Source organism: Arvicola amphibius, chromosome 10 (genome assembly GCF_903992535.2).
Source record: "Arvicola amphibius chromosome 10, mArvAmp1.2, whole genome shotgun sequence".
NCBI lineage: Eukaryota > Metazoa > Chordata > Mammalia > Rodentia > Cricetidae > Arvicola > Arvicola amphibius.
Genome location: NC_052056.1, coordinates 121756159 through 121825501, shown reverse-complemented (window position 1 = coordinate 121825501; position 69343 = coordinate 121756159). Strand labels below are relative to the sequence as shown.

General features: G+C 49.3%; 3 protein-coding genes and 1 long non-coding RNA gene across 9 annotated transcripts; 2 read left to right on the top strand and 2 right to left on the bottom strand.

Annotated features, from left to right (window-relative positions):
- Positions 1 to 17412: 17412 nt before the first annotated feature.
- Positions 17413 to 24198, bottom strand: LOC119825412. 2 transcript variants are annotated; one of them, XR_005287213.1, is made up of 4 exons: positions 24057 to 24198; positions 20271 to 20501; positions 19881 to 19950; positions 17413 to 19350 (listed from the first exon to the last, which is right to left on the bottom strand). It is a non-coding gene; the product is annotated as an uncharacterized LOC119825412 (long non-coding RNA). The 2 variants fall into 2 exon arrangements; XR_005287214.1 differs by lacking the exon at positions 19881 to 19950.
- A 238-nt stretch (positions 24199 to 24436) lies between these two features.
- On the top strand, positions 24437 to 29148 carry Ficd (FIC domain protein adenylyltransferase). 4 transcript variants are annotated; one of them, XM_038345258.1, is made up of 3 exons: positions 24437 to 24603; positions 25418 to 25773; positions 26611 to 29148. In XM_038345258.1, exons 2-3 carry the CDS (start codon positions 25473 to 25475, stop codon positions 27684 to 27686), a joined length of 1377 nt encoding a protein of 458 aa, XP_038201186.1. In that variant the 5' UTR covers positions 24437 to 24603; positions 25418 to 25472; the 3' UTR covers positions 27687 to 29148. The 4 variants fall into 4 exon arrangements, with proteins under 4 accessions (XP_038201186.1, XP_038201185.1, XP_038201189.1 ...); XM_038345257.1 differs by having other exon boundaries at positions 24437 to 24656; XM_038345261.1 differs by having other exon boundaries at positions 24437 to 24673.
- Positions 29149 to 30762: 1614 nt separating this feature from the next.
- Positions 30763 to 57534, bottom strand: Sart3 (spliceosome associated factor 3, U4/U6 recycling protein). Of its 2 annotated transcripts, XM_038346172.1 has the most exons (19): positions 57190 to 57534; positions 53530 to 53656; positions 52344 to 52448; positions 51367 to 51551; positions 49899 to 49950; positions 48862 to 48986; positions 45680 to 45835; positions 43668 to 43806; positions 42960 to 43067; positions 41448 to 41525; positions 41249 to 41307; positions 40372 to 40481; positions 38275 to 38387; positions 37432 to 37508; positions 35934 to 36111; positions 34815 to 35266; positions 34262 to 34414; positions 33640 to 33830; positions 30763 to 31659 (listed from the first exon to the last, which is right to left on the bottom strand). In XM_038346172.1, exons 1-19 carry the CDS (start codon positions 57502 to 57504, stop codon positions 31485 to 31487), a joined length of 2898 nt encoding a protein of 965 aa, XP_038202100.1. In that variant the 5' UTR covers positions 57505 to 57534; the 3' UTR covers positions 30763 to 31484. The 2 variants fall into 2 exon arrangements, with proteins under 2 accessions (XP_038202100.1, XP_038202101.1); XM_038346173.1 differs by lacking the exons at positions 48862 to 48986; positions 49899 to 49950; positions 51367 to 51551; ... (1 more) ...; positions 53530 to 53656; positions 57190 to 57534 and having other exon boundaries at positions 45687 to 45830.
- A 1180-nt stretch (positions 57535 to 58714) lies between these two features.
- Iscu (iron-sulfur cluster assembly enzyme) lies at positions 58715 to 64713 on the top strand. The gene is made up of 5 exons (XM_038345462.2): positions 58715 to 58869; positions 60207 to 60320; positions 60974 to 61084; positions 62502 to 62580; positions 64236 to 64713. Exons 1-5 carry the CDS (start codon positions 58741 to 58743, stop codon positions 64319 to 64321), a joined length of 519 nt encoding a protein of 172 aa, XP_038201390.1. The 5' UTR covers positions 58715 to 58740; the 3' UTR covers positions 64322 to 64713.
- Positions 64714 to 69343: the final 4630 nt, after the last annotated feature.

The window sequence follows — 69343 nt, the reverse complement described above, 5'->3', positions numbered from 1 at the left end:
ACCTGTATTTACATCTTAAATCATTTTTAGATTCTCAAAGCTTATGAGCTTTTATATCCTCAGACCTTTATATATTTTAAAATATTTTTAAATTAAGAGACCTAGTAGCTTTAGAAAAAGCAAGACTTGATTTTTATAAATATAAAATGAGCTAACAAAGCCTGGCGGTGGTGGCACACGCCTTTAATCCCAGCACTCGGGAGGCAGAGGCAGACGGATCTCTGTAAGTTCGAGACCAGCCTGGTCTACGAAAGCTAGCTCCAGGATAGGCTCTAAAGCTGCAGAGAAACCCTGTCTCGAAAAACCAAAAAATAAAAATAAAAAAATATATAAAATATAAAAAAAATGAGCTAACTAGCTGGCTATAATACCTGCTGCTGTTAAGCTGACATCATTGTAATGGTCTGCACCCACTCCTCCTTCCCTCCCCCCCCCCACTGCCAAGGCAGGCAGATCTTCCTTCCTGCTAGTCTCTTCTTTCTGATCTCTCTCCCAAAGAGGTAGCTGCTCTCTGGCTCCTCTCCTCTCCTCCCCCTCTACTTCTCCCTTCTCCCCCTTCCTTTTTCCCTCCCCCCCCCATGAGGTCAGGTAACTTCACCACCATCCTAACTGAGAGCCAGGGTCAGGTAACCAAGTTCCACCATCTTTTATTCCTTGCTTAGGCTCCCTGTCTGGGACTGGCTGCCTCCAAGCTGCCACCCAGGGACCTGCAGGGTTTCTGCCTCTGTGCCCCTTGGGGGAACTGCAGCATTTTACTTAAACCATAACAGTTATAGCTAGTCTAGCCATCAATACCATCAGAGATCCCAGAAGGATAAATAAATTATACCTGAGTTTCCAAATCTATTAAAAATGACAGGGACCAGAGCCCATATACAGTAAGCCATGCCACGTCTCCACAGCATTGAAGGCAGAAGTATCCAGAACAGCAGTCTGACTGAGGTCTTAGCCAGGACCATAAGGTGAATTTTTTTTCCTGTGGAAGAGGGCCATGGAAAAGACTGACCTCGTTTTGTCTGGGCAAAAGTGGTGCAATCAATTCTCCAATGTCCTGCTGTTTGTTCACAGTCTGGACCAGGTCCTGGCAGCAGGTGTTGCACTGGGGTATCTTGCCCAGTGGTCAGCATCATCGTAATTCAGGTGGAGACATCATGGTGTCTCATAATTTTCTCTGGAGACCTTGGGTTACTGCTAGGATCTCGGAGTCTCTGTCTAATGTAATAAGCTTCATAATCATTATTTGAAATGCCATATTCTGCAGATCTCTGAAGTATGAGGGCTGCCTAGGTGTGTCTGTTTAGACAAACTTTGTTTCTAGGTACTTGTTTTAAGTTTGACTTTGAAGAAAACCTACAGGGAACTAAATAAGGCTTATTCCTGTAACTAATTAAATCAGTACTTTAAGGATTACTGACTAACTTGTATTTCCTAATAGTCTATAATAAGTTAGCAGCTTTCATAGGACTAAAACTTTACATTCTGTCAGGTTTAGATTTAGAAAAAAAATAATGATTTCAAATTGAAGCTAATAAAGAAATTGAATTAGTCATTCAGAGGGAAAAAACAGAACAGTTTGTATTCTGCTGTTAATGCTGTCTCCTGGGAAAGCAAGGAAAAGATCCCAGGGCAAAAAGAGAACAGGAGGGAGCCTAGGGGCTAGCATTGCCCTTGACAAGTTCTAAGGCAACTGCGGTGTTAGGGAAGGACCACAAGTTTCTTTTGCCAGAGATAAGGAGGGCGACACCCTTTTTAGGGAGTAAAAGCTTTCTCCAAGCCCTCTAAGGGACTGGGAGCTTTATCCTAATGCCTGACCTTGGGAAAGGACTTTGTAGTTTTATCTCTGTTAGTGTGAGCATTAGAAAACAACAATTTTTTAATTGTAATTTCTTTTAGCATCAATACAAAAAAATTTATGACTCAGTTTATCCAAATAGTTTGAGCCCAACAAAGTTAGCAAAGGCAAGGAAGCTAAACATATATTTTTAAGCCTGAATAAACCTTAAGCAAGGAGATACATTTTTTAAACCATTGGTTAATATTTTTAATGCTTTGATCTTTTAATATAGTTTTCCATGTTGTGGTGATCCTCCCATTACATATTTCTTCCATTGTTATTCTACAACTGCAGTTTTTCTAACGTTATGAATCTCAATGAAAACATCCGACATGCAGGTGGTCCCAGACTACCCCTGTACAACACCCAAAGGATTGAGACCCATAGACTTGGATGCTGTTCCAAGCCCTCTACCAAACTGCTTAGGTCATTGTCTTCTGCATCACAAGAAATAAACATCCAGTTTCTGGTTAGGATTTTGTGCTTATGGCTGTGACCCTAATTTTTAGGTATTTTTTTTATTTTAAGTCCAAAGATTAACAATATAAAACGTTTTATAAGCACAAATGTCCCATAGTCTTAACTGTTCCTTAAAAAAAATAAAATATCTTAAATGCCTTCCTGCAACATCAAAAATAAAGAACCTCTTTGCCCTATCTTTGATGGCATATACATAGCCTGTCTTTTAGATCTCAGCCTGCTCTATTTCACTGTAGCTGATACTTCTGGTGACGATCACCTGGCACTGGCATTTCTAAAACTGTTAAGGTTCATTCTTACAACTGCACACTCTTTGGGACTCTAGTCCTGCCTTACATTTGTAAACCTCAGCTGTTTCCTATGATCCCTTTATAACCATTATCACCTGGGTGACTCTTAAATTAACAAAGTCTAGCTGGCAGAGCAAGAAACATTTTTGAGTCTAAAAACATTGAGGTGCAGCATTAACAATTTAAATCCTATACATATTTTTTAAATCTTGTTTTCAGAATGGGACATTAGTCATCACAGAAGTCTATCCCAATCCAAATTACCTTAGAGGTCTGTTGTTGCCCTCCTAGTTAGGCCCACTCCATGTGTCATTATTAATCAAGATTGTGGTGAAATCATGTGGCATGTTTTTTTTAACTCTAGAGAAATGGCAATCTAAAGTTTAAAATGGAATTATGCCTTATTTTTTTTTAAAAAAAATTACCCATGCATAGCTTTTTGTTTATCAATTTCCATTGTTACTAATTAACTTTTAACTAGTTCTATTTTAATTTTAACAGATTTTTGAACATATCTTACAAAATAAACTTATAAATCTGAAGCTACAGAATGTTCACATAAACCAAGTCCAAAATATTTTTTTACTGTTCTGCTTTGTTTTCATCTCATTTTCATTGTGTCAGGAACTCAGACGGACAGAGTGGCAGAGGAAACTTTGAAATAAATATGGGTCTAACAAAGGAAGAGCCATAATCCAACTCTAGAGCCAGCTTTTCAATAAAAAAAAAAACATAAAACACTTTAACATTATCTATACCAAAAAGTCATCTAAATTTCTGCTAACCCAAATTCAGTAACCAGAGTTCAGAGATAAATTCTGAGGTCAGGCCCATAAATGTGGCCACAGCAGTGATGGTGGCTTCCATGCTTGCAAGAAACTAACATAGACAAATTTTTTAATAAAACAAGCATATTCAGTATTTGCAGGTATAGAGAGAACCACAGCAAACATAGTTCATATTCCCTTCTGGCCTTCTATAACTTTTATTACCTATAATCCATTTTTCCCTCTCTTCATTCTTTCAGTTTCCTGCTTCTCCCTCACTTCCCAGACAACATAAAAACTCTTACCAAAGTTTTTCTGGTGACTTCCCATGGAGCCAAATCTTGGTCAGGTTTGGGCAGAAGTTGAGGCACACAGCCCCCAGGGCAGGCTGAGGGAACCCATCCACCAGCATGGGAAGGGGGTAGGGTTGGCCGTGCAACATGGGGAAAAAGATTTTAAACTTCTCCAGCCATAGCAATTAACCCCAGCTTCTCTATTCAGTGTTTGAAATCCTATTGGGGCACATCTGCCCCCTACAACTGTGGCTGGCAGCCTTGCTACATTGTAACAACAAGGCTGTATAGCCCAGCCACCCATCCACACAAGCATGCTGCCCTGCAGTCTTGCACTTGTATGGGTAAACCTGTCTGTGTTGCCCCCACACCACAGCAAAGCTGAAAAATTTAAGGTGGGTGGAGGCTGTTTGTCTCATCCCTTTTAGGAAGATATGCATATAGTCAGAAAGAGGATGCACAAAAGACAAAGACAAAACAGGATAAGGAACAATACAGAGTCCCCTAGCACCTGGAGGCAAAACTGAATGACAGCCTCAAGCTGTTTTGCTTGTGCCTAACACCTGTCTATCTACAGAGATGAGGTGCTGGAAGCATCCCACACGTCTATCTACAGAAACCAGAGAGATCCACTCTCATACAAAAGGGCCCTGGGACGTCTCCCCAGGTACCCTGCCTGTGGTCTTTCCGTGCATCCACACAGACCATCTACAGGTTCTCACAGATTCTTGCAGAAGAATATCCAAAACAGAAAAACACAAAACGAAACTTACACACAGAAAACTTACGGGACAGCTGGGCGGTGGTGGCGCACGCCTTTAATCCCAGCACTCGGGAGGCAGAGGCAGGTGGATCTCTGTGAGTTCGAGACGAGCCTTGTCTACAAGAGCTAGTTCCAGGACAGGCTTCAAAGCTACAGAGAAACCCTGTCTCGAAAAACCAAAAAAAAAAGAAAAGAAAAGAAAAAGAAAGAGAAAAAGAAAAAGAAAAGAAAAGAAAACTTACGGGACAACTGAAGGCTCTACAGGGCAGTGGTCCTGGTGGGGTTGGGGAATCCCGGACAAGCCCCCAAATGTTATGCTCAAATCACAGAATACTCCCAATACCAACTAGGAGGTCAAGTTCTGTATGTAAAAGCAAAGAGTCTTTATTCTTACACAAGTTTGCAAACTCGAACTCTCCATGTGTCCAACATATTGAGGTGGTCAGAGAGCCCCAGCTCAGTTAAGGTTGGGGTTTTTATAGTAGCATAGGGTTGGGTGAGGGATTTCTAAGAGTTCAGAACCCCTGATTGGCTGACATTTGTCTAGGGGGTGCCCTGGGTGAAAAGGTGATGGGTGTGTGCTGGCAGGTGACCCTGTCTACATTAGAAATTTCCTTTGGATGGTCTGTTCCTGGGGTGCCTGTCCTCAGCTTGTGGTCGTTCTTGAACCAGGTATTGCCTTAGGGTAAACTACTGAGACTCAGGCCTCTGTTGAGTTTGTCGTGACTGGGTCTTACAGTTCTCTGTCCCGATGCACAGCTTTCAGGAGAAAGTTGCTCTAACCTGGGAGGCACATTCCCACTAGCTCAATCACTATGGCCAGTGAATGCACATGTCACTAAGCCTGCCACCCAGGACACTGTGACTCGGAACAGACACAAACCTGACAATCCTGGAAGCTCTCAGTGGCAATGACACATCCTGACCCAAACCAGGGAAAGAACGCGATCTACACAGAGAGAGATTGTCCGTCATGCATGAAAGCCATGGCTAAGTGGGGGAGCTGAGGCAAACCTGTGGCTGGATCAAAGCACCCCCACACTGAGCATCACTGAGATGGCCCTTGTGACGTTCTCAATACAAAGTGCTAAAGCAAAATTATAGTCATCAGTTTAATTGAGTGAAATTGGCTGCACATTAATATTCATGATTATTAGAGCAGCTAATTTGCCTCTTTATAGAAAGCAAATGGGGGCTTGTTTCAGCTGCAACATTTTCCTCCTTGGATTTCTGCAGGGGAGGAGGAGGAGAATAAATGACATGGCCCTTGGAATCAGTCATCCATTTCTGAATGCTCTTGCATGACTGTCAAGGACCTCTTAATGGCTTTGACCTCTTAGAAGGGGCTGGGTAGAAGGAACCTATGAATATTTTTAAAGAATGCACCCACAAGGCCTCTAAAACTGCCTCCTGGGGCAGGTCCACCTGAAAGGAGAGACAAATCATGTCCACTCTATTGTCCCCCAACTCCCAAGGGGACTGTCAGAACCAGAACAGTAACCACAACTGCAAATCCAAAGTTGGGAGGGGATGGGGTGCACACCATGAGCATCCTCGGGAGATGGAAGACTGGGATGGTCAATGGGGAGCTGAAACATGAAAATGCTTACTAAGCCAGGCCGTGGTGGCGCACGCCTTTAATCCCAACACTTAGGAGGCAGAGGCAGGCAGATCTCTGTGAGTTCAATGTCAGCCTGGCCTACACAGTGAGTTCCAGAACAACCAGACTTACATAGTAAGACCCTGTCTCAACAAAAGAAAAGATGTAGCCTCAAAGATACTTTTCACAAAACACTTCTTTTTTTTTAAAATTTTGTTTCATTTTTGCTTATTTCTTTGCTTTATGTGTATGAGTGTTTTTTCCATGTGTATGTTTGTGCACCACATTACTGTCTGGTGCCTGCAGAGACCAGAAGAGGGCATCAGATCCCTTAGAACTGGAGTCACGAAGCCCAAGTCCTCTGCAGGAGCAGCCCGTGCCCTTAACTGCTGAATCGTGACTCCAGCCCCCAAACCGTGTTCTAATAAAAGGTCCCTGTGCACTGCTGGTGAAAATGTGACTGGTAGAGCCACCGTGGGAATCAGTGGACCAGGTTTGCCACCTCACAACGAATCCAAGTCAGCATTCCACGTGAGTGGTCTGTGCTGCTCTATATCCACAGTCATGGAGACAGGGAAGGGATCGGGAATGAAGCCCACACGTGAGAAGATTCTACTCAGTTCTAAAGAGGAATAAAGCCGCCGTCTGTGAAGCAGGTGGATCTGGAGGTCACCTCAGCAAGGGGATACAACCAGTCTTGAAAAAGACAATAGTGCAGATTTCCAGGATTTGTGTATGCAGGGATGCATGGATGTGTGCAATATGTTTATGAATGCAAATGGTTCGTGTGTGTAATATGTACATGTATATGTGTGTGCATGAATATGTATGTATACATGTGAGTGTGTATATGTGTGCATGTTTGTATGTGTGTGCATGAGTATGTATGTGTGCATATGTATGAATGTGTATATGTGTGTATGTATATATGTTTGTGTGTGTGTGCTCATTGAGTGTGGTTGTGGGTTGTATATGTGTTGTGCAATGTGCAAAGGACATACAAATAGGAAAGGAGCTGTAAGAGGGAAAGGAGACAAAAGGAGAGCAGGGGTGGAGAAGAGAAGATGTGGAATGCATGTGCCCTCTTCTGGTCACTGTGGGTACTGCATGCATATGTGTACAAACATGAATGCGGGCATAAATTTTAAAACCACTTCCTATTGCAAAGAGAAAGAAATCCACACCATGATGCCCTCTGTATGCACACAGCTCTTAAGAGATCAAAGTGACCATTGCTAATGGCAGGACATATCAAAATCCCAGGCCACCCATCAGAACAAGAAGACATCTCTTTCCTCCATTCCCATCAGAGACGTGCAACCCGGACTGAATCACAAGGAGACACCAGACAGACACACACTGGGGGTGTCCCATAAAGTGACAGCCTTTCCCCTTTAAGACTGTTCAAGTCAAACAGTACAGTGATACATCCTTGTGATCCCAGCACTCAAGCTCAGGGTCATCCTCCGTTACAGTGAGTTCAAGGCCAGCCTAGGAAACATGAGACTCAGTCCTCAAAAAACCAAACAGTGGTCTAGGTCCAGGTCACAAGGGTCAAAGAAAGTCTGAGGGATGCTCTAGATGGGAGATACTCAAAAAGACAGGGCAGCTACACAGTGGTTGATGACGACTTGGTCACCAGGACAAATAGACTCTAGGTTCTTGGTGGTTGTGTGGCCCTGGGGTTAGTGTCCTAACCCTAAATGTTGGACTGATAGTCCGTGAACATGACCTTTGTCTGAGAAGAAGACTGCTATGCTCATGGGTGACAGGACATCATGTCCGCAGCTTCTTTCTCAGTTTCCTCAGGGATGAGTCAGGGGGACAACCAGAATTGAACTCTCCACCTATTGTTTCCTGTGCTGGGGGACTAAGCGGAGGGTCTCCCATGTGCTAGGCGTGTCCTTCTGCTGCTGAGCTACCTCCCCAGCCCTCTGCTTTCCATAACCATAGGAACTGCTTGGTGGCCTATTACAAGCTGTGCAATATTCATAATGTATCATGTGATGGACCCCCGTTTTACAGGGAAGAAGCTGTGGTTAAAGGAGGGTAAAGCCCCCCACACCAGCCGTTCCTTCTCTCTGATGTTTATTGTACATCTGAGGACTGTGCCAAGCCCTGGGCACAGAGTAAATAAACACGGCCTTCCTCACAAAGCAGACAGTCCGGAGGGGGTGGCAAGGACACAGCCAGGGCACAAAAGGGAGATAGTCCCCAACAGTGATGAAGGCCAGGAAGATACAACTCGGGCTTTGTTATAGGAGGCCCTCCTGTTTGTTTCCCTGGTGGCCCAGACTCCCCGAAATAATCACACAGAAACTATATTAATTAAACTATATTAATTAATTATGTGATTGCTTGGCCAATCACATAAGCGTATTTCTAGCTATCTCTTACATCTAGAATTAACCCATTTCTATTATTTTATATTTTACCATGAGGTTCCTGGCCTACCAGCAAGGTTCCAACTGGCAGCTTGTGTCTTTCTCCTCTGGTGGCTACATGGCATCTCTCTGACTCTGCCTTCTCCCAGCATTCAGTTTAGCTCCCTCCCCCACTCCCCTCATCCCACCTACCTCCATTCTGTCCTGCCAGGCCCAAGACAGATTCTTTATTAACCAATGGTATACACAGCATACAGAGGAGAATCCCACATCAGGGGCTGGGAAGGAAGCTAACACTGGTGGGGTGGGGGAGTGATGCATGAACGTGTGTGGGGGGTCTCATATTTTAGCTTCTTACTAAGAGCTAGCATAGCATGATGAGACCCAAGTTGTGCCTTCTAAAGAGCCCCCTTTCTCCTGAGCCCAGGCTACTCCACAAGACTGGGAGGAGGGATTCAGATCTGCTTCTCGCCAGTCTGGGGACAGTTAATAATCCACCTCCTACTGAGATGCAGAGCTGAGCTGAGCTCTGGAGTGGGCGGAGGACAGGCCTGCTGTGGGGCCTTTGAGTGCCGTGTGGCGGATCTGTTACAGTCAGCTACCAGCAGAAAGAGCCTCGGATGGGGAGGGGCAGGCTGTCCTATACCCTGAAAAAGTGAGGAGACTCGCTTTGTGAGAGTTGATAGAATTCATTCTCTAACATCAGACTGTGATAGTCCTTTAAACAGTGAGACCAGCAACCCTTACTTAGCCTAGACTGCTCTCTCCTTCACCTTCAGATCTGCCACCGAGCTCCCAGCATGAGTGAATTCGTCTTTTGCCCCTCCTGCTCCCTAGCCAATCCTACATCCTCTCTCACAGTAATGAACTGAGAGATCCTGGATTGCCTATATTACCCCAAACGCCAGCACTCCACAACCAACCCTGTCTTGAATAGGCCAGGTTCGGCTTAGGGTAAATGTATCAATCAATCCCCCAAAGCCAGAGACTTGGAAGAACAAGGCTCATGCACAGAGTCAAACCAGGAAATCTGTTCTGTGTCCCCACTCACAGGGTCAGCTGTTACCTCCCCAAGGGCAGCTGCTGTGACCCGTGAGGGATGTGTTCTACAACATCTTTCGGCGGCAGGTCTGAGCCCTGTGGGCTCTGGATGCAGAGAGAAAAGTTAGCCCAGGGACAGACCTGAGAGGGCTCTGCCCCTTCCCCAGATGGGGAAACTGAGGGCAGAAGCAGAGTTGATTTGGCGAGGTATCATCAACCCTTTGCTCATGTAACAGAGCACATGAGAAAAACAGCTCAGAGGAGGGAAGGTTCATTTCTGCTCACAGGCTGAGGGGCCGGGCAGAGGGGGGGGGAGAGGGGGGTGTCAGCCCATGCCCTTGACTCTGTCACTTGTGAAGAGCATCCAGGTGCAAACGCGGTGCAGGTGGTCAAAAGGCAGAGTTGGAGGAGTGAATTAGGGACAAGATAAACCCTTTACAGCCCACAGGACCCGGCTTCCTCAACCAAGCCCATCTCACCAGCAGGTCAGGAACAAACCCAACGAAGGATAGACCTAGTGAGCGCGAGCCAATCGCTTCTCAACAGCGCCACCTGCTGATCAAGAAGTGCCACGCACTGAAGACACCAGCTGGGGAATGAGCAGGGCTTGAGGGCTGCTCACCCACCCACCTCACTGCCTAACCAGGAGGCAACCACGGCGACTGGCAGTTACAGCCTGAATGGCAAGCACCCTAGACGAGGCATCAGAACACTATACAATTTTCTCAATGGCCCTCCAGGATCAAGGAGAAATTTCACAGGCTTAAACAGGGTCACTCATCAAAAGGTTCCTATGAACATCCCACCATCCCTGCAGGGGGCATGGAATGTGGGCACTGTGGATCCAGTGTCCTCGTGGGTACTGTGCTATCATGGGCAGTTTTAATGAGTCGCTCACCCCTTGCAGTGGACGTTGTGGGGACAGGCACAGCAGTCCACTGGTGAATAGAAGCAGAACTTCAGGGAGAGGTGAGATTTTAGGGTCTAATGAACTTCAGTGCTTTCAGGGTCTCTCTGTGTAACAGTCCTAGCTGTCCTGGAACTCACTCTGTAGATTAGGTTGACCTCAAACTCAGACCCGCCTGCCTCTGTCTCCCAAGTGCTGGGATTAAAGGTGTGCACCACCACTGCCTGGCTCCAAACTTTGTTTATCTTTGATGGTTTGTAGGTGCTATCAGATAGGCTGGAACATGTTGAAACACTTGGGGAATTATTATATATCCTACCCTGTCACCTTCTGTGAAATAAACCTCATACTCTCTGTGGGGTGTGGGTTTGAGGGCACAAACCTATCAGCTACCCCCATCTCAATTCACCATCCCCATCTGCCCCCAAAAGCATTGTTGTCAAGAGTGTGGGTGGTCTAGAGCTGGGCTCCACTCCCCACCTCTTACAACTATGTTCCCAAGTTGTCCACTCCTTAGTTTCCCCATCTAGGAAATTGGGAGTCAACTCCATACCACGACCTCTGTGTTAGCAGCTTCTGTCCACGACCTCTGTGTTAGCCTCTTCTGCCCACGACCACTGTGTTAGTAGCTTCTGCCCATGACCACTGTGTTAGTAGCTTCTGCCCATGACCACTGTGTTAGCCACTTCTGCCCACGACCACTGTGTTAGCCACTTTTGTCCACGACCACTGTGTTAGCCTCTTCTGCCCACGACCACTGTGTTAGTCTCTTCTGCCCACGACCACTGCATTATCTGCTTCTGTCTTCGCTGTAGCACAATAGCTGACAGAGCAGTGAGATGAGGGAGGGTCTGTTTGGCTCAGGGATTCAGAGGGAGCAGTCCACCATGGTGAGGAAGCCCATGTTGGCTGGAGCTTGAGGTACAGATGCCTAACCAGGAAGCAGAGAGCAGACTGGGAGTGGCACGGGGCTGTGAGGCTCAACCCTGATGCCCAAATCTAAAACCCAGGCTTCAGGTCCCAATGGTTCTACAACTTCCCCCCAACAAGGCCACCAGCCGAACACCAAGAGATCAGGACATGAGCCTGTGGGACTGTTTACGTTCAAACAGTGACAGTCATAAAGAATTTTTTAAGGGCTCTTAAAGTTGAGTGTGTGGTGTGTGCACATACCATGACACATGTCTGGAGGTCTGGTGACAATCTGTGGAGTCAGTTCCCTCAGCTTTTTTTAAACATGGGTTTCAGGGCCCAAACTCAGCCCCCAGGCTTGTGAGGCTACAAAGCCATATTGCAGACCCAAGAGCTTTTAAAGAAGCTTGCTGACTGTCAGCAAGGGCACCAATAGGAGCCACTGAAGGAGCAGGGGCTCAAAAGGAAGAGCAGATCCTTGATGGAGGAAAAAGTCAGCCATGCAGCCCCATGCTCCAAGCACAGAAGGCCTTCAGGAAACACCTCCAAAGCCCTGTGCACTGAGTCCTTTGCTCTCCAGAACTGCAGCATGGGATGCTGCCTTAGTGACTGCCCCAGACTGGATCCCAGGGGCCCATTCCCTGAGTAAATGAAAGGAGAGAGCTCAGCAGGTGAGGCCACTTGCCTCCAACCCCTGAGGCCTGAGTTTGATCCCTGGGACCTACAGGTTGAAAGGAGAGAACCGGCTCCCACAGGTTGTCCTGATTTCCATAAGCACCTCCCTCCTCATCTTAAATAATGTTACAAAGGAAAAGCGATTGTCGCTGTGCCCAGACACCGTGAGAGCTCAAGTGGGGGCAGCTGCTGCCATTTCTATTGTAAGTGCCCGGAAGGGAACTGCTGGAGAAACAAATGCAGGAGACAGAACATTCCTCTAGGCTGACACACACACACAAGCTTCACCAAGAAGTCCCATCTTTACTGAAGCCTGAAGGATGTGAAGGAGCCAGATATGTGGAAGAGCTGGAGGTGAAAACACCCCGAGCCATGGGAACCAAGCAGAGGTCCTGAGGTGGCATTGTGCCCAGCTGGCATGAAGACAGTCCCTCCCACCTCCATGCCTTTGCTGACTGGCTGTCCTCTCACCTCCAACCTGGTCCCTCTGACCAATCAAACCCCTGCTTTCCCAGCTTTGCTCCAAGCTACCTCCACCCTCACATGGTTGTCTCTGGTCCCTTATAAGAACTCTTGTCATCGAGTTTGGGGTGAAGCTACACAAGACAGGAAAAGTTGGCATAAGATTCTTAATTGCAGCTGTAGAACCCCAGGTCCCAGATTAGGTGTGGATATGCTGGTTATCATTGGTTTGTTGTTTATTTGAGACAGGGTGTCGAATAGTTCAGGATAGTCCCAAACTGTAGCCAAGGCTGATCTGATGTCTTAGAGCTCTGCCTCCTGGGATTGCAGGCAGGCACAGAAAGGAAGTGAGCTCTCTCAGCCCACCGTACCTTTCCATCTCCCCTCTCTGCGCAAGTTCACTTTCTTTGTGAGATTCTTGGCATGCCTTTCTCCCCAGGAAGTGAGGACAGCCTACGTCTGTGCTGTGCACAGAAGGAACTGCTGCAGGTGGGTACAGAGGTCTGGTCTGGACTCTAAATTCAGAGAGAGATTAGGAAGTGAAGTCACGTGCATAAGATAAATGCTTAAAAGAGAGGATTGATCCAGCTGTTTTAAAAAATGAAAAGAATGAATTGTGCAGGTGAACGAATGGAACTAGGAAAGATCATATTGACTGAGGTAACTCAGACCCAGAAAGACAAATGTCGCAATGCTCTCTTTCACCAGAGGTCCCTAGCTGCAAATCTTCAGATATGCGTGTAAGCGGAGACCGTGTCTTTATTTCTTGGCCTCCCAGGCCTGAATAATCACACAGAAACTGTATTAATTACAACACTGTTTGGTCTATCAGCTCAGGCTTCTTATTAACTAACACTTACATCTTAAATTAACCCATTTCTATTATTTTATATTTTACCACAAGGCTTGTGGTTTGTTGCCTTTTGCTTCTTAGGCAGCTACATGGAGTCTGTCTGACTCCACCTTCTTTCTCCCTGAATTCAGTTTCTTTTTTCCGCCTACCTATATTCTGCCCTGCCATAGACCAAAGCAGCTTCTTTATTAACCAATGGTAATAAAGCATATTCACAACATACAGAGGGGAATCCCACATCATACAAGTACATGTCATAGAGTAACTGCAGAAGCCAGGAAAGTTAAAACGGCCATTTGGGGGATAAGGACTTGGGGAGCAATAGAGAGAGAGGAATAGTGGGGTCCAGGTGACCTGATTGGGGAAATGCGAAACACAGAGGCTTTAATTAGGAAAGGAGGCAATAAATACAGGAGGTGGAGGCAGGAGGATAATATGAGTCAGAATGTCTGAAAAAGTCGAAAGGAATCATACTGTTAAGTGTCTACCTAAAAAGAAAACATATAATGTATGTAATTCTCGGTATAAATATATAGATAGAACTTTAATGAAGTTCTCTTATCTGGGCTGACAAGTGCAATAGAACATCTAACAAAAACCCCAACAGCGGTCACGAGAAGCCCCCTTTTGGCTTCTTGGTCAGGGTTTATCCGAGAGACTCTCAAAGCATTGTAGACTATTGCTATTGCCCTTGGCTGCCTTCAGAGATACATCCCTATTGCTGAAGACACCATGCACTTCGGACGGAACCTAGAGGACCTGAGTTGGAACTGACCTGGATGCCTCCTTCCCGAGGACTAGCTTTCATGGTACAGAAGGAGCCACACAGGCTTCCAAATGAGTGAAGGAAGCAGCGAACAGTCCTACCCAGCTCTGATGCCTTTGGACTGAATATGACAGTGAGCAGGATGGCAGGATAACACTAGGAGCAGGAGTGGCAGGCGTACCTTGGCTGCTTCCAACAGTGGCAGGCGCAACCAACAGCTCTCTGGACTTAAGGCATGCTGAGCAAAAGGGAAATACTGCCTGGTACTGGAAATCTAGCAGCTACCCAGGGCTACTGGGCATGGATCTTGGAGGAGAATCTCTGACACCACTGTACTAACCCAACATAATCCCTATTATGCTCTCAATATCTGTTCTTATACCCACCGGTAAGTGCAGTCCCCAACCCTCAGCAAGAAAACTTCTCTTTGTAACAGACAGAGACCGTTAGAGAAAACCACAACCAATCAAAATGAGAATTGTGGAGCCCAGTTCCAATGGCTACACCTACAACAGAACTCCTACTCCAAGACTGAGGGAACATTTAAGAAAGGAGCCAGAAAGAATGTAAGGGCCAGAGGATCTGGAACTAACTGTGTCTCCTGGGAATGTCAGAACTACACACACAAAGTATCATCAACATGGCTGCCTAGCATGACCTGAACAAGAAAGACACCAACAGACATGCTAAGGCAGACAATGGAAAACTCACAAGGTCTCAGCCTTAACCAGAGAACTGTCAGCAACTAAGGAACACTGAGGACGCTACCCCGGGAAGAACAATCAGCTGGGCATCCAGTACCAAATGGTCAGCCCTGCAAACAATACATACAAGTAACATTACACGGGCTGGGCAAGTTGTATTCATGTATTTAGGGATATATAACAATTAAAGAAAAAGGTCATGAATTTGAAAGCAAGAGATGGGTACATGGGAGGGTTTGGCAGGGGGGAAGTGATGGAATTATATTATGATCCCCAAAAACTTTGAATTACATAGCAAAGTTGCTTTTTTTTTTAAGGTAAGGACTGAGGGTGGTGGGTGAAGTAGCCCGGTGGACAAAGCATTTGCCAGAGGACGAGCTGACCACCATCCTCCGGAAAGCTGCCCCTCGCCTCTGAAGCGGGGTTACTCACCTGCCTCTGACATCCTGACACAGCAGCAGCACTCAAACAAGCCTTTCTGGTTTGGGTTTTGGTTTTTTTCTTTTTTGTTTGTTTTATTTTGTTTTTATTTATCTATTATTTATTTATTTTTGAGACAGAGATTCTCCGTGTAGCACAAATAATAAAAACTCAAGAGAATATTGGGGTTCAACCTGAAGGTCAGAAAAGCGAAACAGTCAGCCACTGGCTCTCACCTTGAGCTCAGTCTGAAATGGTGATCCTGCTTCCAGGAATCCCAGAATGAGACTGTCTGAGAGCTGTCTCCTCCCGTCTTATATCCCTCTCTACTGTTGGGATTAAAGGCGTGCACCACTACTGCCTGGTTTCTATGGCAAACTGGTGTGGCTCCTGGGATTAAAGGTGTGTGTCACCACTGCCTGGTCTGTAAAGCTGACCAGGGTGGCTGTTTTACTTTCTGATCTTCAGGCAAGCTTTATTTATTAAAATACAAATGAAATATCACTACAGCTCTGGCTGTCCTAGAACTCCTCACTCTGCAGAGCAGGCTGGGCTCAAACATATGTCTGACACCAAAGGGGGAAAAGGGAGGTGGGAGCATATGGGGCCAAATGTTGACAGCACAGGTCACCTGAGTGACGTAGACAGTTGAGAGCAGAAAGACACAAAACCTGGAGGACACTGGCCGATTCCTTCAAGACTCCAGAGAACCCAGGAACCTCACCTCTTTCCTGCAGTGAGAATGGAGGGGAACATACCTATTCACCCCTAAGATATAGATGCTGATACCACTTTATATTATGAGAGAAACTGCTGGCCGAGAAGCAGCAAATTATTTACAGTATATTTCCCAGAACTCAGAGAAACACTGTTTTTTTTTTTTTTTTTTTTTTTTGCACAGGCCTGAAACCAAAGCATAGTTTATAACAATACGTCAAACTTAGCAGCACATAAATTCCCCCAGCCTTATAAAAACACATTGAGAAAGCTCACTCTCCACAAATGGCTCAAGGTCATCCCAAGTCCGCACATCGCCCTGGAAGGATTCCCACCACAGGGAAAAGGCTATTTCTACGGGTGGTCCCTTCCACGGTGGCAGAGGGAACCATTAACATGAGAAGCAGAGAAATCCCCACAAAGCAGTCTGTGTAAACCCACCCAGATCTGCCCACCATGCATTAAGCCCAAAATTAGTTTCTTACTGAACTTCTGTCTTTCAAGGTACCTGATAGAACCGAGGACAATACTAGAAAAATCTAAGAACAGGAGCTATAGCTCTATAAACTATAGTTGATGCACTGTGATAGCCCGGGTACATAGTAACTGCTCAATAAATACCAGTTGTGAGGAGGAAGGAGAGAGGAAAGGAGGTAGGAGAAAGGTGGTCCCTGCAAGATGCAAATGTATCAGTTACCTCTAGCCACAATTCTGCTGTGTAACAAATATTGCAATAGCTACAAACTATTCTTTTTATAGTTAGCTCCATGAGTCTTAAGACTGACTGTAATTCTTCTGACATCAGCTGAATTCACCCACATGTTTTCCAGCCAGTCTGGCTGGTGTCTTATGACCTCAGGTGGGATAGCCAACCTCTCTTCCTCTTATTCCCTGTATGTGTCTTTCATGTTTCCCTGGATGGCTGCCCTGGGATGTTTTCCAGATACCCTTGGCATGTTCCCGTGAGGACAAAGTGGTACCAAAAGAACAAAGAATACACATACCTTTGCTGGCATAATGCTCACTAGTGTCATTGGACAAAACATGTCACGTGTCATGCCAGATTCAAGAAGGGACCGAGTGGCAAATGACATCAAATGACAGCAGAGGGCATGGATGTAGCCGGTCTACCACAGAGCAATACCCAATTCCCATGCTTCCATCCCTAGCCCATGTCACACCCTGTTACCTAAACCCATGGAGGAAGAAAAACAGAAATCAAGAAACACCAGCTTCTCATATGGGAAACTGGTGGCCAAACAGCTCTTTAGTTAGAGACACACTTGTTTGGAGGGCACACACAAATCTTCTTATTTATTCTTTAATGATTTCGCAGCCGGGTGGTGGTGGTGCATGCCTTTAATCCCAGCACTCCGGAGGCAGAGGCAGGTAGATCTCTGTGAGTTGGAGGCCAGCTTGGTCTACAAGAGCTAGTTCCAGGACAGGCTCCAAAGCTACAGAGAAACCCTGTCTCAAAAAAACAAAAAAAAAAAAAAAAAAAAAAAAAGATGATTTCACAAATGTATACATTGTACGTTGATCAGATGAACCCCCGCTCCTCCTCTAAATCCTCCGATTTGTCTTGAACTGGAAGCAACCCTCCCACCTCTCAGGTGCTGAAGTTATGGGCATCTGTCTGCACCTAATTGACACTCAAAACTTTAAAGTCTCAGAACCATCGTCTGGGTGAAGGAGCAGACTGCTGTCTTCTGTGAGTTACAAGACAGCATTCACGGGTCTTCTGAGAAGGTGGACTCTCAGGTAACTTTGTCAGAGAAGCAGGATTCAGGGGACGGCCGCTCTGTGTTGGCTGTCACTTTGGCCATGACTAGAACCATGGCACCAGCGTGAGTCTGGGCAACCTGATGCTCCCTCCGCATTGGCTGCCTCTGGAGTGCAGGCTGGCTGTGCGGTATCACCGTCTGCTAGCTGGTCAGTAAGGACAGTAAAGAAATCACCTCCCAGGAACAAGGCCTCGTCCAGAAGGGACTGTGGGTCCATCTGCTCAGCGCAAAACCCAACACCTGCGGCTAGTTCACCCTTCCTCGGCTGGAATCCAGCGCCCACCTCCCGGGCGGCTGGAACTCACCTCGGTCACGCCGTCATCCTTTCCTTTAACCGACACCATTGCCCTTCCATATAGTTTTCTCATTTCCTACGACCACAGGGTAAGTTGTATTTTTCTTCTGTTCCCATAAAACAAGGACCAGTGCCTTCTGGCATTCATGAACCCTCTGTGCTTGCCAATCATCTGGGGACAGGGACTGAGGAGTGCTGTAGTGGGTACTCTGGTCTCAGACTTCCCTTCAAAAGGGCCCCCCACTACTCTAAGGGTACCTACTGAAGCTGTCTGTCACAGCTTCCAGAGCAATGGGTGTGGTCTAACAGAGAAAACCTGTCTCCTGAGCCAGACTGGATCTGGAGTTGTCATGTGACTTAACCAAGACCAATCAGGAATTTTTGTTTTGTTTTGTTTTGTTTTGTTTTGTTTTTTTGGATTTTGGTTTTTTGAGACAGGGTTTCTCTCTGTAGCTTTGGAGCCTGTCCTGGAACTCGTTCTGGAGACCAGGCTGACCTCAAACTCATAGAGATCCGCCTGCCTCAGCCTCCCGAGTACTGGGATTAAAGGTGTGTGCCATCGCTGCCTGACCCAAGAATTCTTAATAATCTCCAATTGTCTCAGGGAGTCCTGAGTGTTGCCCTTCGTGTCCCAAGGCTGAAATCTGGTCTGCCACATGCTCATGCTACTCAGGAGCAACCCGGTTCTTCCTGCCAGGTGGCTCTGGCTCTTCATTGTCCACCTGGCCATGGTTACCAGGGTAACCTGCTATTGGTCCTTTATGGGTCACCTTATTGTCCTGTTTGGCTCCTCAACTGTTCCCACACTGAGTTGCCAACTCCCTGTACTGTGCTCCTGGCCAGACCCTCACCACCCACTCCCGGGCATCTTCTAGCCCACAACAACAGTAAGCTTCTCTGCTGCATTAAACCAGCTTTCCTTACTTTAAAAACCCAAGGCTTCCCATCAGTCTTAGAATCCGACCTAAGTTCTTCACTGCAGCTCACAGCGCTGCAGAAGACCTGACTTCTGCTTGCTCCCTTCCTCATCTCCTGCCCTTCTCCCACGTGGAACCTGATTCCAAGCCCCACCCCAAACCAGGCCTCCCTGGGTCAGTCTCCGCTCTGAGCCTTTGCACGTGTAGCTCACTAAGTCTTGCAAGACCTCCTTACTCCCCGGCCAGCTTCCTCAGCTCTTCTCCCTGCGGTAAGTGCTGGTATAAACACCCCTCTGAGACCTTCTTCTACCCCAAAGCCAGAAGAAAGTCCGTGGCCACTTTTGATCATGTCTTGGTGCTCTGGATGCTTCTCTCATAGGACCACCACCATCCCGCTCACTTATCGAAGCCGTCCTGCCTGATTTTCCAGCACCACAAAGCAGATCTGTGTCACCATCATATTGTGTGTCCAGTGTCTTGATGACCCTGAAGAAATAGAACAGAGAGAGACAGAGTCAGAGTTGCCGGGGATAGAGAAGGTGAGGGGAGAGAAGGTGCAGCATTTGCAGAACACGTACAATCCCTGGCCCTGCATAAACTGGGCACAGTGACATTTATCTACAGCCCAGCACCCAGGAGGTATTAGTAGAAGAACAAGAAGTTCAAAGTCATCCCCAGCTATATAGAATACGTTCAAGGTTATCTGGGCATGACCAGCCCATTCAAATTAACATGTAAAATTGACATAACCCCCAGCTCAGAACCACAGATTTGTCAGATTTAAGAAGAAAAGGAAGGAGGAAGAGGAGGAGGAGGAAGAGGAAGGAAGGAGAGGAGGAGGAGAGGAAGAGGAGGAAGGAGGAAGAAGAAGAAGAAGAGAAGGAAGAAGAAGAAAAGAAGGAAGAGGAGGAAGAAGAGGAGGAGGAAGAAGAAGAAGAGGAGGAAGAAGAAGAGGAGGAAGAAGAAGAGGAGGAAGAAGAGGAGGAAGAGGAGAAAACAAAACAGTGGAGTCTCACAGAGTCTGGGGTCATCACAGGGTCCTGTGGTCCTGAGGCTGTCTTGGGTTGAGTTTTCTAGAAACAGACCCTAAGTAAAGATTGGCATCTTATTAGGGTTCATTCAGAACTCATGTAGGGTGAGAATCTGGGGGCATGCAGAGGCCATGGAGGGGAGCTGCTTACTGGCTTGCTCCCCATGGTTTGTTCAGTCTGCTTTCTTATAGAATCCAGGACCAGCAGCCCAGGGATAGCACCTCCCGCAATGGGCTGAACCCTACCACATCAATCACTGATTAAGAAAATGTCCTACAGCTGGATCTTTTGGAGGCCTTTACTCAATGGAGGTTTCATCGTCTCAGATGGCTCTAGCTTGTGTGGAGCAAGCCAGCTTAGGGAGGGAGCACTCACCGAGATGAGACAGCCTAGGTGTCGGTCCTCAGCTCCCACCTAGTTTGAGGCAGTCTCTTGCTCACTGTGGCGCACTCTGTGGCAGTCTAGCTGGTTCGTGAGCTTCCAAGATGTTCCAATCTCAGCACAGGTACGCTGAGACAGCAGACACCTGGGTCAACACGCACTCTGAACGGGTGTCCATGCTTTCGCGGCAAGTGCTTTACCTCGGATCCATCTTCCCAGTCCAAGCTGTTAGTTTAAGAAGCAAAGGTTGTCTAGGAACTCAGTTCACACCTGGTTCCCCAAAGAACTCCCAAATGCCACCAACCTCTCTGATTAAGGCCAAGCTCATTCCCCAGTAATTAAAGAGCGTTTTCTCAGCTCCTGAGAAACCCTTTGATGTCTACCCAAAGCCCTCCCAGGTAAACTCTCTCTGAAAGAGAGGTACAGGCGTTAAAAGCTTGGTTCTCCTTGGCCAGCAGGTGCCCACCTTCATTTCCACGGTTCCTGTTACTATGACAACACAGCTTCCACCCACAGAGCTTTTGGGATTCTGGGTGAATCTAAGGGACATGGAGGTCTGCAGCCCCTCTGTCCAGTAGCCCCTGTGCTACCTCAAACGGATGAAGCAGAGGTTCTAGAGAAGCAGGGGATTATGGGAGGGTGGCTCCTCTAGGGCTTCACTGCATCCTGATTGATCCCAAGCAGGAGGGGAAGAAAATGCTAGTCACTTCTCGGTGAGGCTGAGAGTACACTGACCATCTGAGACAGTTTCCATGCCAACAGGACTACATCTCTAGGTTTTTCCGGCCACTTACGACTCATGCACAACTCAGGGAGGCACCAACCAGTGGGAGTTTCCTGTGTGCTCAGACAAATCCCACCCTGCAGCAACCCCAGACCTAGATCAAGGAGACTTGACCACTGAGCAGAAACTGTTGCTGGGCCTGAAGAAAGAAGCGGCCAAGGTGTAGTCAGAGGCATCAAGATGGCCCTGACCGCCCTTCACTCATGACAAGTCTCCCAGGGAAGCCTCCCGCATCATACCCACAGCGAAGGTGACACATTTGGCCTCCAAAGCTGGATCATAAATGACACTGCCCAAAACACACTCAAAAATTATTGAACTCATTTTTGTTTGTTTTTATTTTTATAGACAGGGCTTCTCTGTATAGCCCTGAAATCACGTCTGTAGACCAGACCAGTCTCAAACTTAGAGATCTGCCTGTCTCTGCCTCCCAAGCATTGGAGCTAAAGGCATGTGCCATGCCCAGCTGCCATTGTGCTCTTGAGCAAGTTCCAGAACAGACACCAAAACTACACAAAGAAACCCGGTCTTGAAAAAAAGAGAGAGAGAGAGAGAGAGAGAGAGGGGGGGGGGGGGAGGGAGAGAGAGAGAGAGAGAGAGAGAGAGAGAGAGAGAGAGAGAGAGAGAGAGAGAGAGAGAGAGAGAGAGAGCAGGCTGAGCAAGCCATGAGGAGCAAGTCAGTAAGCAGCATCCTCCATGGCCTCTGCATTAGCTCCTATCTCCAGGTTCCTGCCCTGACTTCCTTCAGTGATGGAAGTTGTGCCCGTGCTGCGAAACCCCCACACAAGACCGCCACAGAGCTGGTATCCAATGCAAACACACAGGAATTTATTGAATATGAGCTCAGCCCAGACCGTCATCCAGCACTCTACGCAACAGGTAGAGAGCAGTCCTGAACCTCTGGGGTTGGGAGTTCTTAAAGGGGAAAACCACAGCAGGGCAGGGTGGTACAGCCTTGGCGTTTCAGGACTGGGTAAGGTTATGCAACCTTTGAATTCACTGGCTGGGGTCTAGGAGAATTTTCAAGCAACGGTTATGAAAACTCACAAGGGCATCTGGAGCCTGCAGATGTATTTACCCAAATTTCTCAGTGGCTGGCTCACCCAGATAGTTGCCCTGACCTGGGCCCTGGCAGTTAGGAGCCATTCTTGGAACTGTTTATGACTTCGCTGGAGCTGAATTCGTCCCCTGAATAGGTCCTATCTAAAACGGAGTTCTTTCTCAAAATGGAGTTTGTTCTGCTCCTTCAATGAACAGTGGAAGTGTAAGCCAAATAAACCCTTTCCTCCCCAACATGCTTTTTAGTCATGGTGTTTTGTGGCAAAAACAGAAACCCTAAGACAACCAGGACAATCACCACACTAATTCTGTATCCCGAGAACTCTACAGTCTGTCCTGCTGCTGGTATTTCCAATTCAAGTGGCAAGATTTCTCGAGCACCTGCTACGAGCCACACTGTACGGATGGGAGGTGGGAAACTGAGGGTTCAACAGACAAGGACGAAAGCTGGCCCCTCACTTCACAATGTTCCTCCGGTGCCTGTCACAATGAGTGACTCCGGGCATAAGCCCCAACTCTGGCCTGGTCCTGGACACTGTAGTCTGGGCTGGGGGTCAACAGTTCTCCTCAACCAGACTCAGGAGGAGACTCAAAGGTACAATAGGGGCTCTCTTCGGGGATGGGGAAGCCTGCAGCTCAGAAGCTTTCTTCTGTGGAGAAAAAAATAAATAACCCCTTGGTGATTTTCTCAAAACAACTCTGATGGTTGGGTATGGTGGCCACACCATTAACCTCACTACCTGTGGGGCAGAGGCAAGAGGAGCTCTGTGAGTTTGAGATTAACCTTGTCTAGAGAGTGAGTTTGTGGCCAACCCAAGCTACACAGAAATCCTGTCTCACAAAACAACAGCAGGAGAAGAAAGTAACGCTACTGAATAGACATTACTCATCAAATGTGCTATCTGTCAGATGTATAGATTTAGTCTCAAAACCCCAGAGAAAGAAACATGATCACAACTTGGGAGGGTGGAGCAAAAGGACCGCTGTGAGGCCAGCCTGGGTTACACAGTGAGTTCCAGACCAGTTTGTGCTACCATCTCAATAAAATCAAATGAAAGAAAAATGTAAAGATTCCATAAGCATGTTCGTTACCTTCAGGTGACAGACTGGCAAATTAGACTGTCACCATCAAATAAATTCAGCTCAGTTTACAAGTGACAGAGCTGGGATTTGAACCCAGGGCAGTGTGACTCCACAGAAGAATCCACAAATCTGAGGGCTAAGCACAGTAGGAGCCAGTAGGTGGAAACGAACTCTGGCTACCAAGCTTGGTGACCTGAGTCCAATCCTCGAACCCATATGGTAGAAAGCCATGCTTGCAAGAAGACCTCTGTGTTGTGTGTGTGTGTGCTCTCTCTCTCTCTCTCTCCCTCCCTCTCTCCCTCCCTCCCTCCCTCCCTCCCTCCCTCCCTCCCTCCCTCTCTCTCTCTCTCTCTCTCTCTCTCTCTCTCTCTCTCACACACACACACACAGCATAAGGCAAAACGTTTTTGTTTTTGCTTTTTAATTAAGAAAGGTGGGCAGTTATCCCATTCCGCAGTTGGGAAAACTGCAGAAGGGAGTGCCTTGGCTCAAGGTCACAAGAGGCTGAGGACAAATCTGAATCTGTGCGGCCAGTAACTTCCCAAAGCGGGCGTTTCCTGGAGCAGGCGCTGGATGCTCCGGTTCAGTGTTTGTGGGTTAACACGGAGGCGTCAGCTCTGCACCACGGAAACCTATCTGGTAGCCGAAAGGCCATAGCAGGCTGCTCCACAGAATGCAAACTAAAAAGGTCAGGGAGGGGATGGTGCATCAGAAGGATCTCTGTGAATATCTAAGCCAGCTTGGGCTACGCAGTGAATTTCAAGACAGCCTTGGTGGCAGAGAGACCCTGTCCCCAAAACAAAAACAAGAAAACGGCTAGAGGGGACAAGAGAGAGGAAAGAAAAGGGACAAACCCGAAACAGGGGCTAAGAAGTGGAAAACGTTGGGTGGCGTGGCTACGGCCATTGCACACGAGAGAAACTGAGGCACACGAAGTCCAGTCCGAGGGCAGGAAAACGAAGCAGCAGTTGTTGCGCTGGGTAGACCGGACGCGAGCTCGCCCACCGAGCAGGGCCCTCGACTCCGCCCCCGTCGCTTATTGGCCGCTGCAGGCACGCGACGCACAAGCGACAGCCAATAGGAGCGGCACACGGCGCGCCTTTCCCAGGGAGGCCGAGGCCAACTCGAGAACCCGGAAGCACGACAGATGGACAGGTGGAAAAAGCCAATCCACCGCGGCGAGGGCGCGCAAGCCGTCCAATGGCGAGGTGCCGGGGGCGGGGCCGACAGCCGAGGCTGCAGGGAACCGCCGCGCGGGCTTGGATTGTGCGGCGGGCACGATCTCTGGGCCCTTGCCGCAGGCTTTGCGCCTCTCCCTGCCTCAGTTTCCCCCTTCGGGAGTAAGCCCAGCATGCTGGGCTGGAGCAGCTGCACAAGCCGCGCGCAGTGATGACGTGGCGGGTAAGGCCCTCGAGCCCCGGCGCCGCCTGTCAGAACCGCGGCGGCCCTCTTCTGTAAGCCGGAGCTACAGGTAGCTTGCTCTCTCCACAGGGGCTGACTGGATGCAAGGCTACCGGCCAGAGGTGCTCGGCACACCATAGTTGCCCAATAAATGCTTATTGTTGGCAAGATGGCGTGTGCATACCTGGCACCTCGCTCCCCGGTCAGCCCCAAGCGCGTGTCCGCCCTTACTGAGCTGTGGCATCACCCACTGGTGTGGCTCAGGTCCTGGGCTCCCGGTCCATGATGGATAAGTCAGGAAAGGAAGGCCAGAAGGCACTGAGGCGGCGTTCGTGTGGTAACACATCAAGACACCAGTTATTTGTGCTTGTCCAAGAATGTGGTGTGTGTACACGCGCGTGTGCAGGAGTGGTGGCCCAAACACTGGGTGTCCGGTGGCAACACACACTGGTAGTAGTGAACTGGTGGACTTCATGGCCGAGAAGTTCCCGGCTTCACCTCTCTGAGCGGGTTTCCCCACCTGGAGGGGGCGGCATGGAAACATCACCTCCTGTGGTCATGGTCTACTACTAATATATTTAGTAAGTGCTCGGCAAATGCGTGAGATGTCTACCACACCACCCAGGAGGTAGAAGTCAGCAGTAGGCTTTCCCGGCTGCCCCTCCCCGGGAGGCCCCTGACCTTCCCCCATCTCGCTGGTCCCTCAGCATCAGAAAGTGTGCTGATTCTTCACACCTGTTTCCATCAGTAATCACGTTCTTGGGAACAGGTCCATCCTCCTGCCTCATTCTCTACAATGCTTGGTTCCTCACAGATTCTGCTATCCCACTGTGACGGGACAAGCGCTCCGGGCCCAGCCACTAGTCCAGATGACACTCATGCCGATGGCTTCAGTGATGGCAGTGGCTGAACCCAAATGGGTCTCGGTCTGGGGCCGTTTCCTGTGGCTGACACTGCTGAGCATGGCCCTGGGGTCGCTGCTGGCCCTGCTGCTGCCCCTGGGAGCCGTGGAAGAGCAGTGTCTGGCTGTGCTCAGAGGTTTCCACCTGCTCAGGAGCAAACTGGACAGGGGCCAGCATGTGATCACCAAGTGCACCAGTCCATCCACAGAGCTCAGCGTCACCTCTGGGGATGTGGGGCTGCTGACTGTCAAGACTAAGACATCTCCAGGTGAGCACACTGGCTGTCTCGCCCATGTCAGTAAGACAGATGTTTAGAGTGCCCGAGAGTCCGGTGTGCAGGCGTGAGGGTGTTATGGTGAATGAGGCACACCGGGAACTGCAGTTTGGTGAGTGACTGAGAACGGATGTCCCCGTGTGTGGAGGGGACAAATAAAGTATGAGGCCTGAGAGGCAGCTCAGCTAAGTGGGAGTGGTTCAAGGAAAAGAGCCTGTGAACAGCGCTCCAGCCAGAAACCAGGGGCTGACCCTCAGAGGCAACACAGCTGGGAAGAGGGCTGTGTCCAAAGTAGGGTCCCTCCATTACTGTCCCGTGTGCGCAGTGACATGTTGCAGCAGGCTGTTGCTACCCGCTGGATGCCAGCAGCACACTGCCCCCAGTGGTGACAACTAGACATTACCACAAGCTGGAATCATTAAAAGCAGTCCAGGGCTAGAGGCATGGCCCTGATAGAACACTTGCCTGTGTGCACATGGGCCTGGGTCCCAGCCCCACAACTGCTAAAAAGCCAAAACAGTCCAGGCATGGGAAGTCCCCAGGGGTTAGCTGAGTAGGAGTTGTTGGCATCCCTTGGCCCGAAGGGGAGGGGCTCGAGAGATAGGGCCACCTGACCACAGGGGAGGCGGCCACACTGTAGGGAGGGCACAGGGATAGTTAATGCAGGCGGCAGGGGAGCCCAGCTGGTGCCTCCGAGAGTAGAGTGGTTCAGGACACAGCCCATTGACCAGCATCCCACCCCACAGCTGCAAGACAGACCCACACAGGGACATCTCCTGAGTGTCCCCAGCAGGCCACCCTCCTCATTAAGCCACTCTGGCTCTCTTCCAGCAGGGAAGCTGGAAGCCAAGGCTGCACTGAACCAAGCCCTGGAGATGAAGCGTCAGGGCAAGAGAGAGAAAGCCCACAAGCTCTTCCTGCACGCCCTCAAGATGGACCCTGGCTTCGTAGATGCGCTCAATGAGTTTGGCATCTTCTCAGAAGAAGAAAAGGACATCATTCAGGCAGATTACCTATACACCAGGGCACTGACAATTTCACCCTTCCACGAGAAAGCGCTGGTCAACCGGGATCGGACGCTGCCGCTCGTGGAGGAGATTGACCAGAGGTACTTTAGCATCATCGACAGCAAAGTGAAGAAGGTCATGTCCATACCCAAGGGGAGCTCAGCGCTGCGCAGGGTCATGGAGGAGACCTACTACCACCACATCTACCACACGGTGGCAATCGAGGGCAACACCCTCACCCTCTCAGAGATCAGGCACATCCTGGAGACCCGCTACGCTGTGCCGGGAAAGAGCTTGGAGGAGCAGAACGAGGTGATTGGCATGCATGCGGCCATGAAGTACATTAACACTACCCTGGTCTCCCGCATTGGGTCTGTCACCATCGATGACATGCTAGAGATCCATAGAAGGGTGCTGGGGTATGTGGATCCAGTGGAGGCGGGAAGGTTTCGGAGGACCCAGGTCCTGGTGGGACACCACATCCCACCGCATCCCCGGGACGTGGAGAAGCAAATGCAGGAGTTCACACAGTGGCTTAATTCAGAGGACGCCATGAATCTGCACCCGGTTGAGTTCGCAGCCTTGGCCCATTACAAACTTGTGTACATCCACCCTTTCATCGATGGCAACGGGAGGACCTCCCGCCTGCTGATGAACCTGATCCTGATGCAGGCAGGGTACCCCCCTATCACCATACGCAAGGAACAGAGGTCAGAGTACTACCATGTATTAGAAGTCGCCAACGAGGGTGACGTGCGGCCCTTCATCCGCTTCATTGCCAAGTGTACGGAGGTCACATTGGACACACTGCTCCTTGCCACCACTGAGTATTCCGTGGCACTGCCGGAAGCCCAGCCCAACCACTCTGGGTTCAAGGACACACTCCCCGTGAGGCCCTAAACCGCTAGCTAGCCCTCCCCTTTGGCGACAAGGGAAGCCAGGAGATGGCATCCAAAGAACAGCTTTCTAGAAACAGCTCTCCCCAGTAGCAAAAGGAGATATTTAAACATTCTTTACCTCCAGATGTTTTTTAGTTGAGAAAGAAAACTAAATTATCAAGCCTTGTCTTTAGGATAATTTATTCTTCAGCCTAGCTATTTATTTTCCTGAGCGACCTAGCAGTGCCAAGTGGTGCTGTGAGCACTGCATCTGTGGTGATCCCAGTGCCCTGCAGAGGCAGCCCTGCTCCCTCCTCTTATGTCCTGAGCCTGGGCTCTGGACAGAATTTGCACTAAGGTGGAGGCAGAGGGGCCACGGGGCCACTCAGATGCCTTTGAGGTCCTGTGACTTCAGAGGGCTGTAGTCCTGAGCAAAACCTGCCCTGTTGTGATGGACTTTCACTCCTGAGACAGGAAGCAGACACTGCCATCTCCAGAGGGAGACTGCAGATTCCCAGAGACCCCCAGAGCCACTAACTTGCTAGCCTGACCAGCAGGGATGTTATTTTCCTATCTAGATCTTTCAAGAGAGCGGCCAGCGTGGCTTTTTCTTTCTTCTGAACTTCACTCCATCAACTCAGACCAGATGTTTTAGACAAGCTTTTCAGCCTGCCCCATCACCCCATAAAGCAAGTCTAAACAAAGACCCCAGACAATGGATCTGAGGGCTTGGAGGTGAGGCTCAGTGATAGCACCTACATAGCACGTGCCATGCCCCAGGCACCACCTCTAACAAAAAAAAAAAAAAAAAAAAAAAAAAAAAAACCTAAGATATCACACCAACCCCAAATAAGCATTCCTGATAAAAGAATTAAAACAAACACCTGTGAGCACAGCCCAGCCCCGGTCCCTTTTGTCCTGTGTTTTTAAACCACCTTCTCCTATAAAGCCATTATAGGGTCTAACTTCCCCTAGGATAGGTGGTTGCCTTGGAGTGGCTTTGCTTTGCTAGTAACCTGTAAAGCGATAGTGTTCAGCCTGATAAATGCATTTCCAATCATACATGGCTAAGTGCCCGTTTGCTGCTATTTAGTCAGAATGGCTAGAGATCACTGGGTTTTGTTCTGAGGTACAGCCTAGGAGTCCCAAGCACACTGCACTTTCTCTGTTTGAATGATGGTAAATTCATTCCAGGTGTCAAACCTCCAGGTCGGCGCTGCCAACTGAAGTGTCAGTGTTCAGATGCTCAGTGGTAGTTCCGAGGGGCTGAGAGGAGTGGAAAGGCGAGTGCATGCATTAAGTCTCACGACTGCTCGCCAGCGCACGGCAGTACAGCCCCAAGCCCCAAGCTCCTTGCTCTTCTCTGCAGCATCCCGAGTCACAGGGTGCTTGCTTGGTCCTGTAGTGAGAACCTGCACTTTAGCTACATGTGGAAGATATTTTAACAAATTACTGGTTCTAATAAAGTATTTTATTACATAAAATTGTGTTGCCTTATTCAGGGAGGGAGCACTGAGCTGCCACTGTGTAGACTGTTCTGAGAACAGACCTCAGAGGGTGCCTGCCCTGAGCTAAATTCACTAAGTATTTTACTCAGATTAAAAATGATTTTTGTTGTTCTCTCCAATGTCCTCAGTGGGCTTTTCTGGCGTGTGGAAAGGCTTACCTGTGTCATAAACCCTGTGGAGAGCATGAAGTCATACCTGTGTACTGGCCACCAGTAAGAGAACCAGATGGCTTCTGTGAGACCCTCAGGAAAGAACACAAACACAGTGGGACTAGCTCAGTCACTGTCTTCTCTGTACTCTCCCTCTGAACTGCCCAGTCAGCTCCCTCAGAGACCCAGCAGGAACCAATGCCTCAGTGTGGCCCCTGCTATCCATAGCTGTTGTCTAATTGAAAGGTAATGCCTAGAAAAAGGTCTTTGTGTGTTAAGCAATAAAGATGGAGGAGAACCTGCATCTTAAAAGATGTTTACAGGGCCGGGTGGTGGCGGCAGTGCATGCCTTTAACTCCAGCACTCAGGAGGCAGAGACAGGCGGATCTGAGTTCGAGGCCAGCAAAAAAAAGAGCAAGTTCCAGGACAGGTAGGGCTGTTACACAGAGAAACTCTGTCTCGAAAAACAAAGCAAACATTTGCAGGAAGCTGGGCGGTAGTGCTGCACGCCTTTAATCCCAGCACTCGGGAGGCAGAGGCAGGCGGATCTCTGAGTTCGAGGCCAGCCTGGTCTACAAGAGCTAGTTTCAGGACAGGCTCTAGAAACTACAGGGAAACCCTGTCTCAAAAAACAAAACAAAACAAAACAAAAACATTTGCAGGAAGTGTACACTACCATTTGCAGGTGGAAGCTGAACTGGGCTAGGTCCTGACATGAGATGTCAGGTACCCTGGTGTCTGGAGAGGAGAGGTGACCAGACCCTGAGTGCTGAGAGCTCCAAGATGCACAGTCGTGGCTGCACTTAAAAAACGCTAAGGGGCTGGAGAGATGGCTCAGCGGCTGTGAACGAGAGCGCCTGCTGCTCTCGCAGGGGACCTTGGTTCTTTCTCTTCCCAGCACTCACAGTCTACAACCATCTAAAACTTCACTTCCACGTGATCCCTCTGCTAAACAAAATGGGCACCAGGCCTACACATGGTGCTCATCATACACACATGCAGGCAAAACCCTGAAATCTTTTTATGGGATTTTTTTTTAAATGTTAAGTTAGAGAAAAAAAAAAAACCTTTAGGGCTGGGCAGATGGCTGACTGATGCCTAGAAACTCACACACAACAGACACAGGAGCAATGTCCAGCACACAGGCTCCCCAGTGTTTTCCTCCAAAGTGCTTCTACACAGTGAGTAGTTTCCTACTGTCTTCCCTGCCCCGCCGAGGGCTTCAGAGCAGAGCAACAGGAACAAGGTGAGAAGTCAAATTCTCCCTCCAGTGTCATGCTGCTGCAAAGGCAAGGCTGCTCACTGCTGCGCGTTTAGTCAAAGGGACACAAGATTTGACTTGCACAAGCTGTTCTGTTAATACACTACTTAGGATGAAGGTGCATCCACGTGAAACACACCCACCGTAAGTGAACACACACACAGCAGCAGTGTGCACGGCTTCGATAAGAGGACTTCACTTTAATAAACAAAGCTAAGTGGGGGAAGTCAACTATGCGCTCGACATAGCATTTAGACACGAGTGTCTGGACAGAGGACACAGGTCCCCCAGTCACCAGGCAAAGAAAATGGCCCACAGCAGGTAGAACACGTGCTCCTCTATGAACAAAGGTCACAGACATCCCGCTTCAGGGAACATCAAACAGTTGAGGTGGCAATTACAGATACATTAAAAAAAAAAAAAAAAAAAAAGAAACCTAAGCCTCTTTGGACAAAGCCCCCAAATGTAGTCTGCAATGTCCCCACCCGCACATTACTACAGAGGTCATCTGATGAGTGATAAGCATCTTCCATTTCATCTTTTAGGCTTAAAGAGCGATGGGTACTCGTGCTCTGCAGGGCTAGGGGGCAAAGGGGAATTCGTAGAAAACGGGCCAGAGGTGATGAAGTATCAGGACAAGTGGGCGTCAAAAGCCGCCCCCCCCCCCTTGTTAGGACACTGAAGTACCTTGGAAACAGCCTATAAAGCAGTTGGCTTCTGCCCTCAATATGAGGGAACACTCCTCGCCACCATGCTCAACGTAGGCTTTTCCTTCCTGTCTACATGAGAGGAGGATCTGTGGGAGACAGGTGTGCCCAGCCCTTCTGTCTCCAGGGCCCATGGTGGCCTCCTGGCCAGCATGAAGGAGTAAGTAAGGCATTTCCCATATATCAGAGTCCTCTTCACTTTCTCAGAAGCAACTTCGCAAAGTCAGCATTAGACATCTTAGGAGCTTCCGTGGCCACGGAGGAGGCGACTGTCGGCCCCACCGCAGGGCCATTCTCAGCCTGAGGAGCAGCACTGTGGCGCTGCAGAGCCCGAGGAAGAAGAGAAAGCTGGGTCCTTCCCTTTCCGCGCCTAGAAAGAGCAAACACAATGACCCTTTGGAAGCACAGATTCATAGCCCCAACTGGACTGTGAGACAGCTGGGATCACTGGACCAAGTCAGAAGACGGGAAACGGTGGGAACGCAGGAGGCTGAGCTCTAACCTCACACCAGGAAGAGAAAGCACGGGAACCACGAGACACCCTTCACCTTGATTCTGGCCAGAAGTGAGGAACACTTGACTAAGCGCCTCCTCTAGGGCACTGACATGGAGCACCCTATGCTAAGTCACAGGTGAGAAAGTGGCTGCCATCTCTCAGACCACAAAGAGCCTGGCATTGTCAGCTCCTTCTATCTAGCACAACAGCACAGTCTCTATGGGATGACAGCTGCCACTGCAGCCTGCTATGCATGTGGCTCCAGTTCTGTCGTGAGCATGGAGCAGTGACAAAGGCAACATGCTTATGTAACGCCTCAGCTGGGTGCCTGTGACCCCAGCTCTGCAGAATCTCAAAATTTTGTCAAAAGCTAAGAATGTAGCAGACTAGATTTTTGTTAACTTGACACAAACTAGAGTCATCGGGAAGAGGAATGCCTCCATCAGACTGGCCTGTGTACAAGTCAGTGGAGCATTTTTTTTTTTTTTTGATTAATGATTAATGTTGGCGAGCCCAGTTCACTGGGGGGTGGTGCCATCCCCAGGCAACCAGAAGTCCTGGGTATGAAGAAAGCAGGCTAGGACTAGAGAGATGGCTCAGCAGGTAGGAGCACTAGCTGTTCTTCCAGGACTGGAATTTGTGCAATTCTAGTTCTAAGGCCCTCTTCTGGTCTCTACAGGTACTACACACACGGAAGACAGACATTCATGCAGGTAAAACACCCATACACATAAAAATAAAGAAATATATCAATATTAAAAATGAAAGAAAGCAGGCAGGCAAGCAGGGTGAGGAGCTGGAGAGATGGCTCAGGGGTTAAGAGCATGTCTAACAGATGACCCAAGTTCAATTCCCAGCACCCATAAGGAAGCTAACCACCATTTGTAACTCCAGTTCCTGGAGTCCGGTGCCCTCTTCTGGCCTCTGTGGGAATTGCACACATGTGATGCATAGGCATACAACCAGGTAAGATACTCATAACACATAAAATAAATGTAAATAACAAAACAAATTTTTAAAAAAGCAGGTTGATAGACTTTTAGTTTTAGGAAAAACTGGTTTGGTTTCTAGCTTTATTACTATTAGGTATGTAAGCTTGGGCAAATCACTTCATCTTCAGGTCTAGTGTCCTCACAGAACGAGGACACTGAACTAGATCATTTGTAGCTAGTCCTAGAGTTCTGTCTTCTACACAGCTCAAGGATGCGGTTGCTGGGGAACAACTAACACTTCTGAAGCTTCTACTTTTATGTCAAGCTTTAAATCCATAACTTATCTTCAGAAAATATTATTTGACCTATAGTATGTTTAAATCAATTTAATAAAATCACTTTATCACTTTATAACAGGAGAAAGGAAGAGAGAGAGAGAGAGAGAGAGAGAGAGAGAGAGAGAGAGAGAGAGAGAGAGAGAGAGAGAGAGAGAGAGAGAGAGAGCGTGCAGGCTGAACAGGGTAAGGAGAGGAAGCAGTAACTTTCTGTATTCCTCCACAGCCTCTGCCTCCAGGGCCCTGTCTTAGGTTCCTGAAAATAGACTGACTGCAGGTGGGAGCCAAATAAACCCTTTCTTCCCGTGGTCTTTATCACAGCACTAGGAACCTAATACTTGCCTAACACTCAGAAGGCCCTGGATTCCATCCCCACTGCCACCAAGAAAAGGTGTGACTGGCAAACAGCACACCATGCCACCAGGACTGCTTCCCTTTACAGACTGCTATGCACAGTGACACTTGCTAGGCCGGTAACACCAGGGACCACTCAAGAGCAGCAGGTTCTGGCTTTTTTGACCCAACTCCATGACCTCCAGATATGACACCGCCACTCCCTTCAGCACAAAACAGAGGCAGACACTTACGCTCCATACATCTGTCGGGGTACCATCGGGGCCCCTGGTGCTGTCCTCACTTCTGGCTTCTCTGGAACTTTCCGCTGAGGGGGATTGCTGATTGCGACCTTAATGACATTCTCTTTGATGGTCATGCCATCCATCTTCATCACCGCCTGTGATGCCTGTGACTCGTTTTCATATTCCACATAGGCCAGGCCCTGAAAGGTAAAATCCACAGCTGGATCAGATGTCAAGGACTTGGCTGCCTTCAGGAGAGCAGCTGTGGTATAAGCGGGCACCCATAAGCAGTGACCTCCCTAATGCCACCATTCTGGCTACAGATTTACCCCCAGTCTAACCATTTGCCCTGTGGCCATCACTGACTGGAAGGAAGCTTGAAAAGCCTCTTTGCTTACCCCAAAGAAAGAAACCATGTAAGCCCAGCAAGAGGTGAGCTAGACACAGTCACTATCCTTTGGCCTCTTCTTCCCACCATACTAAGTCTCCAATGTGGGTGGAGTCAGGACTTGAAAGATGAACCCAAATATGTCACAAAAAGGTCTAACAGGGCAGAGGGAGAAGAGGACAGGGAAGCCCACACTGATCACTCCTCAGCAAGAAACTCAAAGTCTGCCTGTACCCCACTGACCTTTGGCTTGCCAGCCCTGTTGGTGACCAGCCTGAGGTCCTTCACAGTGCCATGAGCCTTACAAATGTCCTCGAGTTCCTCTTTGGTGCAGGAGAAGGGCAGGCCCGAGATAAAAAGCTTGTGTTTCTCCAGGGTGGTGCTGTATCTGAACACCTGCAGGAGAGGCAAAGCTCCTGGTTCAGGAAGGCACACCCCAGCATATGCGTCCGTCCCCATCAGATGGCCCTGAGCCAAATCTGGTCTCAGAGACTTAAATAACAAAACCACCAGACACACCATCTCTCTGTAAAATGACCAGAAAAACAGCCATGCACTGAGCACAGGTGGAGCTGCTCTTGCCGTGCTCTTGAGCAGCCGAGGGAAAGCAGTCATCTCTCCACACACTAAGTCCATCCACCACCAAACCAAGAGAAGGCTCCGAGCAGCTGAGCCCAAAAGCCTGACACACGGACTCCTTAACAAGCCTTGCACATGGTCCTGTGTTGGCTCCAGACACTGAGCACCGTCCATCTGGCAGCCCCCCCTTAAAGGCACCCTTTCCCCCAAAATGTACCTTAAAATCAGGGTTTTTGCTCTTATCCACACAAGGGGAGACAAACATTGGCCTTCCTTCCACAGTCTTCCTGTCCAGCTCCAGAGCCTGCCGGGCTGACTTCTCTTCTTTAAACTCCACATAGCAATAGCCCCGGAAGTCCCCACGGTTGCTGAAGACCGGCCTGATCTGGACCACCTCCCCGCAGACCTCAAAGAGTGGCCTGAGCTTCACCTCTGGCTCATCCATGCTGTAGGGCAGGTTGCTGACAAAGACGGTGACACTGTCCTTACTGCTGTCATGAGCCACCTTGGGCATGTCGAGCTTGAGGGAGGCTGCCTTCTCCTTCTGCTTGGATGGAGGAGCAACGTCTATCGTTACACATTTCCCAGAGGAATCCGCTTCTTCCTCCATGGCCGAAGCCACTCCAGAGGCCAGGCTATTCTCCACCCTTCTACGTTTGGAAGGCTGCTCTGCAGGCATTCAAGAAAGAAGCAGAGGCAGCTAACGCATTCTGCATCAAGCACGTCCCAACACAAACAAACTGCACTGGGTACAAGAGGGATGGCCACCGGGTCCCACAATGTGCAGGCCCAATTTACACTCCAGCAAAGGCACTAGCTATGTCAACTGGAAGCAAGAACATAAATCTCCACCGTCTAGTCATAACTGCACACAAAGTCAGGAGTCCCAGAGTCCCCTCTCTTAAAATTCCCACATGACCCAGGGAGAACAAAACCTGAAGGCAAGGTAGAAGCCTACAGGTGACAGAACACCCCACAGTGCACTCTGAATACTGGTACAAAGGATGTTTCTAACTCTTTCAACTGGCCAGTGCCTTCTGCATTCCCCCAGGAGACATGGGCTGGGCCTGGACAACTTCTACCATTTCCTTAAGAAGCAACACGGGGCAGCTACACTGAACACTGATTTTCAATTGGGACTTTACCACAGAGTCACTACTGAGAGAAATGTAGACAGTGATCAGGTGATTCACTGGCATGAATCCTGACTGTGCCGGGGTAGCACAGTTGGGACATCAGTGTATGCGCGCCCCGAGGAAATCAAGACCACTCCTGGACAGCTAAGAAGACTTGTTCTATGTACTGCACGTGCAGGCCTTGGCTAGGTTAGCGTTACCTTCCTCCTCCTCCTCCTCCTCGCCCCACTCTCTCTCATCCTCCTCATCTGCCTTGCGTTTGCCTGCACCGTGAGTCTTTTTCTTCTTTTTCAGAGCTTTCTTCTCAGCCCGCACCTTCTTCCGCTGTTCAGCCCTTTCTTCTTCCTGCTGTACAAGAGCTGCTTCCTTCTCTGCAGCCTAGAAAAAAGAGCAGGACATTCCTGGATGCCTTGTTAGGCTGGCTGGCTGGCTTGTGAGGAGACAGGACCTTAAAGGAGGTGGAGGGACCGACCACTTCATACAACACAAAATCATATGAACATAGTGAAGAGGAGACTCATAACTCATATACTTTCAATAGCTTCAATTATAACATAGCAAGGAAAAAAACCATTCCTGTTGTTGGGGCAGAGTGGCCTGACAAAAGCCACAGAGGGGAGAATGGGTTTATCTGAGTTCACAGCTGCACGCTGTTCACAGCTCTACTGTGGTATAGAGGTCGGGGCAGGAACATCAAGCAGCCAGTGCCATCCATAGACAAGAGAAGGAATGCCCGCGTGCCATGCTCAGCTCGGTTCCTTCCTTTCAGAGCCCAGGCCGTGAAATGATGCCACCCACACTCAGGGCGGTCTTCCCTCACAGCCCACACTCAGGGCGGTCTTCCCTCACAGCCCACACTCAGGGTGGTCTTCCCTCACAGCCCACACTCAGGGCGGTCTTCCCTCACAGCCCACACTCAGGGCGGTCTTCCCTCACAGCCCACACTCAGGGCGGTCTTCCCTCACAGCCCACATTCAGGGTGGTCTTCCCTCACAGGTCACACTCAGGGTGGTCTTCCCTCACAGCCCACACTCAGGGCGGTCTTCCCTCACAGGTCATAAGAGAGCCAGGGATGCTCACGCTCCACTCACAGACCTAGCCTGGCTCCATTTCATCCATATATACAATGCATTTGGATCAAATCCTCCCGCCCCACCCCCTCTGATTCTTCTCAGATGCAGGCCACTAAATCTCCCTCCACTCCATTCACTTTCTTTCTGTTAAACCACTGAGTCTAATCAGTGGAGGGAGTGTGGCATCTATCCCAGGCTGTACCCTAGAAGGAAACTGAAGCTCCTTCTCCAGTAGTCATCAAGTGCCAACAGCTCCCAAGCACGAGGCCCCACAAGGCTCCTCTATCTGATCTAGTACAGTCAATCCCTGCTAAGCTGGAGGTTTTAAGTGAGCCTACAGATGGCAAGGTAAGTGTGAATACTGACCCAGATGCTGTTTAGTCAGTATCTTAGGCAGGGCCAGGAGAGATGACGGTTCTATGGCTAAGAGCACCAGCTGCTCTTCCAGAGGGCCCAGTTTCAATTCCCAGCACCCATAAAGCTGCTAACAAGACAGTCCAGAACCAGGGGATCTGACACCCTCTTCTGGCCACTACGGGGACTGCCCACAATCGGCGCACAGACATTCATGCGACAAATGGGGTGGAGTGGTGCAGTCCCAAAGCCTCAGATGCGCCACTGTCACCTTCATCCTCTGCTCATTCACGCGAGCCAAGCGAGTTTCGGTTTTCTGAATGGCCACATCCCAGTCTTCTAAGGTTCCTGGACAGAAAGAAGAATAGAGCTTTTTGACCCCTCAATTCTGAGCTGTGCCAGTGTTCCCTGACGCCACTGCTCCAGAGCAGAGAGCTCCTGTCACAAGAACTGCAGTCGCTCTTGCTTTACGGCAATGCATGTCACCAGGCTGCCACTCTGTAATTCCAATAATCTTTCTGGGTTGCTATGGATCCCTCCTCCTTCCAAAGAGAGACTTAAAAACAAAAAGCCAACTTTTACAGGCTCTCAATGGTAAAGACTATAAAACATTCCAAAGCAGAGGGCACATGGAACTCTCAAGAGCCGAGGGAGTTACTCCCTCATGCCAGCAGCTCTGTTGAATCTCATCTGCAGGCTTCAGGCTCATATCTCAATCCAGATAGATGCCCATGGAGAAATCTACACTGTCTCCCCAAGTTCTACTGCTATGGTTTAAGACCAACACCAAGGATCTAAAATTCCACAAAGGACCAAAGAGCATGCTGAGCCCCGCCTCTCCAAGTGCCTTCACGGTGCCGGCACTGTCAGAATAGCAGTTCTCATGCACGATCCTCCTAGCCACGGAGCATCTGTCCCATTTGGTTGTGGTGAGGACTGAGACTGGTCCTAACCAATGAGGCCAGCCAGAAGTGTGCCAAAGCCCATCCTGTGACTGCACACTGAGGCCCGCTCCCACACAAGCGGCCAATCTGTCCTTACAGGCCACACATTTCACTGAAGTCTACTGGTCAAAGGACCACACTCCAAGCCAGAAGCAGAGGCAGGGTCCCACCTTCTGTCCTCTCCATGGTGAGCAACACTTCACAGACATGCTCAGGGTAGTCACTCGTGCACTGAACAGCTCGGTGCAGAGCCTTCCGACAGTGCTGTGTGTCACCATGTGCCCTAGAGCAGAAAACAGACAGACGTCATGAAGGCCCACGGTAAAGTCGTGGACAGGTTGCTGCTGGTGCAAAAGAGGCCTGACTACAGAGGAAACAGCAGCTTTCAGGAGCACCGGGGCCTTTCTCTCCTGCCACAAGCTTCTGCAGTTGCAAGGGGGGACCTTTTTCTATACATGCTTTCCCTTGGCCAGGAAGGTGCACCAGGAAATGCACCTCAGACAAGAGCCTCTAAGCAGACCTTCTATGCACATGGGAGGGAACCATGCATCAACTGAATGCATCTTGACCTAGTTCCTCAAGAAGGCTCTGCAGTCCACCAGAGGGCTCTGTACACCCGGAACTTTAACTCCATGCTGAGTCAGGTTTTATCCTAACATGTTAAAATATGCTAACCACACTGGCATGTATGTATGTATGTGATGTGGAATTCCCCTCTCTGATTACATGCATGTATGTACGTATGAATAAATAAATGGATGGATGTATCAGTATACTGAAAACCTTCAGAGCAGTGGTTCTTTGGCTATGATCTACACACCCAAGGCCTCAGGAGGTCTGCAGAGTGAGAACACTTTGTACAGCGCTGGTGATTGCATGATGGTAGAAAAGCAATGGAGACTCAGGACAAAGCAAGCACATGCCTCTCTAGTGCTGTGTGACAACACAGCAAATGCACAGCAGCTCCTGTGCACACCGAAGGATGGTACTGACTGGAAAATACTGACATCACAAAATTACAGCATCAGGCCTAAGGTCTATCAAGCCAAGGGGCAGAAAGACAGATACTGTAAACCAGAGAACTCGCTGGCATAGTTCCAGACACCACATGCCATCTGGCCCTGTTGAGTTTTGCTGTCGTGAAAGAACAGCAACCTCATCTGAAAAGCTTCAAGGCTCTCCCTTTCCACCCATCTCTGCAAGGCCAGTTTCTTTTTACCCTGCAATAAAAACTACAGCACAGCAGAGGGGTAACTATAATAAATACATTTGCCAAAACATCAGGCTCAGGTTTAGAGAGACAGCTCAATGGTTAGGAGTACCAGCTGCTCTTTCAGAGGACCCAGGTTAGAGTCCCACTCACAATGACTTAACTCCAGCTCCCGAGGATCTGATGCCCTCTCAGGCCTGAGGGCCCCAAGCACAACTGTAATGCACAGATGGACATTTAGGCAAACGCCCACCCATTGTTTGTTTTGTTTATTTGAGACAGGGTTTCTCTAAGTAGCTCTGGTTGTCCTGGAACTCTGTAGAGCAGGCTGGCCTCGAACTCACAGAGATCCCAGCACTTGGGAGGTAGAGGCACGTGGATCTCAATGAGTTCAAAGCCAGTCTGGTCTAACAGACTCAACACCACCACCACCACCACCACCATCCCAAAAAAAGAGAAAAAGAAAGAAGAAATATTGGGGATTTTCAATATGCACCGAATCAAACAGCTAGTCAAGACAACTGCAGTGTAGCTCACGCCTGACATCTCAGGGTGAATGGCCCTGAGCTCAAGTCTCAATCTTGGGAGGGAGAGGAAAGGCAAGGCCATGTTTTTTATCTTCCCAATGGATGCAGTTTACTGAATTCCATAACCTAGAATGGTCAGAGTGCAGACACTACAAACACATCATGAAGGAGCCCACCCTAAACCTGAACGACACTAAGTCTGGACAGCGGCTGCTAGCTAATCTGATGGTTTTCTTTTCTCTTTTAGTACTTTGAGCTTTCCTATACAAAATATAATAATAAAACAACACCTCCCCCAAGAGTCCAATTAGGCACATTCAAAAAACAAAAATGTAAACAGCTTAGAAGGACTTAATGGCTAGAGGAGCCCCACCCCCCGCACAAACTCACACACTAAACACTGGTTCTCAAGGCTTGCCATGCACAGGCCCTGCTAAAGGAAGAGGCAGGAGGGCACCCACCCCAAGGAGCAGGCACAAGTCAGCTTAGCCAAGAATGGGGACAGATGTCGGCTAGCCTGGGTCACTAACCTTTCCAGGTTGTAATACTCCAGCCACATGTTGGCATACTTGGCATTTCCTCTGGTCATAATGCTGTCCCACAGTTCTCGAGCTTTCTGCATGTTATTGCACAGGCGAGCCTGAAATACATTAACAAGAACACCTGGGACGAGCCCAGAACCCTCTCAAGCAACATCCACACAGGTATGCCCAAAACACTCCTTGGCCCATGACTGTGCCCCACAGATCCCTGAAGGCCCCAGGCCTTCCTCCAGCATTAACAGGTCTGAAGCCTGGCTCCCGGCTCTCTGCAGTAGTGAGCCTCACAGGTCTGCACAAAGCCGAGGCTCAGATAGAACCTGCAGCACAAGAGAGGCCCTGTGTACCCGGAGTAAAGACAAAAGTTCTGCTGACAGCTCTTGCAAATGTACAGAATTACCCAACAAGGTTGGTTTCACTCACCCAACTCCCGTCACAGAACAAGATTGGAATTTGATAATTCTATCAGCTGGTAAAGAGGAGGCGGTTCCTCACTCAGCTCAGTGTTCCTGGCTTAGGATACCCAGCTGTGCCCTCTATTGCCCAAACAGTCCAGCTGAACAAGGTGAAAGCCTTAAGAACGCAGAGACCAACTCATTCACAGCACCCGCAGAGCACTGGCCAACAGCAGGCACTCAGTACACCCTCAAGTAGCAGCGAGGGAAGGACCAGGAGCCAGCGTCTAGGCACTGTTGCTACACAGCCACGGGCTGGGACTATCTTCACCAGGAAAACAAATCAAGCACAGCATGCCAGGTAAACACGAAACCTTCACCACCTAGATCACACCCCCATTTCCATGAATGCCAAACGAAGCACTTAACCAAAGCCTTCAAAGGAGGACATGGAGGTCTGTGAAGATGCTCACCTCAACTCGAGCCCAGCTCTGCATGATCATGCAACTTGGATCTCCGCTCTCGTTGAAACCTTCCAGAATGAATGGGAACAATTAGGGAGGACGTGAATGGGAACAATTAGGGAGGACGTAAAGCAAGCGCCCCTGGCTGGAAGGTTTGGCAAGCAAGAACAAGCAAGGTAACTGGGCAGACAGCAGGCTGGCAACTTACGTTCCTCAACCTCCTGCTGCAGGTACTCCAGAGCACGTGTGAACATGGCCCGCAGCTCCTCCAGCTCCTTGCTAGAGTCTGTTGGAGAAGGTAGAGGACCTCCATGAAGCCACCACCACCACCAAAACCCATTATGGACACAGGAACCTCAGTCACACTTCCTCTCACAGTAATAAACGACCGGAAAGTGTGGTGGCAGAGAGAAACACAGGCATGCCCAGGAGGGACAGGCAGGTAGCACAGGGGCTGTGTCAAACAGTCTGGCAAAGTGTAGGTTTTTTCTAGCTGACCTCTGGTTTGGAGCAGGGATCCAGTGAGCAGATCTAGAAGTACATGGTAGTCTTACTGGAAAAAAGATTTGGGGTTGTGGTGGTCAGTGTCAACTCCACAGAACCTACAGTCAGCAGGGAGATGGATCCCTGGGCATGCCTGTGATGGATGAGCTCAGTGACATCTATTGAAGTGGGAAGGCCTGCCCAAGGTGGGTGGCGCCGCCACTATTGGGGTCCTGGGCTATGTGCTCTCCCCTCTTCTCACTGTCAATGTCCTGTGGTGGCCGCTCTAAGTTCCTCAGCCCTGAGTCCCCTGTGCTGGCCTGTGCCTTCTCCCCTAGGCGCTTGTCAGAGCATCCACTACAGCAACAGAAAGAAATGCAACAGGGCTCACGGCCGCCAGTAACCAGTAAAAACGAGAGGCTCACGGCCGCCAGTAACCAGAGCAAACACAGGCCTGTCACCTTTTCACGCCACACCTGACTTAAGCTGGAAATTGCTAAAGTCTCCAGAAAAAAATGCTACTAATGGCAGGTCACTCACCAACCCTTTCCCAGTCTCAATGTGTTTGAAGAACAGGGATGTAACTCCAAAGATGTGTTAAAATAAAAAAAAAAAAAAAAAAAAAAAAAAAGTACAGAGCCAGGCGGTGGTGACACACACCTTTTAATCCCAGCACTCGGAAGGCAGAGGCAGGTGGATCTCTGTAGTTTGAAGCCAGACTGGTCTACAAGAGCTAGTTCCTGGAACAGGCTTCAAAGTCATAGCTGCCGGGGGACGGGGGGTGGGGGTGGATGGACATGGCACAATCATAATGTGCTTGCCATGCCAGCATGAGGACCTGATCCCCAGAGCCCAAGTAAAAAGCCAGTGAAGCCAAGCAGTGGTAGGTAGCACACACTTTTAATCCCAGCACTCAGGAGGCAGAGGCAGGCAGATCTCTATGAGTTCAAGGCCAGCCTACAGAGTGAGTTCCAGGACAGCCAGGGCTACACAGAGAAACCCTGTTTCAAAAACAAACTAACAAAGAGTTATAAAAGCCACTGAGATGACACATGCAACTGCTGGGGAGGTGGGACAAGTGGGTCTCTTGTGAAGCTCAGGGTCAACCATGAGATCCTAGAATCAGTGGATGGCTCCTAAAAAACAGAACCCAAGGCTCATCTGTGCCCCCCCCCCACACACAAGGGAGGCGGGGAGATAGGAGGACAAGTCCAGTTCTGAGGAGGCCACACTCTACCTTGTCTGAAGTCAACCCTTCTCCTCAGGTAGTCTAGGTACACTTGCCAAATCTCCACATAGTCAGTGGCCTGGATAAAGCCGGCACCCAGAGCATTCTCAAAGGTCGCTGCAATGGAGAAACCACAACATTCACGAGACAGTTCAGAAAGAAAGAAAGCATCAAAACTCATAAATGTGTGATTCATGCACGTATAAATGCATAAGCTGTGGATGTCTATCCCAGCACCACACACAAGGAAGTAAAAGTACAGATGCAGTGTTTGCGGGGGGCTCCCCTCCAGCACCACACACCAAAGAAGGAAAAGTACAGATGCAGCGTTTGTGGGGGGCTCCCCTCCAGCACCGTTCTCTAGGAAGGTATAGAAGCAGTGTTTGCAGGGGTCCCCTCCAGCACCGTGCTCTAGAAGGGTCTCCACCACAGTGAGAGTCTGGGTCGGACAAGACAGACCATGACTTCTAAGAAATTCACTGAGTATTAGAGGCTAAAGCGCCAAGAAGCCATACAGCATCTGCCACTACAGGACAGTCCCTGGGGCGCTGGCTCAAGACTGCCACAGCTCAGGTCCTCATTTGGGACAAAAGACTAGAGCTCCCAGGCACGGTGGTTCATGCCTGTCATCCCAGCAAGCTTAGGCTCCACAGTGAGCTGCAGAGAAGAACCTTCCAAAAAGATAACTTAGAAATTCTCCTGCACAAACGTTCATACCAGAAATCATTTGATGGTCCACTCCATGTCTCTCCATAGCCAAGAGGTACCGACTCCACAGGGAAACTGTCCACGGGCAGTTCCTCACAGCACGGCTGTGTACAGATAAAACCAAATCCTTTACTTTCAGCTGCCGATCCTGTGACAAAGAATCCCAGAGTGAGAGGACAGAATGTAAGACTTCCTCAGTAACAGAGACGCACAGAAACGCCCCACAGGCTAATGACCAGGCGCTGGCACTATTTTGGGAGGTTGTGAAACTTGGGGGAGGCAGGCCCTTGCTGAGCAAGTGGGTCAGCGAGAGAGGTGAAAGCCTCGAGGGTTATAGCTCAACCCTGCGCCCATCCTGTACCCCACTCTCCAATCCCTAACTGAAACCTGCAACCAGCAGATGTCACTGCCAGAAGCATCATCACCGCAGCCCCACGCCATCATCACCGCAGCCCCACGCCATCATCACCACGCTCCACGCCATCATCACCGCAGCCCCACGCCACCATCACCGCAGCCCCACGCCATCATCACGCTCCACGCCATCATCACCGCAGCCCCACGCCACCATCACCGCAGCCCCACGCCATCATCACGCTCCACGCCATCATCACCACGCTCCACGCCATCATCACCGCAGCCCCACGCCATCATCACCACGCTCCACGCCATCATCACCACGCTCCACGCCATCATCACCGCAGCCCCACACCATCATCACCACGCTCCACGCCATCATCACCGCAGCCCCACGCCATCATCACCGCAGCCCCACATCATTAAGGACAGCATCCCATCAGCCCTTAAGCTGCTTCTGTCAGATAGTTGGTCATGGGTGACCATCAGGGTGACACTCCCAGCACAGCCAACTGATGGAAGAGATTCCTTTGAAAATGTCTTTTGTGAAGCTAGGAATGTACAAGGTGTGCCTGTCATCTCAGCACTCAGGAGGCTGCGTTGTTAGTTTAATGATGCAAAGATGTGTTGCATTCTTTTATGTTGCATTTGTTTAACTCTGTGGAGCTGTGTTAGTTTGCCTTAATCAGAACTGAATGGTGAACAGCGAGGCAGAGGAGAGAGAAATAGGCAGGGCTGGCATGCAGAAAGAGTAAATAAGAAGAGAAATCTAGGCTCAAGAGAAGTGGGAGAATCGAGAAAGGAGGAGTGGAGGACGCCAGGGGTCAGCATCCAACCACACAGCCAGCCACAGAGTAAGAAGGAAAGATGTACAGAATAAGGAAAAGTAAAACTCTCAGAGGCAAAACATAAAGAGAAACGGGATAATTCAAGTTAGAAAAGCTGGCTAGAAACAAGCCAAGCTAATAAATAATATAATAATAAATAACAGTAAGTCTCTGTGTATTTATTTGGGCACTGGGTGGCGGGTCCAAGAGGAAAACAAAACACACACACACACACACACACACACACACACACACACACAAAACTATAAGGCTGAGGCAAGAGATTCACACATTTGAAGCCAGCTTGAGCTACATATTGACCTGTCTCAAAAGAAATGAAGACAAAAACATAAATAAAAGAATGCTATGGTCTGGCTTCTTCAAGGAAGAAATCACCAGGGGAGAGCAAGATGGACAGGGCAGGGGGGCACGGCCCACAGACTCAACCCTGATGTGTGCACTTCACCAGGGCCCTTCACACAGAAGGACGTTTCATGCACATGCTGAGGTAGCAGTGAAGAACAACACAGATGGGGACCACACAGGCTCACAGCTGCCCCGAAGGCCAGCAGTGTGGTGTGTAAGGGAGGCTTCACTTTAACCATCTTTCACATCTGAAATTCTTCCATAATGAAATAACATGAAATGCGAGCCTGTTATAGTCTTCAGTTAGAAGATCACAAATTCTAAAGCTGGCAATAAGTTTAAAATAGCATCAAAAGCAAGGAAGAGGGAAACAGAAGGACACAATGCAGAGAGGGACAGCATGCCGCTCCCAGCCACCTCCTTAGGGAAGGCTCTACCTTGACAGACACAGAACTGGAGCACGTATCTTACTAGGTACCGACTGTAGCGGATCCATAAGTCTGGGACCAGGCAGTTCTCCACCAGGGCACGCTCAAAGATCAACTGAATACGAGCAGGATCCCCAATTTTCATCTCAAAATCGATGTATGCTTGGTATTCCGCCAGCCTGGGGGCCTCTGCTTGCAACTGTGGCACAGGAAAATCACACCTGTTAAATCTGAATGCTCGGCACTCTCAGAAAGCATCTTCAAATAATTCAGCACTGGCAAGAGCAGCTAACCCAGGATGACAGTCACATCTTCTTGCTCAGAACCGCCCACAAAAGGACAGATCTGTGTCCTGAGAGCACTCTGTAGACCAGGCCCCTGCCACCAGGATCAAACCCCTTTTCACAAGCACTCGTGACCACAGACACAGAACAGCACAGCTGCTAACGACCATCCTAGAGTTGTGTGGTCAAGGGCTCACGCTCAAAACATGGCCAGAAGGGCTGGAGAGATGGCTCAGTGGGTAAAGAGCATTGTCTGCTCTTCTGGAGGTCCTGAGTTCAATTCCCAGCAACCACATGGTGGCTCACAACCGTCTGTAAAGAGATCTGGTGCCCTCCTCTGGCATGTGGGCATACATGGAGACAGAATATTGTATACATAATAAATAAATTTTTAAAAAAAGGAAAAAAGAAAAAAAAAGGTCAGAAGAGCACAGGCGCAGGCCAAAGACAGAGGGGTCAGGCTAAGTGTCACCAACACAACACACGACAGAGCCCTCTTAACCGCCTTTCAGTCCGCCTTCTCTTCGGCCACACTCTGCTGATGGCCACAGTGCACAGGCAGCTTTGTCAACCCAAGTGCACACACCATTACGGATGAAAGGGGGGGGGTGGGGGAGGGACAAGGTTCTGCACACAGCAGCTGGGTGTAATGACGCTGACTTGGCCATCTAGACATTGTGCCACTGAAATGACAAGAGCTGCCCCAGCGGCCAGCCTGGCATGGAAGAAACGGGCACAGAAGACAGACTCCAGTGAAGGCAGAATGCCCATTCCGGGTCCAGCCTCTGCTGGCTGTAGCAATCTGATCCCCAAAACATTTGTAAGAGGCGGGTCTCAGTATTGTCCCCATCCTACACCAGGGAAGCTCAGCACTTACCAAGAATCAGAGCTAGTAAGTGGCAGAGCTCAGTTCAGAACTGGCACACCTAACTCTCGTGGTTTGGCCTCTTCCTCACTGTACTCAGAAAGATGTTGAAAACAGAATCAAGATGCCTAAGGAAGCTCAAAAAAGACAGACAGGGCAGCCAGCCCCACCTAAGGTAATGAGATCACAGGACATCAAATCAAACCAATGAGAGATTAAAATCTGACAGTAATGATTACCTTCCAAGAAGCAAGTCTGTGACAGACAGCTGAGCTGTCTACAACAATAGAAAACAAGAGACAGAGATGTGTTCTGTTGCCAAGAACATCGCATCAGTGCAATGCTACAGCCTGAGAAAAACAGCTGTCAAAAAGGAAAACAAAGACAGAGTCTGTTGGATACAAAATGGAGAAAATTTGCTGCCAGTGAATCCTGGGTGCCATACTCAACTTCAAGCTGCAAGATTCCAGACACAGAGCTAAGATAAAAGAAACACAGAGCAAAGAAAACAGCACGCACAGACTGTCTGAGACACTGCCCCCAGTGCTGGTGAATAGCAGCACGCACAGACTGTCGACTGAGACAGTGTAGACATGATGTCTGAAGGGTCAAACCAAAAAGCAAGATAATTCAAGAAAATGAGAAAACAGTGAGGTGTGTGGTAAATGTCGCCTACAATTAACACTGTTAACATAAAATAGACAAAGACCAACACTCCTATGAGAGCAAATGTAGTAGATGAAAAAGAAAACCAGTAATGTGAAATACCAATTGCATTCTTATACATCAGGAAATACAACTAGAAAACCAATCTTTAAAAAGAAACAACTTAGAAGTACACCAAAAGCCACAACTCCAAAGTCAGTGGGTGCTCTCCCAGGGCTATCACAGCCTCGGAGATCTGCAGGGTTCACATGCCAGGAGACAGTGACTCCCTCAAACTGACCCACACATCTATGCAAGAGCAATCAAACACTTAACAGAACTGACAAGCTGAGTGTAGGGCTGACGGACATGCCAACAGCTGAAGGAAGCCAAGACCCCATGGGAAACGGGCTCAGTGAGGAGCCACTGTCACTGCTATGACAGACAGCACAGCAGGCAGCGGGCAGAGCCGCAGCAAACTCCTAGTCATGTCAGGGCCTGTACTGCAGCAAGGGACACATTTGTCACAATCAGGGCCACAAACGGCTCTCCACAAACTCTGATCATTACTACCTGCTACCACTGGATGAAAACCCAAACAGGAAGTTCAGATTAAAGCTTCAAGATGAAATCAGTGCCAATAAAGACGGTAGCTCAAAAGCAAAAAGATGCCATGAGAAGGATCAAGTCAGGCCTCCCAAGAAGCACTAGGAAAAAACAAAAAGTTTGCAACTTCTAACGTTGAAACCTTCACAAAATGAACCCCATGGCTAACAAACATGAGCAAACGCACTGCCATTAGCAATCAAGGGAAACTCAAAACTCCAGTCCTAACTTGTGGAACAAGCGAAACTCAACAATGCCAAAATCAACTGCGCAGCTGAGGCCCTGTCACTGCTGGCACGGGTGCAGGCACCTGGGGATATCTGTAGCAAAGCAGCCAGTGGTCAGTGAGTTCTCTCCTCTGACATATGCTAAAGAAACTCCTCTGTATGTACAGACACACATACAACCTATGGGCATCCATTTATGACATAAGCCAAACCCACATACACACTAGGGAAGGAAACACAGCCTATTCACCACACCATGTCTAACAAGCAGGATCAAGAGATATATTATGGGTACATTCACAGGAGAACAGCTATCAGAAGGGAGGAAGAATTATTATCACAATGTCATCAAAGTGATTACCTCAAGGGAGAGAGAGGAAGAGGCAATCGGAGAAGGGCACATGGGAGACTCCTAGGGCACTGCAATGCTCTAGTTCTAGTCCGTGTCCCCCTGGGTGGTGGGGACACGGACGTTCACTGTTAGGACATTTATACGCTCTGCATATTGCACAGTAAGACAAACTAAAGAGACTGCTAACGAGCACTATGGATAAGAGGCAGGCTTGCGGGAAGGCTCCCCGAGGAGCAGAGCACTCACCAGCGCTTCCTCATAGGGCTTGTATTTTTCCAGCTGCTCGAGTGCCTTCTGATAGCTCTGAAGTACAGGTTCTGGTATGGGGTCTTCCGACCACTCTTCATACTCTGCAAAGGTGGCCTCCATTTCTATGCAAAGATGGATTCAGCCCATGTGTTATGCCACTGAGTTTTACCAACATAAAAAAAAAGCCAGAAGACTCCAATGCCACCTACCCACCCCACATCCATCTCTCTGCTCTGATTCCCAGTTCTGTGAGCCCACACTTGGCCTCAAGACATGTCAAAACAATAGGCCAGACACCCTACCAGCTCCTCGGTCCAAGAGACCATGATCACACGCTGGTCATGTGCTGCACGGCAGGCTCCTGCAATCCCACACACATCCCATGGTGTGTCCCACTGTAATCCTCCGTGCAGGTGAAGGACCCTAACAGCAGAGCAGCCTGGCTGAGAACTGCAGCCCATGGAGCCATGAAGGAAGAGGAGATCAAGGGGCTCAAGCAGTTGCCCCAAGGTTCTGAGCAAGGCCTGCCAACAGACAAGGCAATGCCAACCCACCCACACACAGGAAAAGCCCTCCTGGCATTGCCCAAACCCCCTGCTGAAGCCTTGCCAAAATGAGCTCACCCACGGGAGACTTAAGCAAAGCTCCAGAAATTGAGACATGAATGCCTATAATCAACTCCTCAACCAAATCACTGAGGAGGTGACACAAAGCCCTGACATGCAGAGACAGACCAGCTGTGGGATTCTTGGCCAACAGTGACCAGAAAATGGAAGGCTGTGTTCGTGTCCCCCTTTTCCAACATGTCTTAAAAGTAGAGAGCTAGGGAGATGTGGCAGCTGAGCTCCAGGAAACAGTGTCTCTCTCCCCTGCCTCTGCCTCTCATCAGTCTTGGCCCTAACAACGCCTAACAGACTTTTCCAGTCAGAAGGAGAATGCCAGCCCTGCCTGCCCCACAGGAAACTGGGGAAGGACATGGGCAATAGCACTAGCAAAGCACAGAGTGGGTGTACTGACAAGTCTGCTTCTCTTACCATACAGCGGGATCGCCAGCTGTCGCCGGAAGAGGCTGTGGACTTTCTCCAGCTGTGAATCAAAGGTTTGTTCCCAGTCAGAAGGGGAAAGGAAGGCAGCTATGGGCTAAAGAAGTAAATTGGTGGTAAAGGACAGGAGTTGGTTCCTTCTATTTCAGAAAGACATTTGAAACAAAAAATAAAAATAAAAAAATAAAAAAAAGAGTCTACGATGTCTTATACAGGAGGTATTATCATATTGTTGGGGTCAATGAGATGGCTCAGCAGGTGAAGGGTGCTTGCCAGCAAGCCTGACAACCTGAGATCAATCCCTAGGTCGACAAGGTAGAAGAAAACCAACTCCCAAGTTGTCCTCTGACCCCCACATGCAGTTGTGGCCCACATATACCACACATGCACACAATAAAAATGCAAAAAGAAAGAAACCCAAATGACTACAAGGTGCAGAGTCTAAGTATCACACAGCAAAGCACTTAAGGGTCACAGCCATGGGGACCTGCTGATGCCAAGACGGAAGGCTGGGAAAGGATCCGGAAGGAAGCACGCTGGCAGGGGGCAGGCTCAGTGAATCGGGGGAAGCACAGTGTGGTAAAGTCACAACAGAGGCAAAATGCAGAGTGTTTGGAAAGTCAGGCAGGGTGGGGAGGGAGAGGCAGCAGGTATTGGGAGCCAGCCTGGGCCTCCGTCCAGAGGGAACAGACACTGCGGAGCACAGGCTCTGGCTTCACTCTGCACTCACTGACACTGGCCCTCTGCCAACTTAGAAGAGGGAGTGACTAGGAAGTCACCGAGGCGACTCCACTCACACAGGAATGCTTCAGCCATCATACTGTCCCCAGACTTTAGAATGGGCATCAACAAAACGTGGTGCCCAGCCTGGGCATGCAGGAGCCCAGTCTAAGCATGAGTGCCTTGTACACCAACCTGAAAGTCACTTTGTACAATGCTTGAGCTGTGACACATTGTCACACGAGTTCACAAGCTAAATTCCCCATTGGTGTCAGTCAGTGCTCAAAAAGTTTGAAGGTGAGGCATTCTGGATTCCTGATTTCCAGATCAGAAATGCACGGCCTGTGGTGACCCCCCCCAGGCTCCAATCGTTACCACAGTGGGTCTCACAGAGAGGACAGCTGTTTATCCATCTGTCTGAAACCTCCCCTTGGTCACACCGAACACGATACAAAGACACACGCACACAATATGCATGCACATAAACAAGCATACACAACTGTTCTTGTACGCTCACCTACAGCCATATAACTAAAGCAATCTTATTTTAACGTATCAGGAAAGGAAGTCAACTACATCCAAGTCAAGGATATCACTCGCTCTGCCAGAGACTGCTGACTTTGTTACAGTCCATCCCTTAACAGACTGGCAAAGGTGGATGGGTTAACTGTTAGACTCTTGGACGTTTCTTTCAAAATAATACTTCCTGCAAGTTTGGGTTAGAGTCCTGGGCACTCACCCGAGCAGCTTCCATGATGGCACTTTCAAACTCTCGGTAAGCCTCCCAGATGGCCAGGCCTTTTGTCATGTGTAAGCCAACAGACGAAAGGGCTCTTTCAAACACAGAGCGAACCTTCTCGAGGCCACCTTTCTGACCAATGCCACCAACCGAGTATTGGCCATACTCTAGCCAGATGTTTGGACCTAAAAAGGAGAAGCAATCTGTAAGTTCAGCTCATCACGTGCCCCAGCGTCACCCAGGGCTAACAAAACACATGTCCACCAAAGGTGCTCATTTGAGCAAACAGACCATTGCCAACAACCGCCCAGTTTCCCACAAGGCTGAAACCGCCACTAACACAGCACAGAGATCTGACTGCACAGACAGCACACAGGGACAATATGTGACTAAGTTAAATCAGAACAGTAGAGTGTAGAGCCATGCAAGGCCCTGGGTTTGATCCCAGCAAAAGACAGCTGGGGGAGGGGGTGTGAAGGAAAAAACCCACTAACATACTTAAATGACTGTAGTTATAAATCTGAGTCACTTGTCCAAAAATTTCAGATCCTAGAGTTTTACTTGATGATCCTAGTCTTGTAAGTCTTCCGGCCAAAGGGAAAGAACAGAACCAAAAGCACTGACCCTGTCATTAGAAGTCCATTCTTTGTTTTAAGGGCTTTTTTTGGGGGGTGCGGGTCATCACAAACTGAAAGCTAGTCTGGGCTACAGAGTTAGAGTCTGTTTCAATCAAGAGATACAAGCTAAACTCTAAGCACCTAGAAATCCTGTGTAAGTCCTCCTTGTCAGACAGATGCTGAGTGAGGCAGCTACTCTCTTTCTATAAATATTTCTCCAATTTTGTCTTAAGCCCAAAAATCTCTATTGAGTACTAAGATATCACAAAGAAACCAAAACTGAACTCCCTGGCAACAGCTGACAATGCAGCACAAGGCAGCAAGGATCTGGCACAGCCCACACCCAGGCCCGGTACTCACAGATGTAGTCCTTCACAGCTCTCTCGAAGAGCTCGTACACATGCTCGCGGTCCAGGCCATCCATGGCCATGCTGATCTCATCATGCAGCCACTCCAGCCAGAGTTCTAGAGATGACAGCACACCTCAGCACACACCCGCACCTGCTCCCAGGTCCCCAGAGACCCAGTTCTCAAAGCCCAAGCAGGGCACACAGACTGCGCTTCACTTCCAGACAGAGGAAGGCGTCACATGTCAGCCACTCCCTCCTTTGCACAGCACTCGTCCACATCCCCCCCCCCCATCTGTCTGTCAATCTTGTAAGACACTAAGAGTGACAGCAGGTATCTAATGACTCAGAGCCAGCTGGCACGGGACACATCTGTCCCCAGGAGGCAAGAACTACTGCTACCCTCAGCTGACTGTGGGAAACTGAGTTTCCACTGTTACCATGATCTGCTTAGTCTGCTTGTGAGAAGCCTCATTAGAAATGTGCAGTGTGGTCTCTGTTCCTCTGAGCTGTGCTTTGGGAAAGGCAGATGGGACAGACACTCACCCAAAGCCAGGGTTTCTGAGTTGAAAGGTCAGTTGCAAATGAGAACAAAGACCCAGCCACAAAGTTGCTCAGTGCAAGTATGTTTCTCAGAAGCAAATGTGTGGAAGCAAACAAAACAAACATTTGCTATACCCAAATGAAACATTTGTATTTAAAACTATTGAAGTTTAGAGGTTGGAGAGGTGGCTCAGCAGTTAAGAGCACAGGATTCAGGTTGGATTCCCAGCACCCACACAGTGGCTTACAACTGTCTATGACTCCAGTTCTAGGGGATCTGGCACCTTGTTCTGGCCTGTGTGTACCAGGTGCACACATACATGCATGCAGGCAAAAGCGTCTATATACATAAAGATATTTTAAAGAGATTTAAAGCAACAAATGTTTATTTTAACTTACAATTCCATGGCAGTATGAGCATAGGCTAAGTACACACTTGTGGAATGGGGAAAAGACCACAGTAAAGTTAAATTACATTAAAGGAAATGTTTCTCATAGTGTTGGGCTAAGAAACCAGTATTCCTCATGTGAACGTGTACAATCAGACCACGTCCTACAAAACAGTCTAAGACAATGAAGAAACAAGAAATAGCTGGCTTTCCTTTATGTCCTTTACTTCAACTATCCAACGCAACAGCACCTCCTGGCTCCATTACCTTCAGTCAAGGGGAAGAGCTCACTCATCTTCTGGCGGGCCATCCTCACTTTGTTGAGCTCCCCTTCCAGCCGCAGCAGCCTGATCAGCTCCACGTGGCAGTTGTAGTCGTAGCCGTTGATAGACAGCTAAGAGGAAAGTCAGCGTCCGTCACCTCCAGTAAAAGAAGACACCATCTGCCCCAAACAACTGGTATTACCTGGGAGGCCACCAAAGAAGCAAAGCAGGACCTGCCTGTCCCAATACACAGAAGACGGGTGAGAAGTATTCCCATCCTAACAAGAAGCTCCCTCCCCATGAGACAGAGCACCATCCTTAGGAAGCTGTCAGTGTCTCCTCTGCCTCAGCTCTCCATCTATAAAGTGGGGGCACTGCTAGTCTCCAGCTGTACAGTACATGGGGATTCTAAATGGAACGTATGCCTGTCATATGAATTCTTTCATTTTACTGAACAAGTATGACTGTAGCTACCAACTCTGGCACACTTCCCACGCCTACAAATCAACTCCTGAACAAGACAGCGGGTACAACAGACCAGTCACTAGCACCTGGGCTCAGTCTCTTTTGTTTTCTGTTTTTCAAGACAGGGTTTTTCTGTGTAGCTTTGGAGCCTGTCCCTGAACTCACTCTGTAGATCAGGCTGGCCTTGAACTCACAGAGATCCATCCACCTGCCTCTGCCTCCCAAGTGTTGGGATTAAAGGCATGTGCCACCAGCCTGCGCTGATTCTTAGCTGATACCACCATGTTCATAGTTTTTTGGTTGTTTTTCATTTTTAATATTTTCTTTAATTATGTATACATGGGAGTAAATGACATCAATTGTCCTAAGAGGCCACCTCCAGCTGAAGTTACAGGTGGTTGTGAGCCACCTGACCTGTGTGCTGGCAACCAAGCTCCAGTCCTCTGTCAAGTGCTCTTCACCACTGAGCCCTCTCTCCAGACTCATGTGACTGTTTTTTGAGGAGGGCTGGTGCATTCTGGTTAGTCCTGGCCACCAGCCTCCTACCCTGGAATGCAGACCTTGCAGCCACCGGAGACAGGCAATAAGCTGCACTTGGTGTGGTCCTGACCCTCTGCCTGCCTTCTGTCTACGTACATAAAGGCTCATTTTTACACTTTCAAGTTAAACTTTTCAAGCTAAACGTTGGAAATATTTTTAACTCTTACACATCTACACAAAGGATGCGTGTAAGAATAGCTTTAGTACACCACCCTGAAAGAATGGAGCAGAGACAGGTTACCACAGGGAGGAGCCGTCTCCGTGGGGCTCTAAGTCATGTAAGGAAGAGACGTACAGTTAAGACTATCTGACCCGAAAACAGTAGTTACGAGGGGGATAGGGAAGAAAAACAGCCTCCACTGAGCACCACAAGTCAGGCACAGTGCAGCCCCAGCACCACAAGGGCAGGTGTGGGGAGACTGAGTTCAAGGCCAGCCATGGCTACTTACAGAAATACTGTTTCAAGGAGAAAACAATTGCTCAGATGTGGTAGTGCATGCCTTTCACCCCAGCACTCAGGCAGAGGCAGAGGCAGGCAAGTCTCTGTGAGTTTGAGGACAGCCTGGTCTACAGTGAGTTCTAGGTCAGCTGTGTCTACATAAGAGATCCTATCCCAAAAAATAAAAAAAAAAAAAAAAAAGGAAAAGAAAACAATGGCAAACACTGTCCTGAGGACACAGACAGCGAACAAGAAAACAAGAAGAGCTCAACACACCAGCCACCAAGGCCGTGCATGTCGAAACCTGCGGCATCCCACAGCGAGGCTGACAGACACACCATCAAATGTTTGTTAGAAAAGGTGTGGAGGGCTGGAGAGATGGCTCAGAGGTTAAGAGCACTGGCTGCTCTTCCAGAGGTCCTGAGTTCAATTCCCAGCAACCACATGGTGGCTCACAACCATCTGTAATGACATCTGGTGCTCTGTTCTGCCTGCAGGGATACACCTGTATATATAACAAATCTAGGAAGGAAAGAGGGGCGGAAGGAGGAAGAAAGCAAGCTTTTCTATAGCTAGCTGCACACAGGCAACACCCAGCACTCAGCCTCCACCTCTGTGCCACCAGCCCTTTGTCCTTTTCCCACAGAAGGAGACAGCATTGCCACTGCCACACCTGCACGAGTGCTCATGCAGCTTTCTTCCTAGCCCATCCTTACAGCACAAGGCTAAGTCGGGGTGAAACACCCATATCCAGCCTAGCACTGCCCAGCAAAGGAAGGTACCAATGCATACTGTGCCAAGCACAATCTGAAGTGGAAAGGGGGTTTTGAGGCAGAAAAGCAATCAGTGTAATTTTCTACTTAGCAGATAAAGGGGAAAACAGTCTGATATAACCACCCAATCATGATTTAAAAATTTTAATTACCAAAACAAGAGAAGGAAGACATAGCCTAGTCTATGAGCCTGCTCCCTAGTGGGCACGCACCCAGACCTTCTAAAACCACACCAGTTGCCCAGATAGTTGAGTCTAAAGCTCAAACAGCCAAGGAAAAGAAATTAACGATATAAGGGAAGGAAAAGGTGACAACCATACACAGGCCAAGACTGCATAGTAAACCAAGATTAATCTACAAATCCTTAGAAACAATGAACAAGACTAGCAAGAGTGTAACACACACAAATCAACTTTGCCTTTTATATATGAAGTTTCTGAAGTAGTTAAACCCACAGAAACGAAGCTGAAAGGTGCCCCAGGCTGGGAGAGAGAGAAGGGGGCTACTGCACAGGGACTAGGCTACAGAAACAAACAAACCCTTCTAAAGACTGCACAGACAACGATGCCACATTGTGACTTGAACATTTGGAAACGTTCCCGCTGACAAATTTTAAAACAGAAAGTCTGTAAATAATAGCATCTCAGTATGCTGGCACAGCACAGCCCAAACTGTAGGGTGCCAAGGCAATCATCTCCTGAGAGACTGCGTGACCGCAGGGCAGATATCTGCAGCATTCCTGAGCTATTAAAGCCATCTCAATAAAGCTTATATGCCATATTCCTAGATTCCAGAGCTGTGATGGCGCACACATTTAACACCAGCGCTCAGGAGGCAGAGGCAGAGGATCTTTAAGTTCCAGGACAGTCAAGGCTACTTCAGAGAGACTCTAACGCAAAATGGGGGAGGGGATGTTTAAAAAAAAAAAAAAAATCAGCCTGGCATGGTGGTGCACGCCTTTAATTCCAGCACTTGGGAGGCAAAAGCAGGCGGATCTCTGAGTTCGAAGCCAGCCTGGTTTACAACGTCAGTTCCAGGACAGCCAAGGTAAAAGGCACTTGCGGCCAAACCTGACGACCGGAGTTCAATCTCCGAAACGCACATAGTAGGAGACAACCTTGTGCGTGCATGCATACAAACACAAACTGAAAATTTAAGTAGACGTCCTGAGTTCGGTTTAAAACAAGAAACACTTTTAAGCTTGTGTAAGAGCCCCTTCCACGAGCCTCAGTTTCCCGCAGTGAAACCTGACTAACGCCACTTCCGTCCCAGCCGTGAGAATTCAATGGGCTACATAAGCAAAACACTGGGCGCGCAAAGCCGGGCGGACGCAGGAGACACGACGGGACGGCGCCCTGGCGACCTCAGAGGTCTCCATGCCGCGGAGAACCAGGGGGCGGGCCAGGTCTGCGGACCCAAGAGGAGCCCGCTGCCCACCCCAGCCCACCTGCTCCTCCAGCCGCTCGATCTCCAGCTGGTTTTTCTCCTCCTCCTCGTCGTACTCCCACTCGTCCTCCCCGGGGGAGCTCTCGGCGGAGGAAGCCATGGCGTCCTCCTCATCGCCGTCACTCTCGCTCACGCCTTCCTGCTGCAGGTCCCCCCCTGGCTCCTTGGTCTTGGCCGCCTCGGCGGCCACAGCGCGGGACGGCGCCTTCCTCTCCACACTGGCTGCCTTCTCCTCATCCTCCTCTTCCTCGGCCTCAGGCCCGGCCTGGGGCTCAACCTCCGGCTCGGACGCAGACGATGCGGCTGCAGTCGCCATCTTGCACAGCCCGCTACTTTCGGGTCTTCCCTCGCTCACCGGAGCCCGGCGAACATCGGGCTGTCCGTGCCGTCCGCCTGATCAAAACTCTGCTTCATCACCGACAGAAGCAGCACGGAGGGCCTCCTGACGCGGGAAACCCGTAAAATATCCACCGCGGAGAATCTCTTTATATTTCTCTAGAAGTTACTGTCAGGGGAAAAGGCTCATTATCTTAACGTATGTTCCGTTACAACCTTAGACAGTTGTTGGGTCTTTGAACCGGAAGTGGCGGCCATAGAGGAAGTCATGAGAACGTGGTATCTGTAGTAAGGTCGAGACGCCATCTTAAGAAGGTCAAAGTCATTCTTGGGACTAAGCGCCTGCAATGCTCAGTCCGCTCTAGTGAGTGCTTGTTTCCCAGGAGCCGAGCCGCAGGTGCGATCGAATGCATCACTGAGAAAATTCCCGAAAAATAACGCTTCCTCTCCTGTAGCATGCACACTATACTACACTCCCCTTTTTGTAAAGTCTAGTACCTAGGAGGTGTTCATCCTGGGCATTTTGTGACTTTTGGGGTTTATAGTCAATATTATTAATAAGCTACAATAAGTATTGTTTAGGAATGCCGTACACTGTCATAAAGCTGAGTATTTTATACATGAGTATATAAGTCCATGTATATATCCATGTATAAAACACCATGCCTCGGAATGTGTGTGTGTGTGTGTGTGTGTGTGTGTATCTCGACATATACATGCCTCGAAGCATGGTGTTTGTCTCCTTCTTATAATTCTCGCTCTTGAGTAGAAAATCATTGTTGTTTGGCCGACTGCCTTTGTCCTTCACTAGCAAGGTTAACGAGGCAAGAATCGTGTCCGCTTTGCTTCCCTCGGGACCCCCAAGATTCTGTAGTGACACCTAGTGTACACTCAATATGTATTTGCTTCACAGATGAAAGGGCTGTATTTGAATTAGTAAAGGGAACCCCTTTCCTGAGCCACACAGCCAGAACATGGAGAACTGGAACTTATGCAAGTTCGAATCCCAAGTACGCCGAGTCCGAGAGCCCTTGAGCGCCCCTGCGACGCCGCAGCAACTCCAACACCCATTGCAGCAGCCAAACTCGCCCACCGCTTCAGACCTTCCCGCTCTGCGGACCGCCACGCCCTAGGGGCGTGACCAGACCCTCGGCGGGGGCGGAGCCTCGGTGACGTCGGCGTGCGCCCTTCTTTGACGTCGCCGAGGTCGACGCTGATGCAAGCCGGCAACATGGCGGCGGTTGGAGCCGGCCGTCTGAGGAGGGCGGTTTCCGCGCTGCTGCTCCGGAGCCCGCGCCTGCCCGCCCGGGAGCTGTCAGCCCCAGCTCGGCTCTATCACAAGAAGGTATGGGTGGGCGAAGGGGGCTGTGCGAACCGTCGAGGGGCCGGCGCCAACCGAGTTCCCCTGGGAGAAGCAGTCGGCTCCCCAGCCTCTCCCCGACTCGCTTATCCCCGCTGAACAGTGACCCGACCTGCAGCTGTGGCCCAGAAACAGCCACCGAGGATCCCGCGGCAAACTCAGGCCCCCTCGGAGTGTCCCAACTCTGGCAGCCCAGAAGGGAGGATCCCGGTGTGTCAGCCAGGGGACAGCAAACACGCGGGCCTGAGCTCACCGGCCCTCCCCAGCGTCCCCACCAGGCCTCTGCCCTTGCCACTGGCCTTGACAAGTCTCTGGCCCTCGCCTCGCCTGTCCCTACAGATCTGAAAGCGCTCTTCGGCCGTCCCTGTGTGTGGAGCGCTCGGGCCAACAAATGCAAACCTATTGCGTCGTTATTCTAAGGGGCTGATGGCCTCCAGGCGAGCCAAGCACCTAACCAACATAAAACTTTGGTTGTCGGTGACTTGTGTGTGTGTGTGTGTTCTTAGGGAGCACAAAGTATAGAAGGGTAGGTAGTTTGTGGGCCCCGACCTTCTAAGGACGTAAAGGCTCCTTGACTTGAGACTCACTCGGAAAAACAAAAGACTACCACAGCTGATCGAGACATCCAAAGTACCGATTAGATGATGCGTTGTGGGGCCTTAGAGCTTAGACTCAAAATCTGCAGATTAGGTTGCCTCCTGCTAACTAGCCAAAAAAAAAAAAAAAAAAAAGCTCGAGGTTATTAAATCCTAATACGTTCCTGACTTTAATCGCTGTTTGTTCTGTTCTTGTTTGGGTGCCTTTGCCAAGGCCTTCAACCCCCGTGGGAAGGGTGTTTTGTTGACATTATTTGGGCGGGCTGACAGCTTTATGGCAGCAGGGGGCGCTCCTGTACCAGGGTGGCGCTGTGTTTATGTTTACAGCCACAAAATGACCAATCCCTGGCCTTGGCTCTTCGGTAACAGTCTTCTGACACTTAATGAAGAAATTTTCTATTTGGGGCCGTTTTTAGTCCTGGAGTTTTAAAATACATAATTCTCTTAAGACGGTGTGTTTTGTTTGATAAAAAAACGCAAGTGGTTGAGCCCAAATCTGGTATCAGTGTGTAAGTCACATGATCAGTTGTGGTTGAATTCCCTATGAAGCTAAGACCCTAACTGAGCTTTTTGCCACTATCTCAGACAGTATCTCCAAGATGAAGGTTGTTGGGGAGGAGATGAAAAGAGTTTGGGTCACACTTTGTCCCACCTCTGTCCCATTCAGATTGCTGACCCGAGGGAGACAGTAACACCTAGGTGAATTCTGCTAATCTGTTGTTTCAGGTTGTGGACCATTACGAGAATCCTAGGAATGTGGGGTCCCTTGACAAAACGTCTAAAAATGTCGGAACGGGATTGGTGGGTGCTCCTGCATGTGGTGACGTCATGAAATTGCAGGTACCGGCTGGATGAAGAGGAACACCATTTGCTCACAGAACCTTTTGTCTTATCTGTCCTGTGAGATGGGATGAATGGCTGTCTTGGGTGGTGAGGGTAGAGACTTGTCTTGTTCTGAAAGAGATCACTTCGTTTTCCTCTTCTACATCAGTGTAGGCCCTGCTTTCAGGGAGTGGAAGGCTTGGTGAAAGGTCTCTGACCAAATGAGAACTCTCCAGGAGCTAGCAGTCCCCAATGAGAAAGGGAATGTGTTGAGCAGGAAGCCATAGCTTCAGCTGCAGTCTCCCTGATGGCCAGTAGGGTGGAGCACTGAGCAGTGTCCGAGAGAAAAAGGTGTTGATGGAGACCTTGTTTGCAGACTCTCCTGGTGCCTGATAATGGCAGCAGCTGTGAAGAGACTTGTACAAACAGGGATTTATATACAGCAGGCTAGGGTGGGGTGAGAGGTATCATTTCCCTGCTCCTCTCTGTCAGCTGGGCCTGTGTGGGCCCCAGGTTTCACTGTCAGTGACTGAGCTCTTTGAAACAAACATAGTAATTGATGCCCTAGCATCTGGCGTGCACAGCAACCCAGGGCTTGTGCAGAACACCCACTGTGGGCCAGAGGTTCCAGGTTCACCTCTTAGCTCCTGTTTTGTTTTGTTTTTTTCTAGATTCAGGTGGATGAAAAGGGGAAGATTGTGGACGCCAGATTTAAAACATTTGGTTGCGGCTCCGCCATCGCCTCTAGCTCCCTTGCAACGGAGTGGGTAAAGGGGAAAACGGTAAGTGTGCTCACAGATTGTATGGAATTGTTGAACCTCAGCACTCAGAAGGATCTCTAAGTGTTTTAGGTCAGCCTAGTCTACATAATGAGGCCTGTCTCAAAATAACTATAGAATTAAATCAGAATTCCCTGTGACCTTGGCTCTGGAAGGATCCAGTCATAAATCACAGAGCAAAAAGCAGGAAGATGAAGATGGCGAGTTCAAAAGTGTGCTTGATTTCTTGAAGCCATTTTTCTAAAGTTTAATACTGGTTATGTTCCTCACATTGGGAGTTGTGGACCATTTTGTTGCTTGAGGCTTTGTGTTAATTACTGCTATTTGATTATCAGCTAAATAAAAGAGGGTCATTACCACACCAGTCTTTCCATCCGAGCAGAGCTGAAAAGAAACCATCAAGGGTTTTCCCTAATGTCCTTAAGGTTTCCCGAGAAACCTTGCTATGTGATAGTTCCTGTTTATTTCGTCAAGGCTCCTGCTTCAAGTAGTATTCCAGAAAGGCACATTCAAATTGGTAGAAGTCACTTGTGTTGAAGGGGGTTTAGGAATCAAAGTCACAAGGGCGAGAGCCAAGGAAGCAGACTAAGGCGAGCAATGGTCCATGCGGTTGGCCAGGAGCCTCTGAGGGGATCTGGAAAGGGCTATGAAGTCTTTGCATCTTTTTCTCTCCCAGCGCTCTCCGTAGCAGCTAAGCTGAGGCTGCTGAGAGCCAGCTGCATCAAAACCACTGCACTAGCTGAGTGTAGTGGCACATGGCACACCAGCCTGGAATCCTAGCTCATGGGAGGAAGAGGCAGGACTGGGGTGGGAAGATTTTCCTCAACTATACAGTAATTTAAAGATCACCCTGCCCTGCCTGAGATCCCATTTTAAAGTCACATGCTCATCCTCTGCACCCTCCCAGGCCCCACCCACTTGTCAGCCAGCTTTCCAGCCGGCTTATTCTGGAAGAAAATGGTACCAAGGAAGTTGGTTAAGAACTAGCCTGGGGCGGGGGCAGATGTGAGACTGTGCACCCCCAGGGCCTGGACTTTAGAGGGCTCTGAGCTGTGACAGGAAGTAGGTGGTCTCTTTCTCTAATCTTGAGGTCTGCCTGGGAGAGACTGGCTTTCCTTAATGTACAGGCCCTGCCTCACGGCCTCCCGTCATCCCTCAGAGCTCTCAGGCCGCAGGCATCCTCGGACAAAGGCCACACAAGCAGCCTAGGCAATGCCTGCCTTCAGTAGCAGGCATCTCGTTCTTGCTTACCCAACCAGGCAGCTGGTGGAGGGTGGAACCTGCTGGAGACCCCTTGGTACACAGTGGCAGTCCTGTACTTGTTTTGAAATCCTAAGCAGGCGTCGCCCCTGACAGCCTTCCCTTTTCGCTGCCAACGTCGGCAGGATTCACTAACATCATGTGCTTTCCCTATCCTCAGGTGGAGGAAGCCGCGACCATCAAAAACACAGACATCGCCAAGGAGCTCTGCCTTCCACCCGTAAAGCTGCACTGCTCCAGTGAGTCTGCCTCAATTGCCAGGCATCTAAGACTCTTGGCAGTCATAAACTCCCTATTAGGACCCCAACCTGTGGCCCCAGAGAGTGGCTGCCTTGGTAACCTTTAGGAGGTTGAAGTTTGCTCTCACAGCCCAGACCTCTAGGAAGTCAGGCTAAGAGATGCTGTGACCTGGAGCCACACTGACCACCGAGAAACACCCAACCGGACAGCATTGCCCCCCTCAGAGATGAGGAAGTGAGGCTTGGGGAGAGGCAGTAGGAGAGCCAGAGGTGAGCCTGGACCTTTGTTCGGAATCTGCTGTTCCTAGCACGCCATAGCGGATAGGCTGAGCAAGAGATAGCTTTCTCCACCACCCTGTTCCCTGCATTTCCTCAGGTGAGGCATTGGACATCACCTACTGCACTGACTGCCCTATGAGAGGCCATGCGCCTCAGAACCTGCGGTCAGGTCTGATGCCCTCCATCCTCTTTGGTGTCCCAGAAAGCAGGAATGAGGATTTCACCTCACCATGCTGTCAGGATTTACGTGCATCAGAGGCTAGGCTGAGCATTCCAACACCATCTTAGGGTGCCCTTTGAGTGGGACACTGCCTGAAATCACACGCTTTCCACTTGAGCTTATACACAGTTTGGCAGTTCTGGGAAAGCCCCAGCCTTCCAAGTGCTCGTGTCTGTGGGTTGTTAGCTTTCTGCCCCTTCCAACTCCCAGCTTCTACTTCCCCACAGCGGGAGAAGTTGTGCAGGCCACGCCTTCAGAGTCCTTGGCTTAAGACAGCTCTGCCAGCTCCTGTGACCTCCAGTCCACACTCTGGGACCTGATCTTTGTTGTGTCCTTGCTAGGTGACAGGGCGCTTTCTGGAGATCCCCTCACTATACCAGCCAGGAAGGCGTGAACATCCTAGTCTGTGTGTGCCCAGCTAGGACACTTTTGGGCCTTCCTGATGGAGGAGGTTGTTTTCATTGGTTAATAAAGAAACTGCCTTGGCCCTTCAATAGGACAGAAAATTAGGTAGGTGGAGTAGGCAGAACAGAATTGTGGGAAAAAGGAAGCAGAGTCGGGCAGACGCTTCAGGCAGTCGCCATGCTTCTCTCCAAGATGGATGCGGGTTAAGATCTCTCCTGGTAAGCCACCCCTCATGGTGCTACACAGATTACTAAATATGGGTTAAAGCAAGATGTGAGAATTAGCCAATAAGAGGCTGAACTAATGGGCCAGGCAGTGTTTAAATAAATACAGTTTTCGTGTAATTATTTCGGGTGTAAAGCTAGCCTGGTGGTGGGACACAGCCCGCTGCTCCTACTATACCTTCCCAGCTCTAGCACCCTTCAGTTTAAAAAGAGTATTTTCTTAAGACCACCTCCCGGGCCAGGGAGACGGCCTAGGCTAAAGACTTGTCACCAAGCCTGAGTTAGAGCCCTAAACCCACATAGTGGAGGAAAAAACCCCCTTCCCTGAGTTGTTCTCTGACCTCCATGTGTGCATGACACATGCACCTGCTCACTTCCGTGTACAAACACATGCATAGATAATCTAAATGCATATTTATAAAAATATGTAAATATATAAAGATGTATGTATATAAGTGTATAAAATAATAAAGACCACCTCTCCAGTGTCTAGAAATTGAAGCTATCTACCCTTCCATGCCTTACAGTGCTGGCGCAAGATGCCATCAAGGCCGCCCTAGCTGATTACAAACTAAAACAAGAATCTAAGAAGGAAGAGCCGGGGAAGCAGTGAGCCCTGGAGAAGCCCCAGCTGGTCACAGCAGCTGCTTCCCACCACCCTTGCACCACGCCAGAGAAGCTACGAGAAACAGGCACTCTGCACCATCTGCATTGTGGTTCTAATGCAGGCAAATACACTGTTGATTACGCCTAATCCTGCGCTCCTTTCAGCTCGCTTGCGTCCTTAGTGCAGTTAACGTCTGTTTTGATTTATGTTGTGGCCGGGGAACTGAAATCGGCACTGAAGTCGTAAGCTTTGGCAGCCTCCGGAGAGTGACAGCAAATTTTCCCTAACCCGGTGTGGGGAGATGCCAGCAGAATGCCTTGTCCTAGTTATTTGATAGAGTTTATTACTGTATGTTTAACAGATCTGCATATATATTATAATAAAAGAATGTAAGATGATGGTTTTCTCCAGTGAGCCTGTCTCTTGTCACTCGCCCCCCAGTGCTGTCCGAAACCCCTTGAGGTTCTTCAAGACCAGGCTGAGATAGAGGACAGCACCCCAGACAGCAGTGGCCACTGGTGCTTTTGAAAGGGCATAGAGGATGTCTGCGCTTTTCACTGCGCTTTAGGAAGTGTGGTCGACTCACGACGGCTTCGAGGGTCCCTGCAGGAATTCCCCTGGTCTGTGAAAGTCAGAAGTTAACCCAAGGAGCTGGCTGAGGTGTTGCCTAACCCTGTGGGCCAAGCAGAACAGCCTCAGGGTGAGCTTAAACTATTGCCCAGGCTCCGGCTTCGTTCTGGCAGATGGTTCTGCTAGCGGCCTCACGGGCTTTTTGTGGTGACCAGTGAGCCAAACCAGAGTGAAGAAACTCGTGAGTTCTGCCAGTGAGCATGCCCGTCTCATGTTTCCCAGAAGAATACATGTGCTGCACTGGCACTCAGTTTGCTCAAGATAGGCGTGGCCCCTGCCTGTAAACCCAGCACTTAACATGGGTTAAGGGAGATTAAAAGTTTGAGGGCAGCCTGGGCTACATAGACCATGTCTCCAAACACACAGTCTGCTCTGGCAGGGATAGCAGCCACTCCTGCCCTGAGCTCAGTGCACAGCGCGTTGCGAGGCCCTGATTCTAGTGAAGACACTGGAACACTCTTTCTGATGGTGGCTTTGCTGTGCAGGCGTATGCAGGCTGACTCTTAAATCATCTTTATTTTAAAATACTCTGGGTTCTGGTGAAGGGCCCAGAACTTCAAAGGCCACTCGCTCCACAGTCTGGAGGAGACCACAGGCCAGAGTCAATCAAAATCTCAAATTAGACCCTGGGTGGGGCCGTGTCAAATTGTCCTGCAGGGTGTGTCAAAGCTGTGCCATTCAGTCCCCTGCTTGTGGCGGTGGCACAGTGCCCCACCTCTGTTTGTGACTTTAAAATGAGGCACTTCTGTCCCAGCTGACATCTGAATCCACACATCAAAAGTTGCTGCCGGCACAGCATAACCCTGAAAATATGAACGGGTGCAACCCTAACATGTCCAATTTCTAGAACTTGCTGTAAGTCTACCCCTCTACAGGCAGATGGACTTTGGGCCCCATGTACCCCTCACTAAGCCTAAGTGAGGGAGGGGTTTGTCACAGTCTCCATGTGAATCTCTGAACCTTGGAGTAACTCTCCCATGCAATGTCTGCTATTTGGAGGGTTTGGGTTTTGTTTGTCTCAAAATCCTCCTGCCAGAGCCTCCTAAGTGTGTGATTATTTACAGGCATGAACCACATGGGTGGATCACATAATTGGTTTTGAAAGTCAAGGTGAGACCTCTTCATTTTTCCCCTCTTCCTGGCAACCTGCAGGGAGCTGCACTATGAAACCCGCCATCCTTAGCTGGCCCTGGCTGAGTTCTTGCCCTGTCTGTCCTGGCAGGTAGGTGTGGCTCTGGGGATATCAGAGGCTTCACCTGGAACACCCACACGAAGCACTAGCCTTCACTGACTGTGACTCTGTCATCCAGGGGATTACCATTGTATGGCTGATGACACCAGCCCCTTTGTACGCCAGGCACTGGAGCTAGGAGCTCAGTATAGAAAAATCTGAAGTGCTAGGAACTGAAAAGACAAAGAAAAAAGTGAAGTTAGGGGTCTGAGGTCAAGACCCCTCCAGTCAAGAGTCAGCAGAGAAAGTGTAATGGTTTAAGTAAAATGTTGCAGGTCCCCGAGTGACGGCAGTGGACAGCTGGCCATGAACCCACACTACAGGTCCCTGAGCAGCAGCAGGCAACGGGCAGCAGGTCCCAAGATCACGCAGGCCATGAAGGCAGCGGGGGCCCAGGCAGGAAGCCACGTGGCACGTGAGAGACCGAGACAGATAGACATGCCATGAAGAGTGAAGTTGGATATTTATTTAGTGGGTTATGGAAGGCAAGGGGAGAAGGAAGAAGAGCAGAGAGAGAGGCAGAGACAGAGGGGAGAAGGGAGAGATGGAAAGGAAGGGACTCAGAAGCTGAAGATCAGCTTGCCTCTGCAGACAGGTGGGTGTGGGTGTGGGTGTGTTTCGGTGTGTGTGTTTGTTGCTTGTCTCTTAAAGGGACAGCAGGGAAGACCCTTACAGAAAGACCTTATTTGTTATTGTAGTTTCCATGAACACTGGCATCATCATTCTTGCTGCTATTCACAGGAATGTTATTGCCATGAGAACCATTACACGGACTGCTCTTCTATAATAAGATAATATCAAGGTTTCCAGCTTGAGTGTTGTTACCTGAAACTACACAGTGCTCCAGGGCACTACACAGCACTCCACAGTGCTCCAGGGCACTACACAGCACTCCACAGTGCTCCAGATAACTACACGGCACTCCACAGTGCTCCAGGGCACTACACGGTACTCCACAGTGCTCCAGGGCACTCCACGGCACTCCACAGTGCTCCAGGGCACTACACGGTACTCCACAGTGCTCCAGGGCACTACACAGCACTCCACAGTGCTCCAGGGCACTACACAGTACTCCACAGTGCTCCAGGGAAATACACAGTACTCCACAGTGCTCCGGGGCACTACACAGTACTCCACAGTGCTCCAGGGAAATACACAGTACTCCACAGTGCTCCGGGGTACTACACAATACTGCAGGTACTCCTTACCACGCAATATTGTACTTCTTACTGCACAATACTTCACAGATCCTCCTGGTAATATCCGTGCAGCAGTAAACCAGTAACTTCTGTCACGTGATTTGACAGCCAAATTTGCTTCACCACAATTTTCCTGCCATGGGGCTGAACACCGCCCCTCACCACCTCCCAGATGTCTTTGGAAGGTCATCTTTGTCACCTCTACCCCTAGCCCCACTTCACAGACACCTAACTCCCAAGAGTCCCTGAGGGGAGGAGAACCCTCAATACTCTGTAACTGATGGTACAGAGCGAGTTTTGGACCCTCCCATGCTGCCCCAGGGCCCCAGGCTAATGGGTCACAGGAAGCCCAAGTGGGTAAAGGGGCTGGACCACACTCTGCCCAGTGCATCCTGCTCTCCAGTCCGCCCCTACAGCCTGAAGGCAGAACCATGGGACTTTAGGAACAACTTTGGAAGGAAATCAAAGGCCTGGGTTCTGATCCTAACTATGCCATGATCTGTCTATAACAAAAATGTAGCCATATGCTTAACCTTGCTGAGCCTCTTGTCCCTCACTGGGAGACTGGGACAATTCTGGCTTCCAAGTTACAAGACTGTTGTGAGGGTTAATTCCCACTTAAATAGAAAATTCCACAACACCTTGCATCTAGCAAGCGCCAGTATCAGGCACCACCGCCACCAGCACAGCCATCAGCACCCCAATACCTGGTATCCTCATGCTGGAGAGTGGATTGTGTTCCCTCAAAACCTCCAAAGCAACTGTCTCTGGAGAGAGTGTGGCGTGGCGATCAAGGTTAGATAGTTGTGCAAATGTGAGCCTAGGCCAAGAGGAACAACAGTCTTTAAAAAGGGGTCTCTCCCGTGCTCAAAGGATAGGCCAGGTGAGGACAGTGTGGCTGTCTACATTCCAGGAAAGAGCCACATCAGAAACTGAACCCGCGGGAACCTAGCTTGTGGGCTTTCCTACCTCTAGGGCTATGAGAAAATAAGGTTCAGTTGTGAAAGCCACATCGTTTGTGGTACTTAGTTATAGCAGACCAAATACTACCACTACCATCATCATCACCACCAGCACCATCAACTGTCTTAGCTGGAGTTTCTACTGCTGTGATAAACACCACGACCAAAAGCAACTTGAGAAGGAAAGAGTTTATTTCAGCTTACACTTCCAAGTCACATCCATCACTGAGGGGAGTCAGGGCAGGAACTCAAGGCAGGAACCTGAGGCAGGAACTGAAGCAGAGACCATGGATGAGTGTTGTGTACTGGCTTGCACACTATGACTTGCTCAGCCTGATTTCTCTCTCTTTCTCCTGGAACTCGGTATGCATAGTCATGCATATCTCATAGTCATCGAGCCCACCAGTCTGAAACTAACAACACAGAGACTTATCAGTCATTATAAAAGCTTGGCCTTAGCTTAGGCTTGTTCCTAATGAGTTTTTTGTTTGTTTGTTTGTTTGTTTTTGTTGGTTTTGTTTTTGTTTTTCAAGACAGGGTTTCTCTGTAGCTTTGGAATTCACTCTGTAGATCAGGCTGGCCTTGAACTCACAGAGATCTGCCTGACTCTGCCTCCCCAGTGCTGGGATTAAAGGCACGTGCCACTACTGCCTGGCCAGCTTTTTATTACAACAATACATTTTCCCACGACGACTCTGTAGACCAAGCTGGACTCAAACTCACAGAGATCCACCTGACTCTGCCTCCCCGGTGCTTTATTATTAAAGGATTATAGGTGTATGCTACCACACCTGGCTATCAATCTGCTTTCAGCCAGGACCACCAGCCCCGAGGTGGCACCACTCACCGTGGGCTGGACCGTCCCATATTAATCACCAATTAAGAAAATGCCCCACAGGCTTGCCCACAGACCAGGCTTTTGTTGTTTTGGCTTGGTTTGGTTTGGTTTGGTTTTGGATTTTTGAGAAAGGGTAGCACATGTAGCCCTGGCTATCCTGAAACTTGG

What these genes read in the sequence shown, in the direction of transcription:
- Ficd (XM_038345257.1), top strand. Translation starts at nt 24,592, where the DNA reads ATGACGTGGCGGGTAAGGCCCTCGAGCCCCGGCGCCGCCTGTCAGAAC. An exon ending in AACCGCGGCGGCCCTCTTCT is followed by an intron (nt 24,657 to 25,417) that starts GTAAGCCGGAGC and finishes GGTTCCTCACAG; the next exon opens with ATTCTGCTATCCCACTGTGA. An exon ending in CAAGACTAAGACATCTCCAG is followed by an intron (nt 25,774 to 26,610) that starts GTGAGCACACTG and finishes GCTCTCTTCCAG; the next exon opens with CAGGGAAGCTGGAAGCCAAG.
- Sart3 (XM_038346172.1), bottom strand. Translation starts at nt 57,504, where the DNA reads ATGGCGACTGCAGCCGCATCGTCTGCGTCCGAGCCGGAGGTTGAGCCC. An exon ending in CCATCATGGAAGCTGCTCGG is followed by an intron (nt 49,951 to 51,366) that starts GTGAGTGCCCAG and finishes TTTGATTCACAG; the next exon opens with CTGGAGAAAGTCCACAGCCT. An exon ending in AGCCCTATGAGGAAGCGCTG is followed by an intron (nt 45,836 to 48,861) that starts GTGAGTGCTCTG and finishes CCTGTGCCACAG; the next exon opens with TTGCAAGCAGAGGCCCCCAG.
- Iscu (XM_038345462.2), top strand. Translation starts at nt 58,741, where the DNA reads ATGCAAGCCGGCAACATGGCGGCGGTTGGAGCCGGCCGTCTGAGGAGG. An exon ending in CTCGGCTCTATCACAAGAAG is followed by an intron (nt 58,870 to 60,206) that starts GTATGGGTGGGC and finishes CTGTTGTTTCAG; the next exon opens with GTTGTGGACCATTACGAGAA. An exon ending in GTGACGTCATGAAATTGCAG is followed by an intron (nt 60,321 to 60,973) that starts GTACCGGCTGGA and finishes GTTTTTTTCTAG; the next exon opens with ATTCAGGTGGATGAAAAGGG.